We start from the raw sequence: 63,974 nt of genomic DNA, 5'->3' as shown, positions 1-63,974 counted from the left end.
CAGTCCCCAGCTTCTAGCCGCCCACCCCCTTAAGGCTGCCATTGCTGGGAGCCCCCTCCATCTGCAACTTCAACTTGTAAAGATTGTAGATAAAACGTGTACAGCTGGGTGCCTTAGGGCAAAAAGTTACACACAGGTACATCAAATACGTTATGAAAGAAAACATGCAAAAGAAACCCCAGTGGGTAAAACCAGGGAACAAAAGCCTGAGCAGCCAAAACCCCAGCCAGCTGTTGCTCCCACAAAGAGGGAAGAGTTACAATATCTCCTCCTTCACATTTCTCCTAGGAACTACCAGGGCCTGATGAAATTGGGGCAGATTGAAAAGTGTGAAAATATTTTTGAAAAGAAAAAACATCCACAACTTGATTCCATTTTATTGACAGCATCATTATTGGTACTCGCCTGGCTTGCCTTCTCTGGCACAAGAGAGGCAGACAGAGGAGGATGAGGACCACCAGCTGTGCCCCCACAAGACTGGGCTCTGGGCCAATCCTCCAGATATCTGAGACCCACATCCTTCCCCAGATCAGCTGCCTTCAAAGTGGACCAGACCCACATCCCTCCCGAGAATGACCATCCGTGACCTGGACAGCGCCCCCAGCTCAGCCAGGAAGGAGAACTCTTGAAACTTTCTTTGGCTTTTCATCTCCCTGTTCTTCCCCTAATTGTTGGGGGCTGAAAATACCTGGCCGTGGGAAGCGAAGAGGCAGGCCCTGGATTCTACCTCTCGGGAGCCCACAGCTCACCCCCAGACGGTTGCCTACGGCCTGGTGACACGCTAGAAGGGCCATTTGCAAGTGGTTCAATTTTCCAGCTCGATTTGGCTGTTGGTTTCTGGCCCAAAATTGGGAGGCCTGACAGCGTCAGCACTGGGCAAATGTGGCTCGTTGCTGGAAGAGTCTGATTCTTATGTCGTCTTCTCCCTTTCGAGGGATCCTCCGCGTCTCTCAGCAGCTCCTGGGGTCCCCAGCCGCTGTCACCCCAGCCAGGTGGCGGACTGACGGCAGGGCAAGAAAGCTGACGCCGAACCCTCTTTGCTGTTGGCCTCTGGGACATCGCAATCAGCTTGTCCAGAAACACACACAGACCCCACCCAGAGCACATCGCACGTCACACGCACAACACGTCCTGCGTCGCACATCACACACACAAAACATTGCACGTCACACACACAGAACACGCCTCACGTTGCACATTGCATGTTGCACGTCACACACGCAAACAGAAGACATTGCACCTCACACTTCACATGTGCGTCTTCTTGTTTGCCGTGTTGAGTGTGTGTGTGATGTTGTGTTTGTGGTGTCATGTGACATGGTGTGTGTGTGTGTGAGATGTGTTTTGCGTAGTCTTGGGTGTGTCGTGTTGTGTGTCATGTTATATGTGTTTGTGCCTATCTGTGTGATGTGTTGTGTGTCGTGTTGTGTGTTTGTGTGTGTGTGACGTGTTGTGTGTGTGTGTGGTGTGTTTGTGGTGTCCTGTGGTGTGTGGGGCTGTGTGTGTGACATGTTGTATGTCATGTTGTGTGCGTTTGTGTCTGTGTGACGTGTTGTGTGTGTGTGATGTGTTGTGTTTCATGTTGTGCGTGTGTGAGAGACCTGTTTGTGTGTGTGTGATGTGTTGTGTTTGTGACGCATTGTGTGTTTGTTTGTGCGACCTGCGACGTGTTGTGTGTGCGATGTGCGATGTGCAACATGTGTGTGCGACATGCAACGTTTTTGTGTGTAATGTGCGACACGCGACGTGTTGTGTGTTCGAAGTGTGGTGTGCAATGCGCGACGTGTGCCGTGCTGAGTGTGCGTGCGACGTGTGACGTGTTGTGTGTCCGACATTAGACGTGTTGTGTGTGTGCGGGCGACATGCAATGTTTTGTGTGTGTGCGTGCTAAACGCAGCATGCTGTGCATGTGATGTGCGACGTGTGTGTGATGTGCTACACGTGATGTGTTGTGCATGCGGCGTACAATGTGTTGTGTCTGTGCTTGCGACACACACCACATCACACACAACATGTCTCATGATACCACAACCACACAACACACACTCAACATGACACACAAAACGGCACACAACTCAACACACACAAGACAACACACAACACGTCACACAACACTACACACACACACCACACCACACACACACACACAACATGAAACACAACACAGCACACACACACGGAACACAAGACTCGGCACGACACACAGCACACACACAAGACATCACACACACACAAACGTGTCTCACACACACACGTGGGCAAACGTGGCTGGTTGCTGTCAGGGTCTGCGTCTCCCTGCGGGTCCAGGGGCCTGGCTGCAGCTCCCGCCCCAGCCCTCCCCCCGGGGGCGTTTGCTGCTGCCCCTTCCCGTGTCCCGGCCCCTCCGGCCTGGGTGTGTGGCTGGTGGCTGGTCTGTGGAAACTCCTGTGGGATGCGGCTTCCTTCGAGTTCCCAAAGGGTTTGTCGGACTCGGGCACGAGTCTCCTTTACCGTGCGAGAGATCCCGGCGTCACCTTTCCACCACGTCCTTGCCAAGGCTCCGTGCGCAGCTGAGCCTGGAGGGTTTTTTCACCTGTGTTTTTCCCCACCATCCTGCCTGCAGAGGGAGAGCTGCATTCGGGTCTGACTGTGGTGTGTTGGTCAAGGTGTCGGATTTTCACTCGGGGCGGGAGAGAGTGCGGAGAAGACCTTGGAAAGGTGAAGTCGGGGGCAGGACTTTTTCAGGTGCCTGTTTTTGTGGGGGTTTGTTGAATGTTGGTTTTTGCTGAAATGGAGAGAAAGGTTGTTGGCTTTTCGGCCTGAAGGCTTGTTCTGTCCAGCAGCCCAAACTGCCAGCCTTGTTTCTCCTGTTTAATGTTGGACAGTGTTGCCGGCACCCAGTGCCGAGAGGCAAAACAACAGCAGGGGGGAGGGGTTCATTACCCGGTGTGCGTCACCCAAGAATCACAACGGGGTGGAGAAGCAGAAAAGTTTATTTGAAGCTTCAAAAGGTCCAGGGAGAATAGAATCTCCAATCCTGCACCCAGAGCAGGAAGTTACACAGGCTTTTATCCATCCTTTCTTCAGCATACTTATCCAATAGCAAGCTGCCCTAAGTATCCATCTAGCCAGCCAATCCAGTTCCCAGCTAGTTCCCTTGTTTTTTGTATCATTTGTTAACCTATACATAAAGCTGCTTCCTTCAGCATTGTTCTTCCATATCTGCCCTGTTTGGCCTTGTTTAGTTTCAGGCAGTCTGACTCTGCAACATATTGTTGCAGATCCTCAGCATAACTGCTGCGAGTGCCTCCAGGCAGGGGGGGCCAAGGACACTTGGGCCTAGTGCGAGGGGGCTTCATCGACACTCGTGGTCTTCCATCCCCTCGAGTTACCTAGTGGCCGTGCCCCAGTGTCCCCAACAACAGGGACAGGGTCACGTTAGCAGCTCTGACTCTTTTGGAGCCCCTTGACTCGACTGAAATGACCACAAAAGTTCCCACCCCCTGTGTGAGTAGCATGTGGGACTGAGCCTCTTTTTTCCTTTCTCCCCTCTCGGATGTCAGAAGCACCCTAGACGTGTGCATGGCTCCTTCCCCTTCACATGGCATGATAGTGGGCACAGGCTGAGAGAAAACAACTACCCCAGGGCCAAGTGCAAAGTGGGGAGGGTAACTGGTGAGGTTGGACTCTCCTTTGAGTTATTACAAACCCGGGGTTCCTGCATTTCCTCCAAAACAAAACCTGTTTTCTAAATCGCTTCTCTGCTAAGGCTGCGTCTACACTCCCCCTTGTGTCAGTAGAACGTATGTCGCTCAGGGGTGTGAAGAAGCCACCCCCTGAGTGAGACAAGTTACACCGACCTAAGTGCTGGTGTGGACAGTGCTCTGTCATTGATTTCCCTGCAGTAATAGGCTTCATCTCTCGCTCTGCAGAGCCAAGCCTCTCAAAGCCTTTCAAGGAATCCTCGGGTGCTTCAGGGGTGTCTGCGCTGAGGACAGCTGAATTAATGTGAACTGGCTGAGGCTTGGTTTTTCTCAGCTCAGGGCCCTGATTTATCTGGTGCTCTGGGTAGTTCCCCTGATCACACTTCCTCAGGCTCTTCCTTGAGAGGAGATTTCTCATGGGAATTACGCGGAGAGGAATGATCCAGGGGAAGTCAGTGCCGAGCCTCCCAAATCTGCACCTTTGTCTTTGTTTAATGAACAGATGGAAGATCAAAGCATTGTATTCAATCCTTGAAGTGTCCATCCCATTTCTGTGCACACTGGACTTGAAAAGTCGTCCTTCTTCGTCTGTACCCCACACGTGTCCATTTTAAATCAAAAGATGCATAATGAGCCATGGGCTACTTCCCTATGACACAGAGGGTCACAAACATGGTAGTGAAGAGGACAGATTACTAAATAATCACAGTGGGTTTCAGCCCCGTAGGATCACCTGGAAGGATTTTTCTTTCCTTTCAAAAGGGCAGAACCCAAACCCCTTTCAGAAGATGCAGGGAATCTTACAGTAAATTCTTCCCACATGGTCCCCTTTGTAAAGCCAGTCTGTCAGAGCTTGCCTTAGCACAAGAAAATAACGCCAGGCAGTGGTAAGCACACAAACAAGACTTTATTTACGAGAGGGAAAAGGACTAGGCTAGCCTAGAGAAGGGGTGGATTAACAAAACTTGAACTCTGGAATTGCTCCAGTCTCCCAAACAATTACACCCAGGAGGTCATGTTGATGTTCTCTCTCCCCTCTCTTGCAGGGATAGCGATGGACGGCTGCTGCTCTCTTGACATTGGACATCAGGGAGGGACTCCATGATGGACACAGGAATGGGTGAGTAGACCTAACTAAAAACCCTCCCTATCCCTCTTTGCGTCATAGAATCATAGAATCATAGAATCATAGAATATCAGGGTTGGAAGGGACCCCAGAAGGTCATCTAGTCCAACCCCCTGCTCGAAGCAGGACCAAGTCCCAGTTAAATCATCCCAGCCAGGGCTGTGTCAAGCCTGACCTTAAAAACCTCTAAGGAAGGAGATTCTACCACCTCCCTAGGTAACGCATTCCAGTGTTTCACCACCCTCTTAGTGAAAAAAATTTTCCTAATATACAATCTAAACCTCCCCCATTGCAACTTGAGACCATTACTCCTCGTTCTGTCATCTGCTACCATTGAGAACAGTCTAGAGCCATCCTCTTTGGAACCCCCTTTCAGGTAGTTGAAAGCAGCTATCAAATCCCCCCTCATTCTTCTCTTCTGCAGACTAAACAATCCCAGCTCCCTCAGCCTCTCCTCATAAGTCATGTGCTCTAGACCCCTAATCATTTTTGTTGCCCTTCGCTGGACTCTCTCCAATTTATCCACATCCTTCTTGTAGTGTGGGGCCCAAAACTGGACACAGTACTCCAGATGAGGCCTCACCAGTGTCGAATAGAGGGGAACGATCACGTCCCTCGATCTGCTGGCAATGCCCCTACTTATACATCCCAAAATGCCATTGGCCTTCTTGGCAACAAGGGCACACTGCTGACTCATATCCAGCTTCTCGTCCACTGTCACCCCTAGGTCCTTTTCTGCAGAACTGCTGCCTAGCCATTTGGTCCCTAGTCTGTAGCGGTGCATTGGATTCTTCCATCCTAAGTGCAGGACCCTGCACTTATCCTTATTAAACCTCATCAGATTTCTTTTGGCCCAATCCTCCAATTTGTCTAGGTCCTTCTGTATCCTATCCCTCCCCTCCAGCGTATCTACCTCTCCTCCCAGTTTAGTATCATCCGCAAATTTGCTGAGAGTGCAATCCACACCATCCTCCAGATCATTTATGAAGATATTGAACAAAACCGGCCCCAGGACCGACCCCTGGGGCACTCCACTTGACACCGGCTGCCAACTAGACATGGAGCCATTGATCACTACCCGTTGAGCCCGACAATCTAGCCAGCTTTCTACCCACCGTATAGTGCATTCATCCAGCCCATACTTCCTTAACTTGCTGACAAGAATACTGTTGGAGACCGTGTCAAAAGCTTTGCTAAAGTCAAGAAACAATACATCCACTGCTTTCCCTTCATCCACAGAACCAGTAATCTCATCATAAAAGGCGATTAGATTAGTCAGGCATGACCTTCCCTTGGTGAATCCATGCTGACTGTTCCTGATCACTTTCCTCTCGTGTAAGTGCTTCAGGATTGATTCTTTGAGGACCTGCTCCATGATTTTTCCAGGGACTGAGGTGAGGCTGACTGGCCTGTAGTTCCCAGGATCCTCCTTCTTCCCTTTTTTAAAGATTGGCACTACATTAGCCTTTTTCCAGTCATCCGGGACTTCCCCCGTTCGCCACGAGTTTTCAAAGATAATGGCCAAGGGCTCTGCAATCACAGCCGCCAACTCCTTCAGCACTCTCGGATGCAACTCATCCGGCCCCATGGACTTGTGCACGTCCAGCTTTTCTAAATAGTCCCTAACCACCTCTATCTCCACAGAGGGCTGGCCATCTCTTCCCCATTCTGTGATGCCCAGCGCAGCAGTCTGGGAGCTGACCTTGTTAGTGAAAACAGAGGCAAAAAAAGCATTGAGCACATTAGCGTCGTCTCTGCCTGGATGTTAGACCCTATCTACGCGGATTCAATCCGTGCGTGGGAGTGTGCTTCCCAACCCAAACTAATCTAGCAAATGGCTAAAGGTCACCAGATTCTTTTCCCAAGTCCAAGATGGCCACCTGACAGATAACCCAAAAGGTACATGCCTTTCTTCCCTTCTTTTAGGAAAATCTGGCAGGGGCAACCAGCATTTTACAAACCCGGAGACTGGACTTGACCAATCAGGGGACGTTGTGGGGCAAGGTGACTCATGCAGAAGGGGGTTGTATATCCCCTCTGAGAATGCCTCCCTGTGTCCTCTACCAATTGAAGAGGGCGTCAGCCCCGTGGGACCACCCCGAGAGGGGATTTGACCAAAGAAGGGAAGTGCTGCAGTGGAGTGACCTGCCCGCAACAGGATCCCGTGGTCCCTCTAAAACGTCCCCACACCACCCTCTAGCAGTTGGCGAGGGTTTCACTCCCACCTTAGGCCATCTCAGAAGGGAAATGTGTACCAATCCAGAACAGGTATAGCCCAAAGGTCTAGGCCACGGTTTCTTCAAAAGACATCCTTGGAACGAGACGGGCTCTTCCCCGCAGTGTTGTGTTGCGACTTCCAGGACGATGCTGCCAGCCACGCAAACATGGAGCTCCAGAGATCGGCGGCTTCTGGCCTAGACCTTTGGGCACTGCCTATTCTGATCGTTATGTTTCCCTTCTGGGATGGCCTCAAGGGTGTGTGCGAAACCCTGACTGATTAGCAGAGGACGGTGCGGGGATTTCATGGAGGGGTGGTGGACCCCTCTTGCGGGCAGGTCACCCCACCACGGCACTTATCCTGTTTGGTGAAATCCCCTCTCTGGTTGGTCCTAAGGGGCTGAGGCCCACCCAAGTGGGAGGAGCTCTCGGAGGGTCACGTGACCCACTTCCGGATGGGTCACTCTGCCCCAGAATATTCCGCAATTGCTCAAATCCATTCTTGAGGCAGGTGGATGGAGATAAAACACCCCCAGATTGGTAAAGGAGTGGGAGGATCTCTTAGAGGGGTCACATGGCACTCCTTGCTTCTACTCCTGTTTGCATCTTGACCCCAGAAGTCTTATGTCATGGGGTCAGTCTCATGGTGACGGATGAGCGATGTCTGAGGAGTGAAGGGGCGAGGTCCCATGGTTGACATCAAATAACTTCCCTAAGCCTCAGGGTAGTTTGGCCAAATGCCCAGTGTCAAAATGGCTGCCCTCCCATGCAGTGTTGTGTGTCCCAACGCCCAGAGTCAGTGCGGCCGTCCTCTCCGTCGGGGCTGTGTGGCCCAGCGACCAGAGTCCGTGTGGCCGTCCTCTCCGTCGGGGTTGCGTGGCCCAGCGACCAGAGTCCGTGCGGCCGTCCTCTCCGTCGGGGCTGCGTGGCCCAGCGACCAGAGTCCGTGCGGCTGCCCTCTCCGTCGGGGCTGCGTGGCCCAGCGACCAGAGTCCGTGCGGCCGTCCTCTCCGTCGGGGCTGCGTGGCCCAGCGACCAGAGTCCGTGCGGCCGCCCTCTCCGTCGGGGCTGTGTGGCCCAGCGACCAGAGTCCGTGCGGCCGCCCTCTCCGTCGGGGCTGTGTGGCTCAGCGACCAGAGTCCGTGCGACTGCCCTCTCCGTTGGGGCTGTGTGGCCCAGCGACCAAAGTCCGTGCAGCTGCTCTCTCCGTCGGGGCTGTGTGGCCCAGCGACCAGAGTCCGTGCGGCCGTCCTCTCTGTCCAGGGCTGCGTGGCCCAGAGACCAGAGTCCGTGCGGCTGCCCTCTCTGTCCAGGGCTGCGTGGCCCAGAGACCAGAGTCCGTGCGGCCGCCCTGTCCGTCAGGGCTGTGTGGCCCAGCGACCAGAGTCCGTGCGGCCGTCCTCTCCGTCAGGGCTGTGTGGCCCAGCGACCAGAGTCCGTGCGGCCGCCCTCTCCGTCGGGGCTGTGTGGCCCAGCGACCAGAGTCCGTGCGGCCGTCCTCTCTGTCCAGGGCTGCGTGGCCCAGAGACCAGAATCCGTGCGGCTGCCCTCTCTGTCCAGGGCTGCGTGGCCCAGAGACCAGAGTCCGTGCGGCCGCCCTCTCCGTCAGGGCTGTGTGGCCCAGCGACCAGAGTCCGTGCGGCCGTCCTCTCCGTCAGGGCTGTGTGGCCCAGCGACCAGAGTCCGTGCGGCCGCCCTCTCCGTCGGGGCTGTGTGGCCCAGCGACCAGAGTCCGTGCGGCTGCCCTCTCTGTCCAGGGCTGCGTGGCCCAGCGACCAGAGTCCGTGCGGCCGCCCTCTCCGTCGGGGCTGTGTGGCCCAGCGACCAGAGTCCGTGCGGCCGTCCTCTCCGTCGGGGCTGTGTGGCCCAGTGACCAGGGTCCGTGCGGCTGCCCTCTCCGTCGGGGCTGTGTGGCTCAACGCTCAGAGTCCATATGTCTATCCTGTCTCTTACGCCCGTGTGGCCCGATGGCAATGGACAATATGGTTACTCTCTCCCTCAATGCTGTGTGGCCCAACGGCCGGAGTCAGTATAGCTGCCCATCAGTGCAGGGCTGTTTGGCTGAGAGTTCAGAGGCAAGATGGTTGCCCCTCCTCTTGGGGCTGTGCAGTCTAGTGGGTCAATGGGGACGTGGGCAGCCACCAAAGGATGGATGGCAGCCAGGGCAGGTGGACCCAGGCCCTCGTTACTCCACCGGCTCCTCGCCCAGGGCCTCGTCCGTGGCCAATGTGTTTGCCATTGAGTCAGTGGGGATCCAGCCTGGGGATAACAATGGCTAGTTCACCCAGGTTACTTCCTAGGAGATGTCTCTAGGCCATGGGCTGGGGGTCTCTGGATTCCCGGCGTGGGAAACTCCCAGAGTCTCCGATCTCCCTTGCATGTTTGCAGGCCCCCGGGGATGCGGCTGGGTCTCGGCGCCTCGGAGCTCTGCAGTCAGGGGCTTGAGCTGTTTCTGGACTGGAGCCTACAGTGTGCATCCTCCATTTTCAGTGGTCTGCCTAGCGTGAGCTGAGCTGCTCCCTTACACTCTGGTGCTCCAGTTGGAGCATGTCCGGCAGGGCTGGGGAGGGGCTTGGCTTTCTCCACCTAGACTATGGGGTTCTGTGTGGCTGGTTCAGCCCGGCACATGCTGCTCGGCCTCTTCTGTCTCCTCCTTCCCATGCAAAGCTGCTTTGCCGTCTCACAAGAGACGGGATCAGTGGTGGGCTCGATTGGCTGCTGTTGGCCTCTCGATGTCTGGAAGAGGGAGAAAGTACAGGAACCCAAATGAGAAGGACAAAACCTTCAAGCAGGGTAGTTTTCCACGGCACAACCCCACCCCACTTTGCTGATGCTCATTGGCAACTTCCCTGAGAGCTGGCATTTCTTCAAGAGAGCACCCAACCCCCCGCAACCTCCGCTCCCCTGTGGGCTGGCAATGGTAAAAGGGAGTCGGGGAGAATTTCTCCTCTCTCCGCCTGGCTCTGATGAGTGAGGGAATCACATGCGAAAAGCTGTGTGAATATAGGGCTCTGTGCAGTGGGATGAGATGTCCTCCATGGTGCCCAAAGGTGGGGTTGTCCTGCCTTTGCAGTGACTTCCTTCTAGTGAGAGAGATTTCACAGATCAGCTCCAGGGTTCTGCCCTGTACCAGTGTGTGGGAATGGGGCAGAAGTGGGGCAATGGTGCACTCAGGAAAGGAGTAGGGCTAAGGGGGGCCCAGGCTGCAGCCACGAAACCCCTGCCTGGCTGGGGTGGGGGCGAGGCGGCTCCGCACGCTGCCGTTCCTTTCCCCCCGCCAGCCACGTCAGCGCGACGAGCATCACACCGGGAACCTCTGTCCCGGGAGCTGATCTTGCCTGTAGGCTAAGTTCCCCCGCAGCTCCCATTGGCCGGGGATCATTAATCCGGCCCTTGCCCTATTCCCCAGCCTGTTCCAATCCTGCTCTTGACTCCGGACTCCGGCTCCAACCCTTGGCTCCCCTCGGCTCGGCCTCCACCACTCTGAGCACGAGGCCCCAGCGCCACTGCTCCAACCACTGGGCCCAACCAGCCGTGCTTTGGCTTCTGACACCAGCGATATGGAGGAGTCGTTCACCTCACTGCTTTCATGTGTATGGCCCTGCCTTGGTCAGCGCTGGTTTTCATCTGCCATGGTGCTGCCCAGTGACATGGCTTTCTTCGATCCCTTTGAACTTCTTCCAAGTCTTCTCTAGGCCTGACTAATCGACATCATTTTGGGTCATCTGCTGATATCCACCTCGTTGTTCAGCCCCGGTTCCAAACATAAGGATATAAGAAAGGCCACAGCAAAGGTCCATCTAGCCCAGTATCCTGTCTTCCAACAGTGGCCAATGCCAGAGGGAATGAAGGGACAGGCAATCATCTAGTGATCAGTCCCCTGTCCCCCATTCCCAGCTTCTGGCAAACAGAGTCTAGGGACACCAAAAAGTTGAGAAGCGTCTGTTGTATTTACCATAGCAGGACAAAGAGCTCTTCGGTGTCGGTCCCGGTTCCCTAGTCGAATGCAGAACCCAACACGAGATTTTCAAGCTGCTGCAAATATTTATAATATCTGTTGAGGATGTACCACGTAGTCCTGTCCGATTTCAAAGGCACTTCGTGAAAAGCTGAAACCAAGAGGAAATGGGTTGAAAACCCCATGGTGCTGATGTGACTGGTACCTAGGAAACCTCCCCTTCCGATGGCCATTGCCCCCTGCTATTAGCTCCCCAAGAGTCTAAGGGCACAAGAACAACAACTCGGCTCCTCCCAAAATAGCCCTGGACAGAGAGGAGACCCCATTCTTGCCTAACTTCCCCCTCTGCTGGCAGACACTCCTCCACACACCCGTACACACAGACGGTTGAGGGCACTTGTTCTTTGGATGGAACAGGCAAGTGACAGCGGCAGCCACGTTAAACCATCCAACATTTAGGCCGAGATCCACAAAGGGATTTCGGCTCCTAACGTCTCCTGAAATCCTTTGTGGCCCTGTGCCTTCATTCCTGAAGAGCTCACAGGGAAAAGTGTTACCCATGTGCCCTCATGGGATTTCCTAGGAGCTGATAACCAATCTCGGAGTGAAGGTCCCTGGCCTGCAATCACTCCATTCCAGGGAGGGCAGGTGATGAATCTTTCCCTACAGAGGGGAATCGTCATCATCATCATCATCATCCTGAATAACAAGAGCCCTTTTCAATTCGGTCAGGCCTTCTTTTAGAGACTTTCTGACCTTGATGAAGACAGTCTCCCCACACAGCTCTAAGGCTACGTCTACACTAGGAGCTAGGGATGGAATTCCCCTGCTCCCGTGCACAGATTGTGGGACCTTGATGAAAGCTCGCGTGACCACCCTTCTTCCTTCAACGCTGTCCTTAGACTGAGAGGGACACATGCAAAGCTGTGTTCAGGCCCTGTGCTGCACCCCTGTGCTTCCCACAGAGGCCCAAACACACAGAGGTATTTCCTTACCTTCATACAGGCGGGAGATGCCATCTTCATTCACGGTTTCAGACAACAAATCGCAGTAATGGTGGATAGTATTTCCTAGACATACAATGAATACAATGGGTCTCATGGCTTTTCAGATCCTTCGCTGAAAACTGCTAATGATGCAGCCATTCCCCCAAGACACCCTTGGGAAATTCCAGACATTCCTTACATCTGTTCACAAAGCACGTTCGAGAAAGCATCAGATGCCCAGAAGTTACTGAGAGGCTGATTTCCAAAGGAGATTGAATTCACATCCTGCTGGTTTCCCCTAGGCACAGCCAAAGAGTTGTTGTGGGCGGGTGAAGTTGGTGCAGTCGATTCAGCTAAGTTGCTCCCATCATCTTGGAATACACGTTAATTCACACACAAACACACACACACACACACACCCCATTTTAGGATTCTGGTGCTGTTGGAGGGAACAGAGCAGCCATCCAGAAAAGGGCTCTGAAGGAAGCATTGAGAAAAGATCAAGTGAATTTGCTCTGCTTACCAATGAATCGGGCTGCTGAATGTCTTATTGTTGTCTGTGAGCTTTCCAGGTACTGTAAGGCCTGGAACAGGAATTTGGGGATGTGGCTCTCGTTGTTCTGCATCTAGGAAGAAAGAAGGAAGAAATGCACAATATAGAAATGACATGTTCTTTCCACAGCGAATAGTCCAGGAAAGCCAAAGCATATAGCCAGGCCATGGCAACCGCCAATATGAACCCATACACCAGAGCAGCACCTCTCTGAAGTTCCCATTGTGTTCTCCAGAACCTCAGCTTTCATTGGAAAAGACAAAAGTTTGAAGGTCGGAGAATTGTGGAGAAAAATGTCAACAATGTGAAGGGATTGTAACTCCTGCCAAAATGAGCCAGCAGAGAGCCTGGAACGGAGTCCTGCAGCCCAACCGAAGCGGATGGGTACTCAGGGTGTGGGGTTAGAAAGGTCTTCCTCAAGTTGCCATTCAGCACTCTCAAGGCACAAGGAATTCACCTACCAAGCAGATCCAGACACACTTCAAGAGCTGTGAGGAGCCATCCCAGGCCATGCTGCGGAAGAGCGTCTTCAAATGAGCCCACCTGAGGAAGACTGCGCAGCGGAAGAGCGTCAGTTTACATGCCTGCAAGAGAAGAGGAGACCAAGAGGGTTCTCCCTGAGAGAGGGATAGTCTGGGGGACATGGAACCTTCCCCGTCCCTTGTTCTCCTGCTTTTTCCTGCCAGTGGAGATTCCTGTAATTTGTTCTCCACAGGAGTGTGCTGAGGAGAGGAAAGGGAGAGTTGGCTGGAGAGAGCCAGAGCTGTCCTGTCCTTTGGACGGTTTGGGGCGGTTGCCAAGGGCCCCGTGCTTTGGGGGGCCCCGCATTTCAGGGGGACGCAGGCCCTGGGCCATGCCGGGGCCAGCAGCAGTACTCCCGGCCCCGCTACGCTAGGCCCCTCCTCTTTCCCAGAAGAAGGCTTTTCTTCCCAATTGTGCTGTGTGCGGTGAGGATGGATGAGGCACTTAGCTCCAGCATGGAGTGAAGCAGGGAGGAGAAGACTCCACTTGGGCAAGGGGCTCTGGCGATGAATGGAGTGGGGGCCCCAGGGGATCCTGGCTCTTTGCTCTTAAGGCAATAATGACCGTGGCACCTACCAGTTTCACACTCTCCTCCTGGTCTTCAAGATGCAGCAGCAGGGGGAGCAAGCAGTGGATGATTTCCTGCTGCACCAAGGGTTTGTCGGGGTCCTGCACCCTGCTCACCACGTTGCCAAGCAGTACAATGGCAGCTGAGCGCACACTGCCCTTCTCCTGGCAATGACACACAGGGGGTGGGGACCCCCAGTTAAAGCCAGGCAGCATCAGAGCAGAACGCCACTGAGTGGTAATGCGCACGCTGCTCCGGTTCCCCCTGTGTGAACTACCTTGGCTGGCGGGAGCAGGGAGGCCACCAGGCCAGCGCCATAGACATCTTGTGCAGGGCCTCAGACCCTGTGCGGGACAGTGCAGCCCAGGGTGTCCCAGAGGCAGTTTCTGTCTGGAGAGCACAGACTCCTGGAACCCGAGAAGATGAGGGGAGAGGGCAGGAAGGCTGCTGGAGACTGGTGTGGGGAAGGGGAGAAGCAGCTGCTGGAGCCTGGCAGGGACTGGCTGCTCCAAAAGACAGCATTTCTTTTGCTCTTGGGTGCCCCTGAGAGCCGGGCCATTCCCGACCCACCTCTTCCCTGCTGAGAATCTCCACCTCTTTGGGAGCCTGTGTTCTCCAGACAGCTGGTCATCTGCCCAGTGCCAGGCCCCCTCTCCCCCAGGCCAGGCTGCAGCAGGGGCTGGGAGCATGGCACTGAGCTTGAGCTTTGGAGAGAAGAGCTCTGACAGGGAGGTGGCTCAGCAGGAGATTCCCCACCCATGGCGGGGGCACTCCTTGGAGGCTCCATGGCAGGCCTGACGGGCGGGAGGAAGGGGATGGGGAGAGAGAGACAAGGGCATCAGAGACAGGTGGAGCGGGGGAGTGGGCTTCTTTGAGGGGGTTCCAAGCCTTACATCATCAATGAAGGGGCGAAGGCTGACTGCAATATCCTGGGAGATGGAGCCAAGCCCCTCCCTGTTGAGGAGGTGGATGATGTCTGCAGCTTTATGCATGGCTTCCAGGACACGCCCTCCACCCCTGTCACAAAAGACAGCCAGGATTGCTGGCAGCTGGGCCCGTAAGAATTGCACCTGCCGGAATGAAGAAGGCAGCTCATTACTTTCCCAGGTGACAGCCTGGAGCACATGCTGGACCACTGCCACCGACGAGAAACCACGGAGGGCACAGACCCCCAACGGGGCAGAAAGTCATTCTCCTGTCACTCTGTGCCAGTTGCTCGCTGTCACCTTTGTCTTTGCTCACCCCGCCTCCCCCATTGCATCCCATCTGCAATCAGGGCTCAGCTCACGGGAGCAGGGAGCATGGCATGCCTTGATTTGCTCTGAAAGCACCTCCACCATTTGAGGGCTGTGTTTGAAACAAGAAGGCTTGTGTGTGGCTCTCCCTCTCCTTTCTGAGCTATTTGATGGACATTGGCTTCCTGGGTCCCCTGGGCAATCCCCGGCTCTCACCTTTTCTGGCTGGAACACAATACTGCCAAGGCCTCGCAGACTGAGCCTCCATATGATGGAATTGGCATCTTTGGTCCAGTCCATGAGCTGTGCCTGGAGGACTGATCTTGTCAGGATGGTGTCAATGGAAGGACTCTGGAGAAACTGGCAAAAGCCAAATGAAGATCAGGTTGAGGAGCAGAGGTCTTATTGTGCGGTCTGTTCCCTGGACAGTCGTCTTTCCCAAAGGGCCACTTCCTCCTATGCAAAGTCTCTGGTGAGTAGGGAGCCAATTGCTGCTATTTCAGTTGGTTCCTTCCCCAAATTTAGACTAATGCACAAGTCACAAATAAGCCCCCAGGGAAAGGGGACTCTCCAGACCTCATTGAGTGCCATGGAGAGAGCCGTGGGGCAGAAGAAAAGCAGAAGCCCAGGAAAAGGTGAGGAGAGAAGCATGGCCTTGGGGCACTGGAGAAACATGGCTTCTTGTCCCATAAGCCCATCTAGGCACATCCAGCCAGGAGCAATCTCACCCTGTCTCTCCCTCCCTCTCTTTGCCATGCCCCGCAACCATCCATGTGCGGAGAGGAGCTAGCTGGCGGTAGGGCTGCTAAGCTGCTGACAATGTAGCCTAGAGCTTCCTGTCCTGAGCTGCTCTCCAGAAAGCCCACTTCTGCCTGTCAACTCATGAATCTCACCTCAGTGCAGAAAGCCAGGGCGATAGTTCTCTGCTCCTCCTCCTTCCCACTCTGGACGATGGTGATTGCCTCTCTGAAAACTGCAGGGAGCTGAGGGTTCTCAAACTCGATCATGGCTCTGGAACATGGAACAGAAAGTCCCTTTTGATTCTCAAGGGGGAGAGAGCGTTCAGCTCAAGTTGCTGGGCTGAGCTGGCAGCCTAGAACTGAGGAATATTTTACACGGAAATCCCATTCCCAAGAGAGACCCAAAGAAGAGGAAACTTTGAGCTCCTACCTTGCAATCAGGCCAACCCCCTGTGAGTAGTGATATCGGGAGGCTATCATGTCCCAACCCCGATGAAAGTGGATGCTGGCAAATTCCTTCCAGTAGCCGGGCATGGAGAAAAGTGTCTTCACAGCCTCCACTGAGGTGCTAAAGACAAAAACAAACAAACAAACAAACAAAAAAGAGTGTCAAGCAATGAGATCAGCCCCAAGCATGGCAAATCTGCACAAGTCCTGAGACACCCAGCATGCTCAGCAGTAGCTAGCCTCCCCAAGGATCCATCCAGTGTGATACCCTGTGGCGGTTCAATGATGAGACAGAACACAGATTTATTCAAGCAAGCAAGCTGGTCAGCTGAAATGGGCTGCTGCCTGTCAGCTTTCCACCTTCTCTTTTATTATATTTCTCCCCCCTGCACATTACCTACTTTCACCGCAAAGGAATGCATGACATTGATTAATATTCTTGTTTTTCAGCCTCTATCTACTACATTCCTAATTCTCAGGCCTTAAGGCCAAGCCAAGGAAGCTTCCCACGATTACTGTCCTTTAATTAACTTCCCAGGGTTCATATCTGGTCCTCGTCCTTGGACGGAGCAATGTGTTGCTCCTACACAACAGTCAGGGTGTGCCCTGACTGTTTCCAGGTGGATGGACTAAACATGAGCCTTCATCTCCCCCTTTTTGTTTAATTATACTCGGCCCTCTCATGGGAGCCGTCAATTTGCTTTTGCAAGCAATTTAACTCCCAAACAGACAAGGACATAACTCGGGGAGCTTGCCAGGGCGAATCTCTACAAAGCCTTAGCAAAGAGGGAATACATTGTACACAGCAGCAGCAAAAAATAAGCCCAATGATTATAAACACAGCATAACCAAAAGGTTGTCACAGCCAGCCTAGAGATGGCTTGTACTAGTGCAGTTAACCACACGCGCACAGGTGACATCGTTGGCCCCGGCCGGGTACGGTGTGTGGAGGGATATAGCCGTGTGAGGCAAGGTATAGTTGGCCGGGCCCCAATTAGCCATGCCAGAGTACTGGGAAGAGAGATTCGCGTAAGCAGCGAGCATCGTCTCATTCCCTATCTCCTCAGGGTGATGACATACTGGAATAAGGCATGTACCTAACAATTCTCCGGCTTCTACAAAATTAGACAAGCAAAAGTGGGTAACATTTGCTATTGAAGCCAATCTTTCCCATATGTTATACGTCATTCGGGCCCGTAACGGGGGAAGCGCTTCCGAGCCAACCCCTACAGGAAATAGCAGGCACAAAAGGCATACAATCAGTACAGAGTTAGCAGTGATTTGGGCGAGAATCGCCACAAACAAAGTCTCAGGAGTCTCTAGCTGTTGGTTTGCTGCCAGTCTTCGTTGAGCCGCCGCGACCAATGCTTTTACTGCTCCCCATGTCACGGGCTGGCTTGGGGCGCTACGCCTCTTCCGTTTCCGTCCCGCCGTTGTTGACCCGGGAGGCACCGCATTCTCCTCCAAGGTCAGCTGAAACTCCGGTATGGGGTTCGGCAGCCCCTGGCGCCATGCCATGCTGTTTCAGTGCCGGTCGCACACACCGGGCTGGAACCCACAACGGTCCTGCAGGGAGAGACACCGCAGCATATCCCCGACCCCAAGTGATTAGAGGTACTGGGCCCAGCCACTGCGGATCAGGCAGCTGACGGTAAAAGACACGCGGTCTTTCCAGTACCTCAGATTTGTGAAAATGCCGATCCGCGGGGGTCTGCTGATCTGCGTTCAGCGTTAAATTATTTAAAGTAAACAAAAGGATATGCATTTGTTGTTGAATGTCTCCTAAGGTTCGGAGACGCAGCTCCCCTTGTTTTAATTGTTTATCAAGCAAGGTTTTGAGCGTGCGATTGGCACGTTCAACAATGGCTTGGCCCGTGGAATTATAAGGGATCCCGTGTTTAAGACGGACGTCCCATCGGGCACAAAAGGTGGAGAGGGCTGTGGAGCAGTAGGCTGGGGCGTTATCTGTTTTAATCTGGCTTGGGCGACCCATAACAGAAAAACAGGCTAGCAAATGGTGAATCACTTTGGCAGTGGCTTCCCCACGCTGTGGGGTTGCCCAGAGAAATCCCGAATAAGTATCAACAGAAACATGTAAAAAGGAATAGGGGCGGAATTGTGGCACGTGAGTGACATCCATTTGCCACAGCTGATTCGCTGCGGTACCTCTGGGGTTAACGGCATAAGAAAAGGTAGGGGCAGCAGCGGCACAGTGGGGGCAGGAACGAACAATGGAACGTGCATGATCAGCAGGAATGTGAAACTGCCGGGCCAAAACAGAGGCAGACTGATGAAAAAAGGCATGGCTTTCAATGGGGTCAGAAAAAAGGGAATTTACCTGACCACGTAGCGCGCGATCGGCGCGCGCATTGCCCTCAGTGAGTGACCCAGGCAAAGGGGTATGACTGCGAATGTGAGCAACAAAATAAGGAAAATTACGAGTGGAGATAAGATATTGCAAAGACAAAAATAGGCGAAGGAGGTCCGCATCGACCTGAGGGGTAATGAGGGCAAGGGGTAAATGATCAATCACTTGATAAACATAATGGGTGTCCACAATTAAATTAAAGGGACAATCAGCAAAAAGTTGAAAGGCCAGAATAACAGCAGCCAGTTCCGAGCGCTGCGCGGAACGCTGAGGCAGTGTAAAACGAGAATGCCAACGAGGGGCGTCACCGGATTGATAGGTGACTACACCTCGACGTGGAGAGCCATCAGTAAAAAGAGTGACAGCAGAAACAATGGGTTGAGAGTGGCTAAGACGATGAACAATTAGAGGCACCTTTTGGGTAATTACCAACCGAGGATCTTTTGGGGGGTTATAAGAAATTTCTCCCACATAATCACAAAGAGCAACCTGCCAAGCCAAAGAGGTGTGGCACAAGGAATCAAATTCACTACGGGACAAGGGGAACACAATATCAACTAAATCAGTGCCCGTGAGTTGCACTGCACGGTGGCGGGCTTTACGAACAAGATCAGACAGGGCATCTAGATAGGGGTAAATATTCCGAGGAGGAGTGGAGGAGAGGTACAGCCACTCTATGATAGAGACGGCTGTATCCGTACGGGGCACAAACAGAGCCGCAGTGGGCGTATGAGGGGTGGCAAGAAGAATCAACCGTAGGGGACGGACCTCAGGGGGTCTGTCCACAAACTGCTGACTCAATGCTGCATTAATTTGTCGAATGCAGGCAATGTGCTCTTCAGTGATGGCAATAACTGCACCCGGTGCCCGGGCTCCACGTAGGAGCTCGAACAACGGCTGCAGCATTGAGGTGGGGAGACGAAAATAGGGCCGAATCCAATTTAAATGACCCAAAATCTGTTGTAATTTAACAAGGGTTAAGGGTTGAGGTAGAGTTAGTGCCGGACGAACCGGAGCAGCATAGGTTTGTAAAACCTTATGGCCGAGGTAGTGGTAGGGATAAGAGCGTTGGATTTTTTCTGGTGCCACCAACAGGCCATTTTGGCCGAGAATTTGAGGCAAAGATTCAATCTGGTGTTCCGTGACCTGGGGACCACTAAGCAAAATGTCATCCATATAATGGTAGACCTTTAGCATAGGGTACCGGGCACGAAAAGGGGTGAGGGCCCGATCCACAAAAAGCTGACACAAGGTTGGACTATTTTGCATTCCCTGGGGTAAGACCTTCCACTGATATCTTTGAGAGGGTTGCTGATTATTATATTGTGGCACCGTAAACGCGAATTTTTCGCGATCTTGCGGGCAAAGGGGGATGGTGAAAAAACAATCTTTTAAATCTAACACACAGAGCTGATCGGTTTGAGGAAGTAAATTTGGATTTGGCAAGCCAAACTGCAAGGGGCCCATAGGTTGGATGCGTTTATTTATTTCCCTTAAATCATGTAACAGCCGCCAAGCACCAGATTTTTTCTTAATAACGAACACCGGGGTGTTCCAGGGACTAGTAGAGCACTCCAAGCGCTGTGCCTGCAAATGCTGCTGCACAAGCGAATGAAGCGCTTTCAGCTTTTCTAGAGGGAGGGGCCACTGGTCAATCCAGACGGGCTCTAAGGATTGCCATACCAAGGGTAATGCGGAGGGCAATGTGGGTGAGGGAGGGTTTTGAGCCATCAGATATTAATATCGAGGGTGGTGTCCAGCTTTGTAAGTAAATCACGGCCCCAAATATTGAGGTGGACAGGGAGCACAAAAGGGCGGATAGTAGCAAGGGCACGGCCTCCCGGTTTAGAGACTGTGACCCAAGACAAACTCTGTCGCCCGGGTTTACTACCCCCGATCCCCCACAACTCTTTAGAAGGAACCGTAGGCCAACTAACCGGCCACTCCGGATCACGAATCACCGTAACGTCAGCTCCAGTGTCCACCAGCCCTGTGAAGGGAACATCATTTAAGAGAAGTGTTAACTGAGGTTTCGAGGGGCGGACTGACATTGTCAGAGCAACAAGTGGAGAGGACGTGCTGTGAGACGGCGAGTGAGACAACGTTGATCCAAAGCCGCCTCCGCCCCGAGTTCGATCCTCGGCAGCTGGCACCTGATAGGGGACTAAAATCAATTGTGCAATTGACCGTCCACACGGGAGCGACTGTGGAAGATGAGTCCACACCTGAACCTTAATAATGCCGGTGTAGTCGGCATCAATGACTCCGGGGATGACAAAAAAGCCCTGTTTCCCAGCATGAGAGCGAGGGAGAACGAGACCCACAAAGCCGGCAGGGAGAGGTCCCGTCACCTGAGTAGGTATGGCGCAGACTTCCCCTGGCAGCCGAAAATCAGTGTCCTCCTGCATGATCAAATCAAGCCCTGCACTTCCAGCAGTCGCCGCCCTCATAGAGTCTATGGATTTTAAGGCAGAGGAACGGTTGTCTGAGTGGGAAACACCCCCGTTTGGCCCTGGGTTCGGGGGGTACCCGCTGCGCGGTTTCCCGACCCGCTACGACACTGATTAGCCCAGTGATAGCCCTTCCCACACTTGGGGCACTTCTTTGAGGGTCGAGCGGGTGCCTTTGATGAGCGGCACTCCCGCTGAAAGTGACCCTCCTTACCACAGCGGTAACAACGCTTCCCTGCCCTCCCGGTTTTTCTCAGAGCGGCAGCCAGAACTCCAGCCTTATGGGCTTGTGTGCCGATGTTCTGGCACGCCTGTAGCATGTCTGAGAGCTCTAAAATGCCAGAGGCTTGCGCCGTCTGGAGAGCACGGCGGCAATCCTCATTCGCATTCTCAACCGCCAATTTTAACAGGATCTCCTGAGCGGCCACAGCATTATCCACCTGTCGGAGGATAGCCTCCTGCAATCTGTTGGTAAAATCCAGAAAGGACTCTGATGCACCCTGACGGATACTGACAAAGCTTTTTGTAGGCTTGCCTGAATCCGGGACCCTCCGGAAAGCATGCTGGGCGCAGGTGGAAATGATAGGGAAGAAGACCTGAGGGAGTTGGGTCTGCTGCTCAACGGTAGCAAACTGTCCCTCCCCTGCCAATTGCTCATAAATAACATTAACACCTGCTGCTCTATGAATCTGGGCCTGACGGTCCGCCTCCTGCCGATACTCACTGACCCAAATAACGTACTGACTGGGTGACAACATCATGCGCAACAGCGCCTTCCAATCTTCAGGGATCAAGGAGTACCCACTACCTAGCCCTTCAATGAGACCACGCACAAACGTGCTAGTCAGACCGAACTCGCGAATCGCCTTCTTTACCTCTCTAACCACCGAGTAAGGCAATGTAACCCAGGTTCCAACCGGGTTGCCCTGGTCGTCATTCTGCCAGGTCACCGGACAAACTGAGACCAGCTCAGCCAGCTCCTCTGCTGTAAGATCTGAGCGAGTCTTCGCTGCGTGAACCATTTGTTGCACCAGCGAAAGCCTCTGAGCAGATGCAGACGACCCCGTGGGGGGGAGGGTAATCACACACCGGCTCCGGCGGGGAAGGTAAGGGAGGCGGTGGTAAAAAAGGCACTGGGGGCGAAGCAGGGAGAGGGATGGCTGCAGGAGCCGACGGCGGTGGCGGAATTGGCAGTCCCTCTATTGGCGCGAGAGAAGGTTCTTCCGAGGCGACACACTGTGTTGCATCGGTAGGAGGGGGGGTGACTGCAGGAGCCGACGGGCGTGGCGAGATCACCAGCCTCGCGACGGAGGGCCTGTCCGAGGCGACACGCTGTATCGCATCGCGGCAGAGGTGCCAGGCATGTAGAGCCTGCACGGGCGCCCGAGGTTCTTCATGCAATGTCTGGCCCAAACGCTCCCAGTCCGCTAGCTTAAGGGTTCCGGCTTCAGGGTACCACGGGCACTGGGCACTCACCTCCTGTAACAGGAGAGTGAGTTCTCGAGTGGGGCAGACATGCTGAGCCTTACGCAGCAAATACTGTAGCTCAGTGCGATGTTGCACTTGCAAAGCAGAGAGGGAACTTCCCATACTTACCACAACGAAAAATACTCACCGGGATCCACGAAGCGGATGAGTGACGCGTCTGAAACCCTTGCCGGGCGAGGTGAGTGCTGAGGGCCCCACGTTGGGCGCCAGTTGTGGCGGTTCAATGATGAGACAGAACACAGATTTATTCAAGCAAGCAAGCTGGTCAGCTGAAATGGGCTGCTGCCTGTCAGCTTTCCACCTTCTCCTTTATTATATTTCTCCCCCCTGCACATTACCTACTTTCACCGCAAAGGAATGCATGACATTGATTAATATTCTTGTTTTTCAGCTTCTATCTACTACATTCTTAATTCTCAGGCCTTAAGGCCAAGCCAAGGAAGCTTCCCACGATTACTGTCCTTTAATCAAGTTCCCACCTTTAATCAAGTTCCCAGGGTTCATATCTGGTCCTCGTCCTTGGACGGAGCAATGTGTTGCTCCTCACAACGGTCAGGGTGTGCCCTGACTGTTTGCAGGTGGATGGACCAAACATGGGCCCTTCACAGGTTGGACAAACACCTGTCAGGGATGGTCTAAGTTAACTTGGTGCTGCCTGAGATCGGGGCTGGACTTGATGATCTCTTGTGGGCCCTTCTAGCCCAGCGTTTCTATGGCTCTATGAATGGTGAAAAGGACATTAGAGGCACTTACAAACTAAACGCAGACACATTCCTGTCCAACAGACATCCTCAGCTGATGATGGCAACAGCGCGACCAGCTGCGAGTAGACCCGGCCATTTACCGTGTTATAATCATGAAATTCGGCAGGAAAAAAAGCCGTCCCCACCACAGACGCACAAGCAGTTACTGCTGACAGACCTAGCGCCCCGTCCAGGGTGTGCAGACAGCACCGCCCAGCCAGAGCACGGCGTGCACACACTGAATGGGGCAAATACTAAACTCTGACTAACAGAGTTTTTAATCCAGTAAAATGTTGGAAATTATTTTGTGCAAATAAAACATTATTACAGAAAACTATGACATCTGAAAAGCAAAACGTGGTTCAGTGAGCAGAGAGACGAGGCCGGAAATCCCACACGGGACGCTCCAAGTGCCAGAGAAAAGCTAGGGAGCGGTTGATTGGTTCTTGTAGGGAGACAGAGCAGAGCTCATCCGTCTTCCTCTCGGGGGTCCCTTCAGGCCGTGGCACGGACTCCCCCAGGCTCTGTTAAGCTGCAGAAGTTAAACACAGGCAACGTCTGTCAAAGGGAACCTGCCATCATGTTTTGCAATGACAGTGCACGCTGCGGTCGGGGCGGTCGCCCTAGTGGCTGCAGGGTTCAGTGGACAAAATCTCTAACCCTGCTGACAAAGCTTGTCGCTCCAGTGTCAGAGACCCGGGTTCCTGGAGCCCCAAGTGCTGGGCCCTGTCCCTGCTGCTTCCTCCCTGCAGTTCACTGGAGACTGTTCTCTGAAGCCGCTGGAGTTATCATTGCAAAAGCTGAGCTCAGCCCACGCTGTGTCAGCAGCCACAGAGAAATCCCTCTCACTAGAGTCTTTCACACCTAAAGTCATGGCAGAGAAAACAAGGGGGTTTTGGCTGCAAACCTGTTCCTGCACCCCCAGTGTGAATAAAAGGGAAATAAGAGATCCAGAACTCCCCTGTTCTGCTCCTTGGGGCTGGTTTGCTAGAGGGGATGGGCCAGGGAGACTCAGGGTCCAATGACTTGGACTAGGTCTCTCTCTCCAGAGGCCTCAGTGAGAGCAGTGAACCCCTAGGCAAGAGCCCCCCTCACTTACCCTTGGCAGATAGGTCAGAGCCACTAGGTCCTTGGTCGTTTGCTGTGCAGAGGAGGAGGAGAAGAGAGAGTATATTAGCGTCTCTCACAGGGCAGGATTTCAGCGTAGTTAGTAGATACGGGGACTCCTATCCAAAGGGAACAGTCATCACCTCACTCTTCCCGAGCAGTGAGCTGGTTGGTGCACAGACCAGTCTACAGGGCAGCTGCCCAGGATTTCCATTATTCACATGCGAAAAACGTCACCATTGTAGGGGGTCAGCACTGCTCTGTGCTCTTCATGCCTCGGCAGAACGGGAGCCCGGATTACTCAACATTCAACGGCTGGCAAAGCAGGAGATGCTGGGCTAAGGATACTCCGGCCAAACAACCTCAACTCCGCCTCCTTTGGTCTGTGCCCAGAGGGGTCCCTCACGCAGACCACAGACGTTACCCTCCCCCCTGCCAATGAACAGCAATTCCCGCCCTAATCAATGGCGCTGCACCGAACAGTGTGGACGGTATGAAGAGGAATGCGGATTTGGGGTGGTGCTGGGCACACAGACAAGGGCAAGTTTGGTTTGGCATAGCGCTGGTCTACTTCCTGTTCCTATTCCCAGACCCCCTGGGGCAGAGTTCGAGTTGCGTGGGAAGCATCATAATTAAGACCTTACCAAATTCATGGTCGGTTTTGGTCAATTTCAGTCACAGGATGTAAAAAATTGTAATTTTCATCATTTCAGCTATTTAAATCTGAAATTTTACAGTGCTGTACCTGTAGGGTCCTGACCCAAAAAGGGGCTGGGGGGCAGGAAGGTTATTGTCGATGGGTCACGGCATTGCCACCCTTACGTCTGCGCTGCTGCTGGGGGGGCCACTGCCTTCAGGGCTGGGTGCCTGGCCAGCAGCCACCGTTCTCTGGCTCCCCAGCTCTGAAGGCAGCACAGAAGTAAGGGTGGCTATACTGTGATCCCCTCCAATAACCTTGCAAACCCCCTCCTCCCCCCACAACCCTCTTCTGGGTCAGGACCCCCAGTTAGAGATACGCTGGTCTCCCCGGTGAAATCTGTATAGATTTCATGATCCGTGATGCGTTTTTTATGGCTGTGAATTTGGCCATAATACCTCTGCATATCCTGGTTTGCCAACCTTTGACTTCTGGGAATTAAACACTCCCATTCTGAAAGGACACAGGGAGCCCAGGGCAGGGCTGAGCACCTGCAACCTGAACTCCCCATTAACAAAGTTCTTGCATGTGAATTTCCGTTGTTCTGGAGTAACGAGGAGGAGGGACGGAGGCACGACTGAGGGCCAGCTGCAGGAGGAAGGGTGGTGCTCTGCGGAGGTTTTGTTGGCACTTCTCAAACCCCCTCCGTGACCTGCTGGGGGACCCCTGAGAGCAGAGAGAGCTGGATGACTCCACCCTAGCAGGGCCCGGCAGATCTGTGCACTTTATTCTGGCTCTTCATACCAGACATTAGAGGGCCTCAGATGCAGTCGATAATTTATGTAAATATTTCCCACAGTTTTAGTCTTGGTTCTGTTCGTTAAGCTAATTACAGGAGACAACTGAGGAGGGGATTTGAACTTGCTGCCATCGAGGCGACAGAGTGGTGCTGATCTGAAGTCAGTGGAAAGACTCCCATTGGCTTCAAAGGCTTTGGATCAGGCCCAGATTTCACATGCACCAAACCAACTTTCAGGTAAGTCAGAAGAAGTGTAACATTAAAAGCAGGTCAGACACCTTCAGGGTCACACTCAGCCACACACAGCACAGCTCTAGGGGGATAATAATTCAGCCCAAAACCACCGTATACATTCCTGACTATCGCCTTGTCTACACTACTAAAATTGGGACCCATGCCCGCAAGCCGTGCAATTCCACCAGACAGAGCAGTGGTGGAGCAATTGAGGAGATGGGGTTCAGGTGTTTTTAACCCTTGTATCATCTAGACTTCCTCGGAGCAAGGTTAGAGAACATGTGTCCACAGCCACTCTACACTACTGAAGAAGACCTCTGCTGGGAAAACAACACAGCAGGGCACAGATTATCCAACAAGTTCTTGGAATGTATTGGAGACAGTTTTTCTTTCAGCATGTGGAGAAAGCTATTACGGGAGAGGCTGTTCTAGATTTGGTTTGACAAATAGGGAGGAACTGGTTGAGAATTTGAAAGTGGAAGGCAGCTTGGGTGAATGTGATCATGAAATGACAGAATTCATGATTCTAAAGAAAGGTAGGAGGGAAAACACCACAATAAAATAATGGATTTCAAGAAGGCAGAGTTTAGCAACTCCCTGAGTTTGCTAAGGTAAGATCCCATGGGAAGCAAGTCTAAGGGGAAAAACAGTTCAGGAGAGTTGGAAAGTTCTCAAGGAGACATTATCAAGAGCACAAGTGCAAATTATCCCACTGCGCAGGAAAGAAACGAAGGATTGCAAGAGACCACACTGGCTTAACCAGGAGATCTTCAATGATCTAAAAATCAAAAGAGAGTCCTACACAAAGTGGAAACGAGATCAAATTACAAAGGAAAACTGTAAACAAATACCACAAGTATGTAGGGGCAAAATTAGAAAGGCCAAGGTGCAAAATGAGATCGAACTAGATAGACATAAAGGGTAACAAGAAAACATTCTACAAATACATTAGAAGCAAGAGGAAGACCAAGGACAGGGTAGGCCCATTAGTCAATGAGGAAGGAAAGACAATAACAGACCATGTGAAAATGGGAAAAGGGCTAAATGACTTTTTTGTTTCAGTTTTCACCCAAATGTTTCATAGCAATTGGATGTCTAACAGTGAACACCAGTGAAATTGAGGTAGAATCTGAGGCTAAAATATGGAAAGAACAAGTTAAAAATGATTTAGACAAGTTAGATGTCTTCAAGTCACCAAGACCTGATGAAAAGCATCCTAAAATAGTCAAGGATCTGACAGAGGAGATATCTGAGTCAATATCTCTGAAAAGTCATGGAAGATGGGAGAGAGGACTGGAAGAGGTGGTTAAGCACTGGAATGAATTGCCTAGAGAGGTTGTGGAATCTCCCTCATTGGAGGGTTTTAAGAGCAGGTTAGTCAGGGATGGTCTAGATAATACCTAGTCCTGCCATGAGTGCAGGGAACAGGACGAGTTGTCCTCTCAAGGTCCCTTCCTGTCCTACGATTCTATGGTATCTAAGGTATCACTTAGATGAGAGGAAAGTGATCAGGAACAGTCAGCATGGATTCACCAAGGGCAAGTCATGCCTGACTAATCTAATTGCCTTCTATGACGAGATAACTGGCTCTGTGGATGAGGGGAAAGCAGTGGACGTGATGTTCCTTGACTTTAGCAAAGCTTTTGACACGGTCTCCCACAGTATTCTTGTCAGCAAGTTAAAGAAGTATGGACTGGATGGATGCACTATAAGGTGGGTAGAAAATTGGCTAGATTGTCGGGCTCAATGGGTAGTGATCAATGGCTCCATGTCTAGTTGGCAGCCAGTATCAAGCAGAGTGCCCCAAGGTTCGGTCCTGGGGCCGGTTTTGTTCAATATCTTCATTAATGATCTGGAGGATGGTGTGGATTGCACCCTCAGCAAGTTTGCAGATGACACTAAACTGGGAGGAGTGGTAGATATGCTGGAGGGTAGGTATAGGATACAGAGGGACCTAGACAAATTGGAGGATTGGGCCAAAAGAAATCTGATGAGGTTCAACAAGGACAAGTGCAGAGTCCTGCACTTAGGACGGAAGAATCCAATGCACCGCTACAGACTAGGGACCGAATGGCTAGGCAGCAGTTCTGCAGAAAAGGACCTAGGGGTTACAGTGGACGAGAAGCTGGATATGAGTCAAGAGCGTGCTCTTGTTGCCAAGAAGGCCAATGGCATTTTGGGGTGTATAAGTAGGGACATTGCCAGCAGATCGAGGGACGTGATCGTTCCCCTCTATTCGACATTGGTGAGACCTCATCTGGAGTACTGTGTCCAGTTTTGGGCCCCACACTACAAGAAGGATGTGGAAATATTGGAGAGAGTCCAACGGAGGGCAACAAAAATGATTAGGGGACTGGAACACATGACTTACAAGGAGAGGCTGAGGGAACTGGGATTATTTAGTCTACAGAAGAGAAGAATGAGGGGAGATTTGATAGCTGCTTTCAACTACCTGAAAGGTGGTTCCAAGGAGGATGGATCTAGACTATTCTCAGTGGTAGCGGATGACAGAACAAGGAGTAATGGTCTCAAGTTGCAGTGGGGGAGGTTTAGGTTGGATATTAGGAAAAACCTTTTCACTAGGAGGGTGGTGAAACACTGGAATGCGTTACCTAGGGAGGTGGTGGAATCTCCTTCCTTAGAAGTTTTTAAGGTCAGGCTTGACAAAGCCCTGGCTGGGATGATTTAATTGGGGATCGGTCCTGCTTTGACTAGATGACCTCCTGAGGTCCCTTCCAATCCTGATATTTTATGATTCTATGGTACTAGAGCAATAGTTGGAGATTTCCCTAAAATTCTCAGTGTAGACAAGGCCTGTGAGTGGGAGCGAGGATCTCCTGTCAGTGGCTCCAGGCTAAAATCCACAAGCAAATACTGATGGCAGTTCAAAGATGGCCACTTGAAAAGAGGTGATGGGTCTCTTGTCACTTACCCTGAGCTACAGCATAGCCGTCTCCCTTCTTCCCTGCAGAGAGAAGGCAAATTTCAGTGAATTCAGCTCCCAAGGCAGGAACCGACTCCGATCTGTGTCCACAGCTCAGAAACAGGGCCCTTGGCCCAGCACAGCCCCCTGGCGCTCAGTAATGGACTCAAGGTCCCAGGCGCTCACAATTGGCAAGAGAGAAAGACACAATGAGACCGTTTCCAAAGACCTCGGTGCACTGGGCGCTGAGCTCTTTGGAAAACCTAGCCCCATCTAAACTGTAACCCGCAGCCAGTGTCTGGGTCTGGCCCTCCAGCAGCTCCCATTGGGGGTCATTAGCTCAGTCCCGCAATGGGGCAGTTACACCGAACTGACACTGGCTCCTGTACTGCTGTTGTCCTTAGGCGGGTGTGCAGGGCCCGGCAAGTCCAGGGAATCCCCCATCCCAGGCTCTTTACCTGGGCGTTTCTTTTTCCAGACGACTACTCCGATTATAACACCAATCAGGACAACTGCAGTGATAACTCCAGCCACAGTGGGAATTAGATTGTTATTTGGTTCTGAAATGGAATGGAAAGAATGATCAATGGGGAAAAATCCCCTTCCCCCCCACCACTAAAATCCCCCTTTCTTCCCACTGCAGGGATCCGTCAGTCAGCTCCCTGCAACCCTCCACCCCTTCCAGTGCAGCCACCGTGCATTGCACCCCCCACAGGGAGTCCTGGACACAGTCTCTACCACTTCAAGTCATAATAAATATTTAGCACTTAAATTAGGAGACTTTTATAACATTAACCAATCCTCAGAACTGTGGGAGAGCAGGGATGTCAGTATCGTCCCTAAACAGGAAAGGGGGAAGACTTGCTGAAGATCACACAGTGAGGCAGTGCAAGGCCAGGAATCGACCCCAGGAATCCTGACTTCCAGCCCCTCCTGCTCTAACCCACTAACCCCAACTCCCCTTCCAGAGACAGAACCCAGGAGTCCTGGCTCCCAGCCCCTAACCCCCCTTGACCATGCTGACTTTCATGACTAATGGAACAGTCCCATTGTGGGAGTCTGGTGCCAAACTGAAAACTGACCTCAAAGCTCTAGATTTCCCTGCAATGAATGGAGTTACAGACACAATGCAGGTTTTTTGAGGGGGCAGGAAGTGAAGAGGGGAGGATAGAGATATTTTAATACTGTTCTTGGTTTATATAAACCTGTTAAACCCCGAGTTCTGTACACACTTTCAGTTTCATTAATCAGCTTCTCCTGTTGTCTGAAAGAGCCACATAATAATACAGCAAAAAGAAAAATATTTCTAAGAGAATAAGGAAATGTGGGTTATGACACAAAAATTGGCAGGGGATGTGGTAGCAGGATTGTGATGTGAAACCATCTGCTGACTAGAGTCCCGGTGCAGGCTGCCCTCTCAGAAATTGTTTGCACTTCAAAATGCTGCATTTTTGCACATCCCAATTAACCAAGCAAAAAGATGGCTGGAAGGCAGCTCCATCTGTAATAAATTCTTCCTCGACTTCCTTGTGCTAGGGGCATAGGAGACTCTGCCCCATGATGCAGGGCTCTAATCTGCCTCCTCGCTCCATTCCAAGGCCATACCCTCCCTTCCAGCATCACTGCACACAGAAACAAGCTGCTCCCAACATTAAAGCTCTCTCTCTGGCCACATGGACAAGAATGAAGGGCCCGTAGAGCCGTGTTTCTGAGAACCTGCTGAACCATAGGACTGGAAGGGACGTCGAGAGGTCATCTAGTCCAGACCCCTGCACTCATGGCAGGACCATGAGTGCCTGAAGTTGAGACCGGGCTGCACGCTGAAGCAAGACCAATTCTATCTGGAAATAAGGGGCAGATTTGAGCTTCCCCTGGGATGTGGTAAATTCTCCATCCCTTGGAGACTTTACATCTGGAATGGGCATCTCTTTCTGAAGGATCAGATCCAGTTTGCTCACAGATGACCAGACTGGATGCCGGCGGCCCTGGTGTGAATCCCCCCTGCCCTGGGCTATGCAGGAGCTCAGATCAGATGATTTGAATGGTCCCTTCAGGCCTTAATGTCTCATTGTTAATCTTCTCCCTTCAGAGACACTGTATTGCTGAGATGTATCCAACAGTCCCAAAGGCAGTAAATTGGAGAGCAAGACATGAGCCCTAGGCACAGTGGGTCCCAACTCTAGCACAAGAGCTTAACTGCAGAGGGACAGGGCCAAAAGGACCCTGAGGAAATTCCAGCTTCAGCCTAGAAATTTGAATGAGAATTTTTCAGCGGTTGAGTTTAATGGATTCCCCCTCTCCCACTAGGAAAAACAGACAAACACACAAACTCCTTACCCCAGGAGACGGAGAGTGGCTCTAACAGGCCTTCATGCTCCACGTGACATGAATAATGGGCTTTGATCTTGGGATCAATCTCCATTGTCACCCAGGTCTGATAGGTCCCGTCCCCACTGGGTAGGATGCCTTCAGAGTAGGTCTCCTGCTGTCTGCTCTCCCCATTTCTCAGCCAGGTCACGGTGATGTCCCGGGGGTAGAACCCACTGACCTTACAGGAGAGGGTGGTGAGGCCGTCATGAGACGACCTGTCACTCACTCTAGCTGTTGGGCGCACTGGGAAAAAGAAGAAACTGATGTTAGTTGTTTTCAAGCTCTAATCCAGGCAGCCTTTGCTGGAGCTTTGCAGCATGAAATTCTGAGACAACAGCAGTGGGAGAGAATGAGAGTCCATGAGACGGAATCCCTCTGACGAGAGAGAACCACCATGTTAGAGAATTCCTGTGCCGAATTCCCAGCATCAGCAACGGTGAATCCTGAATCCAGGTCCCTGAACTGGCTTCCGCTCCCAACTACAGTGACACAAGTACCTTGAAAGGCTTCACTAAACTCCAGATACGGATGTCAATCATATGCCAGGTTTGTGCCCATCTCCTCTCAGACCCTGGATTTGAAAGAGAGAAAAATCTTGCCCTGGCCAGGGAGCAAAAAATGGACTGGATAAACTGACCAATTAAAGATGGAAAGTGACACACAGTGCTAAATTGCCCCTCAAACTAGCTAATATTAATTGGCTAATTTCTTATAGGTTGTTACCAAATCTATTTACCCCAATATTATGGATTTCAAAAGGATTTACCCTTATGTTCCCTTGGCACTGAAATACACATTACACTGCTGTGTGTGGCTTTTTCTTCTTGCCATTTGTAAAGATGGCAAAAAGGACAAGACAATGTTCTGCTGAGGGTTGTGAGAGAAATAAGCAACTAGTATAATTGTTGCAAAAAATTGGGTACAAATTTCAAGTAATCTTGAACAGCAAGTGCAAACTTTTTGGGAAGGGAAAGATTAGGGTGTGTAATGATGCTAACTAATTTGGGAAATGTGTGTCCACAATAACAGACAAGGTACATACGTGGGTAATAGCGAGTTAACATTTTGAAGCAGACTACGCTGCAACTGTCCTCCTGAGTCGGAGTGGTAAAGCATTTATCCTCTTCCCTTCTATGTTTGTGCTGATTAATCTTTAACTAAAAAGCTTTGGTAATAAATGTGACTGAGTGTGATTATCTGATGTCTTATTGATAAAAGAATCAAGTAAGTAAGTATGAAAGTGTTGCAGCAAAGGTAGGTCTGGAGAGGGAAAGCTTTAAGGACAAGGGGAGCCTTCTTCCAGATTAGTATGTGGAGGGCAATTCCACACGTAGGGGATGGCATGGAACGAAGCACAGAGATGACTGTGGAAGAAGTTTGGACAAAGAGGCAACAACAACAAAGCTACGGTCATTGGTGGAACACAGGGGCCGGGGGTAACATAAGAAATATGATGGTGCAGAGAGTGAATGAGGAGGAATTACATGGTGAATGAAGCTGGTGTCCACAGAAGTGGTGGCACTTCCATAATTAATCAAAGTGCTCTAAAATGCACACGCATAGGCAGATTGCCTTGATAACTACTGTGTCACACCAGGGTAAGAGGTAGAATTTGTGCTGTAAATTTGGGCTCATTTGGTCAAGTGACTCTGGAGATACAGCTTCTCTACAGTGAGCTGCTTTTAACATTTTTAATTTCTTCTCTTCTTTTCCAGCAGAGCTCAGGGAGAAGGGGTTGTCTTCCCACCCATCCCTGGTGCAAGGTTAGCTGAACTGCCCCCTACCCCCCTGCTCCATTTTGGAACTGGGGATGGGGAATGGAGATGTAACTTGTAGTGACCTCCTGGGTGGAGCTTGTCCCCCATCTTACCTTTCCTCTGTAGAGTCTCCTTCCCGTACTCTAGAGAATTCCTTAGCCAGGGAATACATTCCTCCTGCAGGTAGCGTTTCCACCGCTGGTTGTCAAATACTTCAACATCCCATCTCCTCTTGGTGATCTGAGCCCCAATATCTGCTGATACCCAAGTCATGGTCTCCTTATCGAAGGTAAGAAAGTCTCGTCCGTCATATGAATCCTGGTAAAACCCCTGAATGGTGTTGTCTTCCCGGAGATCACAGCCGTATATCGTCTGGATAATGTGAAACCCTGAAATACAGCTGAGGGTCAGCAGCAGCCTCTCTCTGAAAATCTTACCAGGACCCCACTGCAGGTAGCCCAGTGGGTCCTCCCCTTGCTACTGGGCCCTCCCTCCCCTGAGAAATGGGGTTCCCACTTATGCTGCTGGGTCCTAAACCCTCTCAGCTCCTTTCAGTAGGGAACCCAAAACCTCGGGGGGCCCACGCTCCATCTGTTGGGTCTTTGTACACTAAAGACCATCCACTGCAGAGAGTTCACAACTTTTAAGGAGTACCTCATTGCTGCTTGTTCTTGTACACTCCCTGCAGGGGGTGCAGGGTGGCATGACCCCAAAGGGAGTACTCCAGATATTGCAGGTGTCTATCCCCCTGCAGCTCTCTTCTGCTCTCTGAGGATTCCCCCAGTTCTGGAAGTGAGGATCATTCTGGAGAAGAGAGAGTGTGCAGGGTGTCTGTACCCCCGCTCTCCTGCTCTGGTTGTATTAATTTTGCAGGATCCTCAGGGTCACTTGGTCCCCCACCTCCTCCATTCACAGTACCCCCATGTCCCTGTGGGGAGGGGGTACAGGAGGTCTGTCCCCCACACTAAGCTCTGCTCTGGTTTAATGACCTCACAGAATCCCCAGGGTCCCTCTGTTTCCCTGCCCCATCTTCCCCGTGCCCCCAAATCAATCTAGGAACGGCAAAGCACCAACTTCGGATGCTTGACCTCTTTTTCACACGGCCACTGTCTCCAGGTGATTCCCTGTAAGGATCAGGCCACTGACGGCCCTTAGTTCAGCTGGCCACCATTTTCCCACAGCCAGGCTAATCTTCACAACAACGGCCACCATCTCGCACACAGCCAAGAGCAGACTCAGTTAATACAGCCACCCCTGGGCTGACAGGAGGCAGGGAGGGAGATGTGGACAGGAAGGAGAGTTTAGGGGAGAGGGAGGGAGGCTGTGGGGAACAGAGAACACTGTGGGGATCACAAGGAAGACTGAAACGCGTGGGGAACGGATCAGACCCCTCGCTTGGCAAACAGGGCAGAATGTGGGGGCACAAAAATACCCCACACAGGGTCCCAAATATTTTCGCTCCTCCCTCACCCTGCATTAGATACATCGAGGTAAATGCCTAGATTTTCAACAATCACTAGTGATTTTGGGTGCCCACCTGAGACCTTTTAAAGGGGCCTGATCAGAAAGTGGGAGCACCCGGCCGCTGAATATCAGACACCCAAAAATCACTAATCACGTTTGGAAAAATGTAGGTCAAGGGATTAAAATACAATTTGGTGTCACAGCCACAGGTGAGAGCCGAGCCCACTAAGCTGTGTCCCTGAACTATGCTCCAGGTTTAGATAAAAGCCAGTTACTAACCTTCCTGTAACGGCTGTTCTCAGAGATGTGTTGCACACGTCCATTCCACGCTAGGTGTGCGTGCCCCGCACACAGTCGCTGGAAATTTTTCCCTCAGTGATACCCCTCAGGCCGGCTCTAGCGCCCTCTAGTACCATGTGCTCATATCACAGTGTGAAGGGACCCGTTTACTCTGCACCTTCTCAGTTCCTTCTTGCCAGTGTGACAAAGTTCCTCCTCTACCTTGGTGGGTCTTGCACTTATTGGCGGATTTGCTCGCCTTGGAGCTTCACAGCAGCCCGCAGTTTGGCCGTTTTCATGAACCCACAGTCCAGGTCGACTCCTCCTGTGTCTGACCAGGAGTTGGGAGGTTTGGGGGGAACCCGGGCCCACCCTCTACCCCGGGTTCCAGCCCAGGGCCCTGTGGAATGCAGCTGTCTAGAGTGCCTGCTGGAACAGCTGTGCGACAGCTACAACTCCCTGGGCTACTTCCCCATGGCCTCCTCCCAACGCCTTCTTTATTCTCCCCACAGGACCTCCCTCCTGATGTCTGATAATGCTTGTACTCCTCAGTCCTCCAACAGTCCACGTTCTCACTTTCAGCTCCTAGTGCCTCTTGCTCCCAGCTCCTCACACGCACACCACAACTGAAGTGAGCTGCTTTTTAAACCCAGGTGCCCTGATTAGCCTGCCTTAATTGATTCTAGCAGCTTCTTCATTAGAAGACCTGCAGCCAATCAGCCTGTCTGTCTTAATTGTCTCCAGAAGGTTCCTGATTGTTCTGGAACCTTCCCTGTTACCTTACCCAGGGAAAAGGGACCTACTTAACCTGGGGCTAATATATCTGCCTCCTATTACTCTCCTGTAGCCATCTGGCCCAACCCTGTCACACCAGCAACTCCAACAGAGGAGTAGGACGGTGGCTCGTGAAATGGACGTGTGCAACACGTCTCAAAGAACAACCGTTACAGAAAGGTTAGTAACCATTTTTTCTTCTTCAAATGCTTGAACACGTCCATTCCACATTTGGTGGCTCCCAAGCAGTACTGTAAGAGGTGGGTTAGGAGTTCATGGACATGTGGATTACAACACTGCCCAACCAAACCCAGTGTCATCTCTAGCTTGCTGGGTGAAGGTATAGTTTGAAGAAAAAGTATGTACTGATGCCCAGGTCGCTGCTCTGCAAATGTCCTGGATTGGGCCTGGGCCATGAACAGCACTGAGGAAGCTTGTGCTCTCACACAACGGGCCGTCAGGAAGGCAGGTGGTGGGACACCTGCCTGCTCGTACCACATGTGAATGCACAATGGGATCCACGATGAAATTCTCTGCGCCTTTCATCCTATCAACTACTGCCACAAAGAGCTGCATGGATTTAAGGATCGACTTTCTATATTGTCCTTTCTATATAGAACACTAGGGCTTGCCAAACATCCAGAGTATGGAGATGTCATTCCTCCCTATTCTCGTGCGGCTTCGGGAAAATGGGCAGGAAAATAGCCTGATTACTATGAAACTGCGAGACTACTTTTGGGAGGAACACGGCGTGGGGGTGACATTGTACCTTGTCATTAAAGAACATTGTACATAGAGGTTTTGACATAAGAGCTCTGATCTCCGAGACCCTCCTGACTGAGGTAATTGCTATCAGAAAGGCGACCTTCCAGGAAAGGTACAAGAGAGCACAATCCCAGTGGCTCAAAGGGAGGCCCCGTGAGCTCTGACAGGACCAGGTTTAAGTCCCTCAGGGGGATGGGTTCCCAGATTTGCGGGTAAAGCCTTTCAAAGTCCCTGAGGAAGTGAATGGACATTTCATGTGAAAAAACTGACCGACCACCCACCTGGGGGTAGAATGCGGAGATGGCGGCTAGGTGCACCTCAACAGATGGAATCGCGAGACCTGGCTGTTTCCAGACTGTTCTGGAATTTCTGCTTCATCTGAGAGATGACTCAGCCGGTGAGAGGCAGGGGTGCCGGAACAGGGGGACCGAGGGGCCATGGCCCTGCCACTTCAGCAGCAGGTGAGAACAGTGGGGGAGGGGATGGAGCCTCAGGAGAAGAGGTGGAGCACGGGGGGGGGGCATCAGGGGAAGAGGCGGAGTCACATTTTCAGCACCGGTGGCCCCCCACTCATAGGGAGGTTCTGGCACCCCGGTGGGAGGCCTTGCTGGGTAGACCAAATGGAGAAATGCTTCCACTTGGTGAGGTAAACAGCTCTGGTAATTGGTTTCCTACTGCCTAGCAAGACCTAGCAGACCTGCTCTGAACAGGCCAGTTCTGCAGGTTTAACCATGGAGCTGTCAGGCAGATGGAGCATTTGGCCGTGATCTTGCGAGATCAGGTCCAGAAGGGGAGGGAGCAGCATTGGAGTTGCTACTGACAGGTCTAGAAATAAGCCAAACTAGTGCCAATGTGGCCAGGCTGAGGCTATGAGAATAACCTTCACCCCTGACCTCAGCAAGACCTTGTGCACAAAAGGAATGGGGGGGAAGGAGCAGAACAGGTGCTTTCTCCAAGGGAGTAAGATGGCATCTGGGAGCGAGCCCGGGTTGCAGTCATGCAGACAGCAGAACTGCTGACATTTCCTGTCCTGTCTGGTTGTGAACAGGTCTACGAGGGGAGCACCCCGCCACTGGAAACTGGCCCGTGCTATGTCGGGGCACAGGGACCATTCGCAGTGAGAAGAGCTGATCTGCCAGCTCGTTCTGGGCTCCCGAAAGGTGAGAAGCTTCAAGGTGGATCGAGCGCTTTATGCAGAACTCCCACAGGCAAATGGCCTCCTGACACGGGGGGAGAAGAGCGGGCCGTCTCTGCCTGTTGATGTAAAACATGGCTGCCATATTCTCTGTAAGAACTCGCACCGCCTTGCTTGTGATGGGGGGTAAGAACACCTGACGTGCTAGGCGGACCGCCCTGAGCTCTCTGATGTTCATCCGTAGCAAGAGTTCCTGCTGGGACCACTGACCTTGTGTCCTGAGGTGCCTGAGATGGGCCCCCAACCAAGCATGGATGCATCCAAGATTAGAGATACCGAGGGTTGGGGCCTGACGAAGGGCATGCCCAAGCCTACCAACCAGGGATCTGTCCACTAGTCGAGGGGGGCGAGGACTGGGGCAGGCACTGTGAGCACCGACTCCAGTACACTGAGGCCAGCCAAGCCTGAAGGGGTCTGAGGTGCAACCTCGCATACCACACCACGTATATGCACGCGGCCATGTGACCCAACACCCTAAGTGGGCCTTGACCTGTGATGACACTGACTAGAAGTGGGCTTCTGGGAGGAAGGCCCTGGCGTGGGTAGAATCAAGCACCACTCTGATAAACTCTATCCTCTGAGCCAGGAAGAGCGTTGACTTCTGCTCGTTTATCAGCAGGCCCAGTGCTTGAAAGGTTGTTTGAACAAGGTGGATGCTGGCTTTCACCTGGGACTTGGACTGGCCATTGACCAGCCAGTCATTGAGGTACGGATACACCTATACCCCTCGCCTTCTCAGGAAGGCTGCCACTACCATGCATTTCATAAAGACCCATTTGGCTGCTGACAGGCCAAACAGGAGGATGGTGAACTGGGAGTGAGTCTGGTTCACAGCGATCCCGAGAAACCTTCTGTGGCCTCGGAAAATAGAGAGGTGGAATAGGCATCTTTCAAATCGAGGGCGGCGTACCTGTCCCCTGCATCCAGGGAAGGAATGATGGAGGCGAGGGAGACCATGCGCAACTTCAGCCTTTGAGGTGTTGCAGGGCTAGAATGGGTCAGAGACCCCCTTTGACACTCAGGATTAATGAATTGTGACATTGTACTCCATATGCTTTATGGAAATATGCTTATGAATGTGAATATGATGTACCTGGAATATGCTTTATGCAAAAGGTCTCTTGATTGATGTCATTAGAAAGCTTGTAATCTACTGCGTATGTTCATCTTATTTGTTTGCATGTATTATTTCTATGCCTGGAGTTGGGGAAATAAGATATAAACTTGTATCACTGTTGTAGTCACTCCAGGTTAGGGCCATCAATGGGGCATTAGGAACTTGATGGCTCCCATTGATTAGGACAATTGATGGTAAATGATTTACCTGAAAGCCTTCCTGTGTAGCGGGGGCCAACCCAGGAGGAATGGGGACTTGAGGTCTCAGAGACAGGTGACCATGTCACCTGGTAGTGAAATCCATCTTAAATCTGGTACTTTTCCATTTAGCAGGAGGGGCGGAGACCCGGAGAGACAAAAGATTCCCACCCTGTGCCAAAGTTATAAAAGGGGGTGGAGCAGGACAAAGGGGGCTGCCAGTCATGAGAAAACCCCTGCTTATCACCTGAGATGTCTGCTGGATCTAACAATGACTGTACTGGGGAAAGGATTGGTCCCAGACTAGGAAAGAGTCCAGCCTGTGAAGTAAACTTATTGGAACATTTTTGAGGGTGAAATATTTCCTGTAATCAGTTTCTTAATGTATTAGGCTTAAAATTGCATGTTTTGTTTCATTTTGCTCTGTGACTTACTTTGTTCTGTCTGTTATTACTTGAAATCACTTAAATCCTACTTTTTATACTTAATAAAATCACTTTTGTTTATTAATAAACCTAGATATCAGAGTAGCAGCCGTGTTCGTCTGTATTCGCAAAAAGAAAAGGAGTACTTTTGGCACCTTAGAGACTAACCAATTTATTTGAGCATAAGCATCCGATGAAGTGAACTGTAGCTCACGAAAACTTATACTCAAATAAATTGCTTAGTCTCTAAGGTGCCACAAGTACTCCTTTTCTTTTTGCGAATAAACCTAGAGTAAGTGATTAATACCTGGGGGAGCAAACAGCTGTGCATCTCTCTCTATCAGTGTTATCGAGGGCAGACAATTTATAAATTTACCCTGTATAAGCATTATACAGAGTAAAACAGATTTATCTGGGGTTTGGATCCCCTTGGGAACTGGGTGTCTGGGCACTGGAGACAGGTAACCTGCTGAGCAGTTTTCAGCTAAAGCCTGCAGCTTTGGGAGCGTGGCCCAGACCCTGGGTCTGTGTAAACAAGCTAGCATGTCTGGCTGAACAAGACAGGGTCCTGGAATTCCCAAGCTGGCAGGAAAAACTAGCTCAGAGATGATTTCAGCACATCAGTGACAGTCCCAAGGGGATCTCTGTGACCAAACCCGTCACAGGAATAATGAGAGTGAAACTCTTTCCCTCTTAAGTTCCAAGGCAGCTCCTCCACGGCTCCTACCTGGAGAAGACCTTGCACCTCCTGGGCTAAAAGTTGCTCATGAGAAGGGTCCCTGAAGAGGAATGGGGTTGGGGGGTAGGAGGGAGGCATGGAAATGAACTGAAGTGTATAACCCTCCTCCACCATACTCAGCACCCAGTGGTCTGTGGTGATAAGGGACCATGCCGAGCTGAAACAGGAAACATGGTCCAAAAACAACAGGGGAGCAGGATCCAGGATGGGGACTAGTGTAAATCCCTTGGGCGCCCTGTCAAAAGTTCTGCTTGGAGCCCTCTGAGTATCTGTGAGGGCCAGGCAGCGAGGCTGAGGCAGAGAGGGGCAGCTGTCTGCACCTACAACCGCTGTTCTGCTTTTTGAACAAGTCCTGACAAGGCGGTGGGCCTGGGAAGTGGGCAGGCTATTGGGGCTTGAAACGTTTCCTCGAAGGCACCAGGGCAGGGAGATTCAAGGACTTGAGGCTGGCTCTGGAGGCCTTCAGGCTGTGAAGTTTGCCGTCCATCTGCTCTGAGAAGAGCGAAGTCCTTCCAAACGGAAGATCTGTAGGCCAAAGGAGTGAAGCCAGGAGCCCCTTTGCATGGGCACTGCTGACGCCATAGCCCCGGCTGCCGCATCTGCTGTGTCAAGGGTGGCTTGTGGGGAATCCCTGGCTATCACCTTCCCTTTCACCACAGCAACATATCTCCTGCCTGGACTCTTGGGGAAGCGAGTCTTTACATTTCAACATGGAGTGAAAGTCATATCTGCACAGCAGTGCTTGTTGGCTGGAGTTGTAGTCCATTGGTAGAATACATTTTCCTACAAAAATGGTCTTGCTTTTTTGAGTCTTTTGACTTCGGCATTGCTCCTTACAACCCTGGCCTTTCCCTCTCACTGGCTGCCGAGGCCACCAAGGATCCGGGAGGGGGATGGGAACATACGTACTCCTACCCTTTGGTGGAGACATAGTACTTCCTATCTGCCTTCCTTGACGTGGGGGCAATGAGGAAGGGGTCTGCCACAGAGTTTTAACTGGACCCATGACGGCCTCATCGAAAGGCAGAGCTACCTTCAACGCAGCCACTGCTGCCCAGATGTTGACCAGGCTGTGGGAGGATTTTTTTAACTACCTCCACTTCCAGCCCTAAGTTTGAGACCACCTTCTTCCATAACTCCTGGTGAGCCTTGAAGTGTCCTGGGGCGGCAAAACACCCATCCATGCCTCTTCTGGGGGGTTGGGAGGAGGAGGCAGCCTCCATCATCATGGGACCTTCCTCCTCTCTTTCTGCACCAACCGGATCCCGTAGCTCCAGGTTCTGAGAGTCGGTACCTGGCTCAATATCGTAGTCCGCGTCAGCTGCTGTTCTGTGTGACAGAGGAATCCTTCTCTCAGACGCCACTGAGTAGGACCACCTAGATGGGGGGCCAGGCAGCAGAGGAAAACCCCAGGGGTTCCAAAAAGGCCATTGTATCTGCATTGGCCATTGTCCACTGGGCAGGCGATCAGAGGAACCCCCACCCCGGGATCCACCATTGCATAGGGCTGATTGGTGAGGTACTGGTACCAGTCCCTCGGCTAGGTGAAAGATTCAAACTCCAACTTGGATGATGAGTCATCTTGTGGGGATGAGAGGTGTGTGATACCCGTCAGCTCCAAGGGACGGTGCTGAGGATCCAGGGATCGGGGCCGAGATGGGGAAGCCTGCTTCAACATAAGCAGAGAGCAAGGGGCCTGGTACCAAATAGGAGCTCGAGACAACATGCTCCCTTCTGCTTGCCCGCACTGCTGGCACCGAGTGTTATACTGCTGGCAACAGTGGTAATGAACATGCCAGAAAGTCCCTGGCCACCACAGGCGGCTCTGGGATGGATGGTACCGCAACCCTGCTGGTGCTTCACTGCCCCTCTGGTGCTGGCGGCTGGTTGGGTACTGGACTCCACAGAGCCTGTGGACAGGGCGGAGTTGGTTTCACCTGAGGAGCAGGATCAGAGGAGTGGCCAGACACAGGTCGCACTCCCCTGCACTCCCCATGCTTGTCCATTCTTAGAGATGGGGAACCTCTCAGACAACTGCTGCTTATGTTTCTTTCTTGGCCCTGGGCATGAGGAACGGTGCTGAGAGTCCCATATGGACTCTCTCTGCAGCAGCGCTTCGTACCAACACTGAGGTACACGCTGCCAAGTTTGGCTGACTCGGCTCTGAAGAAGGTCTGAGTGCGGCTTCCATCAGGAGGGACTTCAGCGTGGCCTCCCTGTCCTGTTTCATAGGTGGACTGAACCGGTGGCAGAGCTGACCGCGATCCGCAAGAGGAGTCTCACCCAAGCACTTTAGACAGCTAGAGTGCCGGTCGCTCAAAGGCATGGGCTCGCCGCAGGAGACCCCGGGTATGAAGCCTGGAGACTAAGGCTTGCCCAGTTCCAGGAGCAGAAGAAACTCAGTTGGACTCTCGTAGCAAACTATTTACACCAATCAAGTAAAGTCAAAAATGAGAAAATAACTGCGGGGAAAAGGGATGGAGTAACAACGAGAGAACAACTGAGAATCTTGAGAGGTGCAGGGCGGCTGCTCACAGAACACGCAGGGATCCCAAGCCAGGGGCCCGAGAGGAGAGGGGTGCGTCAAGCCTCCCCACCCACCCCTCTTCTCCTCCGTGCTGCATTCCACACAGATGTGTTTATAATTTAAAAAAGCAGATACACTTGGGGTTTGAGAAACAGCTTTTTAAAGCCTAGAATGAAGGTTTCTATATATAAACCTGAGCATGGTGATGATGAGCAGGATGGGAGCACTGAGGGGGACTCACAGGGACCAGAACCCGAATTCCCCTGTGTGTGTGTTGGGGGCAGGGAAGGCTCCCTAGAGAGGGAAACATTGTTGGTGGCCAAGATGCAGGACTCAGGACAGTGTCCTGAGAGCTGGCAGACCCAGGACTGCGAGGAGGGGGTAAATGGCGGGAGTGGGGCAGGAGGGGGCAGTCAGGACAGTGGTGGGCGAGGGGGCGGTGGGGACAGAACAGCAGCTCCCCAGCGCAGGGTTAGGGGCAGGTGAGCGGAGCCCCTCTCTCAGCATCGGGGAGGCCAGTGTCCGTGTGAGCAGGTCAGGCTGGACGGGCTCAGCAGCAGGGGACCAAGGGGCGAGACTAGTCAGGAGAGGGTTAAACTAGCTACAGAGGGGGCAGGCTAGGGGGGCAGACACTTGGCAACCCTCCGCCCTGTAGCTTAGTCCTGGGGCAGGGGCACCAGGAACCCAGGTGTCCAGGATAGGATGGGAATTAGTACTCATTGCTGCTGTCTCAGTGCTGTGGGCGGGAGGGTACCAGGAGGGTTGGGGACACTCCTGGGTGAGCACCAATGTGACAGGCCAGTACCACTGACACGGGGGAATCAGGGGACTGGGGAGTGAAAATCCCTGTCAGGAAGGGCAGAGCAATTACATCAGAGAGACCCTCACCTGCCAGGAACAGTTCAGCAGCGCCAGGCACCGAACACTTATGATGGATCATCCCTGTGCTAAGTGAGACAGCACAATCCGGGGCCTGGCCAGGTGGCTACAGCCCCACACATCAGGGACCAAGCAGGAAGAACGGCTCTTTACACATCTATCGATAGTGTGCAGGGGAACCTGCCTGACCCTGGGAGCTCCAACCGGGGGGACACGGGCTGGGGTTTCTGCTGCCAGGGGTAAGGAACCCGGGAGTCTCTGCACATTGCAGGGGCTGATTCTCTCACTAACTCTCCATCCCCAGTCGATGTCAGACCCTCACTCTGCGGAGTGAAGAGGAATCTGACCTTAGATAAACTCACTCTGGAAATAAGACAAAACGGACAATGAAGGAGGCTCACCGGTGAACAGCTTCTCCCCATGGCTGGGGTGAATGCAGCACTGCCCGCTTTTGTGACTTTACCGTGCTTCTCATGATGCTGGGTGGTTTTATTAAATCCCCAGTTCCTGGACTCATGGGATTAGAGGAGAGTCTCAGCTCTCTTTTCTTACTGTAGTAACTTCTAGTCCTTCTAGGAGCAGGGAAAAACCCGGAAATATGTCCCCTAAAGGCTCAAACCAGAGGGCAAATAAAAATAAGCTCCAATATTACTCCCAATAAGCTCCCAAAATACTCATGACATTTAAGCCAAAATCAGAATTTTCAGGGCCAGACTTGTAATGTCTGAACACTTGGGGCTGTCGCTATTGGGATTCCCCATCACTCGGTGTCTGGGAAATGAGACAAGACGTCTCAGAGCCCTGTTCTAGCTCTAGGGTCTGACAGAGTCACTGTCATAGCTGGGAGGAACAAACCCCTCCGTGCAGGAATCGCTGGGTGCCATTCTCTGGCCTGGGTGACCAGGAGGTCAGACTAGCCGGGTCTGATGGGAACTTCTGGCATTCGCACCTCTGCCACTCTGCCTGTGAAATAACCAGACACGAGGGGCGGGGGGGAGTCCCTCGAAGGGCAGCAGAGGCAGCTGCAAGTGGGACTGGTAGCAGAAATCTGGGGTGTTTGGGGAGGGTCAAAAAAAAGGTCTTTTGCATGAACCCTCCACCCTGCAGCCCTTCCCCCTGCCCCATGTCCCTTTGTCCCCCACATTCACACTGACTCCAGCAAGAAAATGCCCCTGCGGGCTGTCCCTTCCCCCCATCCCCAACACGCATCTCTGTGTCCATTCACCCTGTTTACATCAACCGCACCCCCCACCCCATGTCCCTGCATCCCTAGGTCGGGTCGTGTCCCGCACTCACCCTCGCTCTGGTTGTAGAGCTGACCCAGGGTGTTCAGACTCGCGTTGTACCATTTCTGGTAGCGCTGTGCGCACCAGGTCCTCTTGTCCCAGAACTCCGGACTCTCGTTCTCCGCCATCCACGCTGTGCGAGGCTTCGCCCTCTGCATCCCGCTGGTGTAGACGAAGGTGACCTGATCGTCCACGTACACAACACGGCTGAACCAGGGCAGCCCCGGGCCGGGCTCCGACACCACCGTGTCCAATACGCGCAAGGAGTGCAGGCCTGGGGGGATAAATGGGGGAGGGGAGAGTCAGACCCAACCAGACCCTGCCAGGGAGCCCCTGGCAATACACAAGAGGCAGCGCCAGCCCTCAGGAGCGCTCCTGTGGGAGGGAGACATGGGAAGGGGCTCACAGAACGGCCTGACTGGGGAGCAAGAGAGGGTGGAGTAGAAGAAGAAAGAGAGCAGGGCTGGAGTGTGGTGTGGGGAAAAGGAAGGGATGTTATGGGAGAGGGTGGGGCAGAAGGACTGGGGGATAGGAGATGCTTCACAACATCCTCTGGAAAGGAATTCCACTGGTTGACTGTGTATTGTGTGCAGAAATACCTCCTTTTGTTTGTTTTAGACCTGCTGCCTATTAATATCCTTGGGTGAGGCTTAGTTCTTGTGTTACGTGAAGGGGTAAATATTCACTTTCCGCATACCCGCCGTGATGAAGACTATGATTTGGTCATGGATATTTTTAGTATAAGTCCTGGACAGGTCACGGGCAACAAAGAAAAGCTCACGGAAGCCCGTGACCTATCCATGACTTTACTAAAAGTATCCATGGCAAAACGGGGAACTCAGCTGCGTGACCCACACACCACCTGCAGTTGCTAGGCAACTGAGAGCCACTCAGAACTCCAGGGTCCCTCTGCTGCCTACGGCAACTGGGAGCGGTTGGTCCCCCCACAGCCCATGGAGGCCCCCCCGCCGCTCCCGGCTGCTACAGATGGCAGGAGGACCCCTCAGCTTCCGGCCGCCACGGGCTGAAGTCGTGGAGTTTGCTGGAAGTCACTGGAAGATTCCGTGACTTCCGCGACCTCTGTGAAAAAAACATAGCCTTAGTCTTGATTTCGTAGACTTTCAGCATATCCCCCTTAGTCGTCTCTTTTCCACCCTGAAAAGTTCCAGTCTTATTAATCTCTCCTCATGTAGCAGCCATTCCATACCCCGATCATGTTTGTTGCCCTTTTCAGTACAATTCCAATATATCTTTTTTCAGACGAGATGACTACATCTGCACGCAGTATTCAAGATGTGGGCGTCCCATGGATTTATAGAGAGGCAATATGATATTTTCTGTCTTATTCTCAATCCCTTTACTTATGATTCCCAACATTCTGTTAGCTTGTTTGACTTCCACTGCACATTGAAAAAACAAGGAGTCCTGCGGCACCTTAAAGACTAACGCATTTATTTGAGCATAAGCTTTCGTGTATGCATCTGACAAAGTGGGTTCCAGCTCACGAAAGCTTATGCCTGTTAGGATATAGACATTCAGGCCTGTCTCAGCATGAGAACCTGGGGATAAGGGTTCCCAACTGTTTCAACCCAGGGAGCCTACTCTTGGCTCAGAGCTAACAATGTCCTTTTCTTCTTTTCCTTCTTCTTTTTCTCGGTTTACTTAATTTGCTGCTTGTAGCCTATACTTTAAACTGACCTGACAGGCTTAATTGGTTTCTTTCCACCTCTCCCCCTGCCTTTCCACACTTTTGTTTTTCTGAAGTTTTAATGGAGGGTACTTTGGATACTTATGTGAGATGTTTTTGGTTATTTTGGACAAAGTATGAGGGAGGTCTGCCGTATTCCACCAGAATTTTTGGAGTAAAAGATCCATGGGTATCCATGGAGACAAATGTTTTATGGCCTCTTTGAACAGTCTCAAGGTAAAGACAGCACAGGTTAAGGCAGCTGTGTGGCAATAATTGTACTTGGTGGCTAAGTTGTTACAGACAAATTGCACTACCTTAAAGAACTAAATGTAGAAGTAAGTGATTTAAAGAAGTGAGTGAAAAGTTACAAATAGTTTTTGCAAAAATTGATAATACAGGGTTTGCAAGAAAGTAAACATTTGGGAGTTGTGGAAATGGTAAAAGGTAACTGTTGTGAAGACGTTAAAAGAGTGACAGTTGTGGTGTTACAAGAAGGAAGTTTTTGTTTAATGATAAAACCCAGTTATATCAATGTAACTGTATGTGCAACTCTGTGCAGTCACATTGGATGGAAGCTTGGTAATTAAATTATCCAAGGGGGTCAGGTAGAGTGGCTACTACCACCACTGTGCTTCTGTCCCCAGAAGCCTTTACAGCTATTCTGAGGGAAAATGGGCCCTTTTCCCACAGAAATGGTCTATAAGGGACTGCAGCAGGCAGAGAGAGAATCTGATCAGAATTATTTGACTATTGGATAATGTAATCAAAATCACTAAAGGATGTAAGGGGTTTCTATTGGAACTTAACTTGGCTGCCCCTGGTTGTGTCTAGTTGTACAAGATGGAAGTGTAATCAGGATACAGTTGTGTAAAAAAGAGTAATCACAGTGAAAGGGATGTTAGGCAAAAGAGAATTTTGTGTGTGCGCACAGGAAAAAGAAAAGGAAAAGGGGAAGAATGATGGGAACACTGAGCCTTGGGGTGGCTCTGGGGGATCAGATTGTTACTTTGGTGGGTGTGCATGAAAACTCTGTGGGCGTGGGGGAGGCAGTTACACCTTGTGTAAAATTAATATGGCTAATATAATGTTATGGAGGTTAAATTATATGGAAGGAATGTGCATTTTCCCAGGACGTGTGCAGTATATATTGGAGAAAGGATAAAAGAAATGCTAATAAAACATGGTACTTCATTAAAATAAACTACTGCAAACATGGTCTGTTGTACAAGAGGGGAAACTGAGGTACACTACCTCATGAATTTCATAAATGACCAGTGAGTGGGGTAATTCACTAGCCTGACTATAGAACAAAATAAGGACAGCCTGGAGGTAATTATTCTGTTTTTCCTGCAATTAGCAAGGAAATTTGTAAAAGAAAGTGGTATTATTATTATTAAGCAATAATCTGTCCCCACCAGGGGGGTGGAAATTGTTTCTTTTGTTTTTCAGACACTCTACAGGCAAGAAGAAAAGGAGTACTTGTGGCACCTTAGAGACTAACCAATTTATTTGAGCATAAGCTTTCGTGAGCTACAGCTCACTTCATCGGACGCATACTGTGGAAAGTTTAGAAGATCTTATTATATACACACAAAGCATGAAAAAATACCTCCTCCCACCCCACTCTCCTGCTGGTAATAGCTTATCTAAAGTGATCACTCTCCTTACAATGTGTATGATAATCAAGGTGGGCCATTTCCAACACAAAACCTGGATTTGTGTTGGAAATGGCCCACCTTGATTATCATACACATTGTAAGGAGAGTGGTCACTTTAGATAAGCTATTACCAGCAGGAGAGTGAGTTTGTGTGGGGGGGGGGGGGTGAGAAAACCTGGATTTGTGCTTGAAATGGCCCACCTTGATTATCATACACATTGTAAGGAGAGTGATCACTTTAGATAAGCTATTACCAGCAGGAGAGTGGGGTGGGAGGAGGTATTTTTTCATGCTTTGTGTGTATATAATAAGATCTTCTAAACTTTCCACAGTATGCATCCGATGAAGTGAGCTGTAGCTCAGGAAAGCTTATGCTCAAATAAATTGGTTAGTCTCTAAGGTGCCACAAGTACTCCTTTTTTTTTTTGCGAATACAGACTAACACGGCTGTGACTCTGAAACCTGACATTCTACAGGCAAGCTGGCACCAGCGGGAAGAATAACCCAGAATACCATGGATCTGTGTTTTGTGTTTGTCTTGTCTTGTTGCTAGCATTGTTGTGTTTTAATGAACAGAAAATCTCATGATGTGGGTGGGGGATGGCTTCAAAAGGCTAACCTGGGGGGGAAGATGTGTATGGGAATGCAAAATGCTCAACTAGAAGGCCAGCACCTGTGTAATAGCTACCATGGTACCTGGAAATGAAATGGCAACTAAGGTGGTCCCCACAAGCCCTATGGAACTAACGAGAAGGGGAGGAGCTCACTGGGAATCAATGGAGGGGTGTGTAAAATAGTGTAAGTCAACAGAAGATGTTTGGATGTGCCCCTCTCCTATGACTAAGGAGGAGCAGGATCAATGGCCTATGCAAGGGATGGACAATTGGGTGTACTGTGTATAAGGTGTTTTGCTGGGAATGTACATATTACTGGGGGCACAATTACACCAGCCCATAACCAAACTACACACATCTACATGCTGCTATATGGACTTTGGTGCACAAATGGATCTATGAATCTTATTGCTGTTTATAATCAAACCAGGACATACTGCCTGATTCCATACCAAGTGGTCAAGCTGGTTTGGACAATATCCCATCTCTCTGTGAACATTCAGTGGACTTATGATATGGACAAAAGCATGCAAAACTTGCAGGAGCAGCTTGTTGCAACTGCCAGCAACTGGACACATCAGATCGTGACCCTGTTGAAGGAGGAGAGGCAGTGTTTTGGTGGTGGCTCGGATGTTGGACCATACTGCAGTGGTCAGGACTTGGTGTTGCTGTGGATTTTGTATTGTTAACTGTACTTGTGTTACTACATTACTTATAGGTTATCTCCGTATGCAACGTAAGCCCTCCAAACCCTACAGTGTACTAGACAACCCGGACTCAACCTTCTCAAGCCCATTCTAATGGAAAGTCTGGAACACTAATTGGAATAGGTGTGGTATGCCCGTACGAGAGAAGGTGCAGGGCACTATACTACACAAGGGGTAGTGGGACAGATGGAATATCGACACCTTCCACCTTGATGCCTGGCCCTATCAGGAAATGTGTCGCTATATGTCCTATGCTTTTCCAGGGATACCTGGGCAGGAGGATCCCAAAAAAAAAGGAAAAAAAAAAAGGGGAGGAATGTTCGGATATAGATATTCAGACCTGTCTGTAAAGGCCTAGACTCTAAGAATTTAGGTGTATTCTTATCACTTGGCTAGTTCTAGAGGTATAAATGAAAGAATCAAAATCACTGTCTGCCGGCGTAAGGTCCTTCTCTTACTGTGACAGTCTGAGACCCTGTGCTTAGGCTAAGGCCTTTGGCTAAGCAGCAGAGGCAGCCATAAGCTGGGAAGCGACCGGTCACCTCCTCACATTCCAACCTAGTCTCATTGAAATAAGGTGCTATTGGGCTGTTAGGAATACAATCCTGTCCTGATAATGCCTATCACCTCCAGAGAAAGGGAAGTGCCCAGAAGATGTAAAAGGAAACTTAGTTTGAGAGCATCCTGTCTGGCAAGAACTCACTTACCAACAGCTGGGATGTGAAATCCTCATTTCTGTGTTGTTCTATCATTGTAGTTCTCATTTCCCCATTGTTTGTCTGTATAATCTCTGTCTGGTTCTGTGATTGTTCCTGTCTGCTGTATAATTAATTTTGCTGGCTGTAAACTAATTAAGGTGGTGGGATATAATTGGTTACATAATCATGTTCCAATATGTTAGGATTGGTTAGTTAAATTTCAGGAAAATGATTGGTTAAGTTATAGCTAAGCAGAACTCAAGTTTTACTATATAGTCTGCAGTCAATCAGGAAGTGAGTGGGGGGAGGAATGAGAACAGGGAATGGGGGTCCACCCACTCCTGCAATAAACCTCTCACCTATGTCTGAGCTAGTGAAGTCCTCAAATCATGGTTTAAAGACTTCAAGGTGCAGAGAATCCTCCAGCAAGTGACCCGTGCCCCATGCTACAGAGGAAAGTGAAAAAGCCCCAGGGCCTCTGCCAATCTGCCCTGGAAGAAAATTCCTTCCCGACCCCAAATATGGCAATCAGCTGAACCCTGAGCATGTGGACAAGACTCACCGGCCAGATACCCAGGAAAGAATTCTCTGTAGTAACTCAGATCCCACTCCATCTAACATCCCATCACAGGCCATTAGGCCTATTTACCACTAGTAGTCAAAGATCAATTAATAGCCAAAATCATGTTATCCCATCATATCATCTCCTCCATAAACTTATCGAGCTTAATCTTGAAACCAGATAGGTCTTTTGCCCCCACTGCTTCCCTTGGAAGGCTATTCCAGAACTTCACTCCTCTGATGGTTACAAACCTTCATCTAATTTCAAGTCTAAACTTCCTGATGGCCAGTTTATATCCATTTGTTCTTGTGTCCACATTGGTACTGAGCTTAAATAATTATTCTCCATCCCTGGTATTTATCCCTCTGATATATTTAGAGAGAGCAATCATATCTCCCCTCAGCCTTCTTTTGGTTAAGCTAAACAAGCCAAGCTCCCTGAGTCTCCTTTCATAAGACAGGTTTTCCATTCCTCGGATCATCCTAGTAGCCCTTCTCTGTACCTCTTCCAGTTTGAATTCATCCTTCTTAAACATGAGAGACCAGAACTGCACATACTATTCTAGATGAGGTCTCACCAGTGCCTTGTATAATGGTACTAAAACCTCCTCATCTCTACTGGAAATACCTCGCCTGATGCATCCCAAAGACCGCATTAGCTTTTTTCACGGCCATATCACATTGGCGGCTCATAGTCATCCTGTGGTCAACCAATACTCCAAGGTCCTTCTCCTCCTCCGTTACTTCTAATTGATGTGTCCCCAGCTTATAACTAAAATTCTTGTTATTGATCCCCAAATGCATAACCTTACACTTCTCACTATTAAATTTCATCCTATTACTATCACTCTAGTTTACAAGATCATCCAGATCTTCCTGTATGACAACCCGGTCCTTCTCTGAATTGGCAATACCTCCCAGCTTTGTGTCATCCGCAAACTTTATTAGCACACTCCCACTTTTTGTGCCGAGGTCAGTAATAAAAAGATTAAATAAGACTGGTCCCAAAACCGATCCCTGAGGAAATCCACTAGTAACCTCCCTCCAGCCTGACAGCTCACCTTTCAGTATGACCCGCTGTAATCTCCACTTTAACCAATTCCTTATCCACCTTTCAATTTTCATATTGATCCCCATCTTTTCCAATTTAACTAATAATTCCCCATGTGGAACCGTATCAAGCGCTTTCCTGAAATCTAGGTCAATTAGATCCACTGCGTTTCCTTTGTCTAAAAAAACTCTTACTTTCTCAAAGAAGGAGATCAGGTTGGTTTGGCACGATCTACCTTTTGTAAAACCATGTTGCATTTTGTGCCAATTACCATTGACCTCAATGTCCTTAACTATTTTCTCCTTCAAAATATTTTCCAAGACCTTGCATCCTACAGAAGTAAAACTAACAGGCCTGTAGTTACCCGGATCACTTATTTTTCCTTTCTTAAAAATACCAACTATGTTAGCAATTCTCCAATCATACGCTACAACCCGAGTTGACAGATTCATTAAAAATTCTTGCTAATGGGCTTGCAATTTCACGAGCCAGTTCCTTTAATATTCTTGGATGAAGATTATCTGGGCCCCCCGATTTAGTCCCATTAAGCTGTTCGAGTTTCGCTTCTACCTCAGATAAGGAAATATCTACCTCCATATCCTCATTCCCTAAGATCCTCATTAGCCTTATTAAAGACTGAGGCAAAGTATTTGTTTAGATATTGGGCCATGCCTTGATTATCCTTGACCTCCACTCCATCCTCAGTGCTTAGCGGTCCCACTTCTTCTTTCTTGGTTTTCTTCTTATTGACATGGCTATAGAACCTTTTACGACTGGTTTTAATTCGCTTTGCAAGGTCCAAATCTACTTGACTTTTAGCCTGTCTCACTTCATCTCTACATGTTCTGACCTCAATAAGGTAGCTTTCCTTGCTGATCCCTCCCATCTTCCACTCCCTGTATGCTTTCTCCTTTTCTTAATCACCTCTCTGAGATGCTTGCTCATCCAGCTTCGTCTACAACTCCTGCCTATGAATTTTTCCCCCTTTCTTGGGATGCAGGCTTCTGATAACTTCTGCAACTTTCACTTGAAGTAATCCCAGGCCTCCTCTGCCTTTAGATCCATGCGTACTTCAGTCCAATCCACTTCGCTAACTAATTTCTTTAATTTTTGAAAGTCAGCCCTTTTGAAATTAAAAACCCTAGTCGCAGATTTATTTTTGTTTATCCTTCCATTCACTTTGAACTGAATTAGCTCATGATCGCTCGAACCAGCCTTGTCCCCTGCAACCATTTCTTCTACGAGGTCCTCACTACTCACCAAACCCAAATCTAGAATGGCATCCCCTCTTGTTGGCTCAGCAACTACTTGATGAAGGAACTGATCGGCTATCGCATCGAAGAACATCTGAGCCCAATTATTATTACTAGCACTGGTCCTCCAGTCTGTATCTGGGAAGTTAAAGTCTCCGATGATCACGCGGTTCCCATCAGTATTTACTTCATTAAAAACGTTAAAGAGGGCTCGATCCATATCCAAATCAGATCGCGGTGGTCTGTAGCACACTCCAAGCACTATCCCAGGGGAAAAGGAAAAGGAGTACTTGTTGCACCTTAGAGACTAACAAAATTAAGTATTCCTTTTCTTTTTACGGATACAGACTAACACGGCTGCTACTCTGAAACCTATCCCAGGGGAGGCGCTAGGAGCTTTCTTTCCCAATGTGATTTCTGACCTTAAAAACCTCTAAGGAAGGAGATTCCACCACCTCCCTAGGTAACCCATTCCAATGTTTCACCACCCTCCTAGTGAAAAAGTTTTCCCTAATATCCAACCTAAACCTTCCCCACTGCAACTTGAGACCATTACTCCTCATTCTGTCATCTGTTACCACTGAGGACAGTCTAGATCCATCCTCTTTGGAACCTCCCTTCAGGTAGTTGAAAGCAGCTATCAAATACCCCCTCACTCTTCTCTTCTGCAGACTAAACAATCCCAGTTCCTTCAGCCTCTCCTCATAAGTCATGTGTTCCAGTCCCCTAATCATTTTTGTTGCCCTCCACTGGATGCTTTCCAATTTTTCCACATCCTTCTTGTAGTGTGGCGCCCAAAAATGGACACAGTACTCCAGATGAGGCCTCACCAATGTCGAATAGAGGGGAACGTTCACGTCCCTCAATCTGCTGGAAATGCCCCTACTTATACAGCCCAAAATGCCATTGGCCTTCTTGGCAACAAGGGCACACTGTTGACTCATCTCCAGCTTCTCGTCCACTGTAACCCTTATATCCTTTTCTGCAGAACTGCTGCCTAGCCACTCAGTCCCTAGTCTGTAGCGGTGCATGGGATTCTTCCGTCCTAAGTGCAGGACTCTGCACTTGTCCTTGTTGAACCTCATCAGATCTCTTTTGGCCCAATCCTCTAAGTTGTCTATGTCCCTCTGTATCCTATCCCTACCCTCCAGGGTATCTACCACTCCTCCCAGTTTAGTGTCATCTGCAAACTTGCTGAGGGTGCAATCCACACCATCCTCCAGACCATTTATGAAGATATTGAACAAAACGGGCCCTAGGACCGACCCTTGGGGCACTCCACTTGATGCCGGCTGCCAACTAGACATGGAGCCATTGATCGCTACCCGTTCAGCCTGACAATCTAGCCAGCTTTCTATCCACCTTATCGTCCATTCATCCAGTCCATAATTCTTTAACTTGCTGGCAAGAATACTGTGGGAGACCGTGTCAAAAGCTTTGCTGAAGTCAAGGAATAACATGTCCACTGCTTTCCCCTCATCCACAGAGCCAGTTATCTCATCATAAGCCAGTTTTCTCGTCATATTTTGTTGCTCAGTCACCGAGTTTCGTGAGATCCCTTTATAACTCTTCGCAGTCTGCTTCAGACTTAACTTATTCACGCTGTGGCTGCACCTAGGTCCCCTGTAGGGACCAGGCCCCCTGTTGTGCCAGTCACTGCATGGGCCCTGCCCCATGGAGCTCGCAGGCTGATCACCCGTCCCTACAGTTGGGTTCACCCCACAGATCCAAAGGCAGGATCAGAGCTAAAGCGGGGGGTGGGGAAGGGCAACAGCTCCCAGACAAAGGGCCCGGTGCTGCAGACATTGAACCCCTGATCCCTTCACTCCGGTGAGAGTCCCACTGACGTCAGATACTGCTCAGGGGAATTATACACTGCCTCTCTGATCCCCACAACTGGCTCTCCCTTCCAGCCTCCCACACTCATCCTCGGTAACTTCAGCTTCCAAGGCGATGGCCCATACGACCCTCTGCTCCCCAGCTCCTCACCCAGCAGCCCTGGGTCAGCTCTCCCACTCTCCAAAAGGGCCATGCACTGGACATGGGTTCACCGGGCCCTGCTCTCTGAGCTCTCCGGTGCGGATTCCCCTTCTCCAGCTATCACCAGGTCTCTCTCAGCATCACCCATCAGCCACATCTCCCCATGTTTTATAATGAACAGTGTGTGTGCCTCAGTTTCTCCTATGAGCTGCATGGTTAACAAGGTGGGGGAAAAGATTAATTGCTCGGCAGAGATCCAGGTGTGACTGATGCCTCACTGTCTGGGGTCTGGGCCCCAAGCTGATGGGGGGTCCCAGAAGACAACTGCCCAGACATTTGGCACCTAGCAACTAATGACCATGGAGGACCCATCCTCTGCAGGAAGCCAGCCAGCTGTGACCAGCTGGAAAACAAAGAGCTGAGGACAAGACCAAGTGACAATGTTTGGCAGGAACAAGAACAAAAGTCTAAGGAGGGGCCCCTTCAGGCTAAGTGTGGGCTGCTGGAGGGAGGAGAAGCTTCTGGACTGGAACAAAAGAGAAAGTTCTGGGTTCTGGACAGACCCAGATGGACTTGGCTGTAACTTTCCATTCTCTAACGGAAAGCCTGTTGAGAGTCTTTAGAGGTTAAGTTTAGAGGACAGAGCAACAAGGGTGATGTCGTGCTGGGCATCTGCTATAGACCACCAGACCAGGAGGATGAGGTAGACGAGGCTTTCTTCAGACAACTAACAAGTTTCCAGATCACAGGCCCCGTTTCTAATGGGGGACTTCAATTACCCTGACTTGTGCTGGGAGAGCAATACAGCAATGCACAGACAATCCAGGAAGTTTTTGGAGAGTGTTGAGGACAACTTCCTGGTACAAGTGCTGGAGGAACCAACTAGGGGCCCTGCTCACCAACAAGGAAGAATTGGTAGGGGAAGTAGAAGTGGATGGCAACCTGAGCAGCAGTGACCATGAGATGGTTGAGTTCAGGATCCTGACAAAAGGAAGAAAAGAGAGCAGCAGAATACGGACCCTGGACTTGAGAAAAGGAGACTTTGACTCCCTCAGGAAACTGATGGGCAGGATCCCCTGAGAGGCTAATACGAGGGGGAAAGGAGTCCAGGAGAACTGGCTGTATTCTGAAGAAGACTTATTGAGGGCAGACGAACAAACCATCCCGATGTGCAGAAAGAATGGCAAATATGGCAGGTGACCAGCTTGGCTTAACAGTGAAAATCTTTGGTGAGCTTAAATACAAAAAGGAAGCTTACATGAAGTGGAAATTTGGACAGATGACTAGGGAGGAGTATAACAATACTTCTCAAGCATGCAGGGATGTAATCAGGAAGGCCAAAGCACAACTGGAGTTGCAGCTAGCAAGGGATGTGAAGGGTAACAAGAAGGGCTTCTACAGGTTTGTTAGCAACAAGAAGATGGTCAGGGAAAGTGTGGGACCTTTACTGAATGGGGGAGGCAACCTAGTGACAGACGATGAGGAAAAAGCTGAAGTACTCAATGCTTTTTTTGCCTCGGTCTCCACAGACAAGGTCAGCCCCCAGACTGCTGCACTGGGCAGCACAGTGTGGGGAGGAGGTAAGCAGCCCTCAGTGGTGAAAGAACAGGTTAAGGACTATTTAAAAAAGCTGGACATGCAAAAGTCCACGGAGCCGGATCTAATGCTGAGGGAGTTGGCTGATGTGATTGCAGAGCCATTGGCCATTATCTTTGAAAACTTGTGGTCATCGGGGGAGGTGCCAGATGATTGGAAAAAGGTAAATATAGTGCCCATCTTTAAGAAAGGGAAGGAGGAGAATACAGGGAACTACAGACCGGTCAGCCTCACCTCAGTCCTTGGAAAAATCATGGAGCAGATCCTCAAGGAATCCATTTTGAAGCACTTGGAGGAGAGGAAGGTGATCAGGAACAGTCAACATGGATTCACCAAGGGAAAGTCATGCCTGACCAACCTGATTGCCTTCTACGATGAGATAACTGGCTCTCTGGATATGGGGAAAGTGGTGCACGTGATCTATCTTGACTTTAGCAAAACTTTTGATACGGTCTCCCACAGTAGTCTTGCCAGCAAGTTAAAGAAGTATGGATTGGATGAATGGACTATAAGGTGGATAGAAACTGGCTAGATTGTCAGGCTCAATGGGCAGTGATCAATGGCTTGATGTCTAGCTGGCAGCCGGTATCAAGCAGAGTGCCCCAGGGGTCGGTCCTGGGGCCGGTTTTATTCAACATCTTCATTAATGATCTGGAGGATGGGATGGATTGCACCCTCAGAAAGTTTGTGGATGACACGAAGCTAGGGGGAGAGGTAGATATGCTGGACGGTAGGGATAGGGTCCAGAGTGACCTAAACAAATTGGAGGATTGGGCCAAAAGAAATCTGATGAGGTTTAACAAGGACATGTGCTGAGTCCTGCACTTAGGACGGAAAAATCCCATGCACCGCTACAGGCTGGGGACTGACTAGCTAAGCAGCAGTTCTGCAGAAAAGGACCCAGGGATTACAGTGCATGAGAAGCTGGATATGAGTCAGCTGTGTGCCCTTGTTGCCAAGAAGGCTAACGGTATATTGGGTTGTATTAGTAGAAGCATTGCCAGCAGATTGAGGGAAGAGATTATTCCCCTCTGTTCGGTACTGGCGAGGCCCCATCTGCAGTATTGCGGCCAGTTTTGGTCCCCCCGCCACTACAGAATGGATGTGGACAAATTGGAAAGAGTCCGGTGGAGGGCAACAAAAATGACTAGGGGGCTAGGCACATGACTTACGCTGAGAGGCTGAGGGAACTGGGCTTATTTAGTCTGCAGAAGATTGAGGGGGGATTTGATAGCGGCCTTCAAGTACCAGAAGGGGGGTTCCAAAGAGGATGGAGCTCGGCTGTTCTCAGTGGTGGCAGATGACAGAACAAGGAACAATGGTCCCAAGTTGCAGTGGGGGAGGTCTAGGTTGGATATTAGGAAACACTATTTTACTAGGAGGGTGGTGAAGCACTGGAATGGGTTACCTAGGGAGGTGGTGGAATCTCCTTCCTCAGAGATTTTTAAGGCCCACCTTGACAAAGCCCTGGCTGGGATGATTTAGTTGGGGATTGGTCCTGCTTTGAGCAGGGGGTTGGACTAGATGACCTCCTGAGGTCTCTTGCAACCCTAATCTTTTATGATTCGATGACCCCGTAGGGCCAGGCTGCACCGGGGCCTAACCCTGTTTAGGTCAAACCAAGCCTGTTACTGAGGTGACACAAGGGCACCAATGAGCGTTAAACCACTTCAAACAAACCCCAGACCCACCCCGCAGCCTCACCCAGCTCAATATGGGCTGCTGAGCTCCCCAGGGTCTGAGCTGCTGCCTCCTGGGGAACAAGGAAGATTCAAGTCCACGCTAGGAAAAGCAGGATGTGCCTTCCCCTCTCCTCACCCCACCCTAGTGGGAACCGGAAGCTCTTTATCCAGCAGTTACGTCCCAGGTGGACTGCGAAGAGGTACAAAAGGATCTCACAAAACTGGGTGACTGGGCAACAAAATGGCAGGTGAAATTCAGTGTGGATAAATGCAAAGTGATGCACACTGGAAAACATAATCCTAACTATTCATATATAATGATGGGGTCTAAATGAGCTGTTACCACTCAGGAAAGAGATCTTGGAGTCATTGTGGATAGTTCTCTGAAAACATCCACTCAATGTGCAGCGGCCGTCACAAAAGCAAATAAAATGTTGGGAATCATCAAGAAAGGGATAGATAATATGACAGAAAATATCATATTGCCTCTCTATAAATCCATGGTACGCCCACACCTTGAATACTATGTGCAGATGTAGTCGCGCCATCTCAAAAAGGATACATTGGAATTGGAAAAGATTCAGAAAAGGGCAACAAAAATGACTAGGGGTATACAACGGCTTCCGTATGAGGAGAGATTAATAAGACTGGGACTTTTCAGCTTGGAAATGAGGTGACTAAGGGGGGAATCAGATTTCAGAGTAACAGCCGTGTTAGTCTGTATTCGCAAAAAGAAAAGGAGGACTTGTGGCACCTTAGAGACTAACCAATTTATTTGAGCATGAGCTTTCGTGAGCTACAGCTCACTTCATCGGATGCATGCTGTGGAAATCGCACAAGACATTTTATACACAGACACCATGAAACAATGCCTCCTCCCACCCCACTCTCCTGCTGGTAATAGCTTATCTAAAGTGATCATCAAGTTGGGCCATTTCCAGCACAAATCCAGGTTTTCTCACCCTCCACCCTCCCACAAACAAACTCACTCTCTTGCTGGTAATAGCCCATCCAAAGTGACCACTGTCTTCACAATGCATATGATAATCAATGTGGGCCATTTCCTGCAGAAATCCAGGTTCTCTCTCCCCCTCACCCCCCTTCAAAAACCACACACACAAACTCACTCTCCTGCTGGTAATAGCCTATCCAAAGTGACCACTCTCCCTACAACCTGCATGAAAATCAAAGTGGGCCATTTCCAGCACAAATCCAGGTTTTCTCACTCCCCCACCCCCATACTCACACAAACTCACTCTCCTGCTGGTAATAGCTCATCCAAAGTAACCACTCCCCCTACAATGTGCATGATAATCAAGGTGGGCCATTTCCAGCACAAATCCAGGTTTTCTCACCCCCCCCCACCCCAAACACACACACACAAACTCACTCTCCTGCTGGCAATAGCTCATCCAAACTGACCACTCTCCCCACACTGTGCATGGCAATCAAGGTGGGCCACTTCCAGCATAAATCCAAGTTTAACCAGAACGTCTGCGGGGGGGGGGGAGGAAAAAACAAGGGGAAATAGGCTACCTTGCATAATGACTTAGCCACTCCCAGTCTTTATTTAAGCCTAAATTAATAGTATCCAATTTGCAAATGAATTCCAATTCAGCAGTTTCTCGCTGGACTCTGGATTTGAAGTTTTTTTGTTGTAAGATAGCGACCTTCATGTCTCTGATTGCGTGACCAGAGAGATTGAAGTGTTCTCCGACTGGTTTATGAATGTTATAATTCTTGACATCTGATTTGTGTCCATTTATTTTTTTACGTAGAGACTGTCCAGTTTGACCAATGTAGATGGCAGAGGGGCATTGCTGGCACATGATGGCATATATCACATTGGTGGATGTGCAGGTGAACGAGCCTCTGATAGTGTGGCTGATGTTATTAGGCCCTGTGATGGTGTCCCCTGAATAGATATGTGGGCACAGTTGGCAACGGGCTTTGTTGCAAGGATAGGTTCCTGGGTTAGTGGTTCTGTTGTGTGGTATGTGGTTGCTGGTGAGTATTCGCTTCAGGTTGGGGGGTTGTCTGTAGGCAAGGACTGGCCTGTCTCCCAAGATCTGTGAGAGTGTTGGGTCATCCTTCAGGATAGGTTGTAGATCCTTAATAATGCGTTGGAGGGGTTTTAGTTGGGGGCTGAAGGTGACAGCTAGTGGCGTTCTGTTATTTTCTTTGTTAGGCCTGTCCTGTAGTAGGTGACTTCTGGGAACTCTTCTGGCTCTATCAATCTGTTTCCTCACTTCCGCAGGTGGGTATTGTAGTTGTAAGAATGCTTGATAGAGATCTTGTAGGTGTTTGTCTCTGTCTGAGGGGTTGGAGCAAATGCGGTTGTATCGCAGAGCTTGGCTGTAGACGATGGATCGTGTGGTGTGGTCAGGGTGAAAGCTGGAGGCATGTAGGTAGGAATAGCGGTCAGTAGGTTTCCGGTATAGGGTGGTGTTTATGTGACCATTGTTTATTAGCACCGTAGTGTCCAGGAAGTGGATCTCTTGTGTGGACTGGACCAGGCTGAGGTTGATGGTGGGATGGAAATTGTTGAAATCATGGTGGACTTCCTCAAGGGCTTTTTTTCCATGGGTCCAGATGATGAAGATGTCATCAATATAGCGCAAGTAGAGTAGGGGCGTTAGGGGACGAATATGTTAGGGGGGAATATGATAGAGGTCTATAAAATCATGAGTGGTATAGAGGAAGTAAATAAGGAAGTGTTATTTACCCCTTCTCATAATACAAGAACAAGGAGCCACCAAATGAAATTAATAGGTAGCAGGTTTAAAACAAACTCAAGAAAGTATTTTTTCATGCAACGCACTGTCAGCCTCTGGAACTCCTTGCCAGAGGGTGTTGTGAAGGCCAAGACTACAAGGGGCTTCAAAAGGAAGCTAGATAGATTCATGGAAGATAGGTCCATCAATGGCCATTAGCCAGGATGGGCAGGAATGGTGTCCCTAGCCTCTGTTTGCCAGAAGTGAGATTGGGTGACAGGGCAAATACTCACCTGCAACCGCACGACAAAAACACTAACCCAGGAACCTATCCTTGCAACAAAGCCCATTGCCAACTGTGTCCACATATCTATTCAGGGAACACCATCATAGGGCCTAATCACATCAGCCACACTATCAGAGGCTCGTTCACCTGCACATCTACCAATGTGATATATGTCATCATGTGCCAGCAATGCCCCTCTGCCATGTACATTGGCCAAACTGGACAGTCTCTATGTAAAAGAATAAACGGACACAAATCAGATGTCAAGAATTATAACATTCATAAACCAGTCGGAGAACACTTCAATCTCTCTGGTCACGCGATTACAGACCTAAAAGTCGCAATATTACAACAAAAAGACTTCAAAAACAGACTCCAACGAGAGACTGCTGAATTGGAATTAATTTGCAAACTGGATACAGTTAACTGAGGCTTGAATAGAGACTGGGAATGGATGGGTCATTACACAAAGTAAAACTATTTCCCCATGTTTATTCCTCCCCACCCCCACCCCCACTGTTCCTCAGACATTCTTGTTAACTGCTGGAAATGGCCCACCTTGATTATCACTACAAAAGGTTTTCTCCCCTCCCCCGCCCCTCCTGCTGGTAATAGCTCACCTTAAGTGATCACTCTCCTTACAGTGTGTATGGTAACACCCATTTTTTCATGTTCTGTGTGTATATAAATCTCCTCACTGTATTTTCCACTGAATGCATCCAATGAAGTGAACTGTAGCTCACGAAAGCTTATGCTTAAATAAATTGGTTAGTCTCTAAGGTGCCACAAGTCCTCCTTTTCTTTTTGCGAATACAGACTAAGACGGCTGCTACTCTGAAACCTGTCGGAGGACAGGACACTGGGCTGGATGAACGTTTGATCTGAGCCAGTACGGCCGTTCTCATGTTCTTACAGGAGATCCTAACAGCACAAACGCAGCAGCTGTTCTGTGCTCTGCAACGGGAGCTCACGCCCAAACGAAGACCTGATTAACGCACAGATCGAGGGGCTCCAAACTCTCACCCCCGACCCTGGGGCGCCAACACACGGCCAGAGACAGAGAAGGGGTTGACATCTCCTCACTGGGATGACACCTCGAACGACCTGCTTCACGACAGATACGACCCATTGCCATTGCGGACTGTGGGTGCGACTAGACTGGTGCTGACACAACTTCGCCATACGGAGCCAAGGACAAGCCGCGCTCAGGAGTCCCAGGCCCTGGGGATAAACCCAGCAGGAAGACCCTTCTGGGAGCCATTAAAGGTCAAAGATCCAAGAAGCCTTTTCCCTTCATTTAATGCTGATCTATGTGGAGGGGGGCGGTTAATTTACTCCCTCCACTCGCTATCAGCCTGCGCTCCGCACACAGGAATCCCGTCTGAAAGCCCCACCGGGGTGACCCGATGTCCCGATGTTATAGGGACAGTCCCGATTTGGGGGCTTTTTCTTATATGGGCAACTGTTACCCCCAAAACCCCAGTCCCGATTTTTCACACTTGCCCTCTGGTCACCCTCACCCCACCCTGCCCTGAGAATGACCCAGCCTGGGCAGCGCCTGGCCCCGGGGACGCCCCGCAGCCGGGAGCCGCACAGGGCCGCGAGGGGCTTGTCGGCGGGTGCAGCACCCATGGGTGCCGGTCCGAGCGGGGCCGCACCCCCGGCTGGGGGGGGTCGGCGTTGGATGCCGGGGTCACCGCTCGGGTCGGGGCGCTCCGCCCCCCCGGCACATTGTCCCCGCAGCCCCCGGCAGCGCCGGGCACAAGGGGGGCAGGACCCCCCCCGGTCACTATAGCAACGTCACTGATCCCTGTCAGCAGCCGCTCAGTGCCGGGGGGGGCGCGGGGGGGTCTCCCGACACCTCTGAACGCAGAGCCCAGAACCGCCCCCCCCCGGCACCCAGCTCCCCGCACCCCCCAGCACCCCCCCGGCCTGCTGCCCCCCCCGGCACCAAGCTCCCCGCACCCCCCCGCCCGGCCCGGCTGCCCCCGTCCTGCCCCCCTGGCCCGGGGTCTCCCCCCGATGCTCACGGGATCGGGCCCCCGGCAGGGCTGCAGCCCCCAGCAGCGGCAGCAGGAGGCGCAGCGCCATCCCCGGGCCCCCCGCAGCGCGGCCGGACGCGGCCCCGGGACCCGAGAACGCCGCGGGGGGCGGAGCCAGCTCCCGCCGCGGGAGCCCCCGGCCCGCAGGGATTGGCTGGGGAGGGGGGAGCATCCCGCCAATCGCGACGCGGAGGCCCGGGCCGTCACCGGTCGCTGGGCAGACCCCGGCGGGCGAGGGGAAGGGACAGTCCGAGCGGGAGAGGACGGGCGGGTTCGGCGCGGCGGGGACCGTGGCCTCGGGGCTGCCCGGCCCGGAGCCGCGACTCGCTCCCCGGCCGAGGCCGCTGTTCCACGGGTGCCGAGGCTGGAGGTTCCCCTGCTTCGGGCTGGAGCTCGGGGGGCCGCACCCCCCGGCTGGGGGCGGCCGGCGGGAGAGGGGGGGTCACAGCTCGGGCCGGGCCCCCCGCCCCCCCATTGCCCCCCCGCCCCCGGCCGGGGACCCCCCGCCGAGCCTCCAGGGGCCCCGCAGCCCGCGGGGGACGGGCCCGCGGCGGCTCCGGCTCCGGTCGGTCCGGGGGCCCGGGGCCGGGGCTCTCCCCGCGCTCCCGGGGCTCGGCCGCGGCTCTGGCCGGCGAGGGGCTCGGACCGCGTCGCGGGGCCGGTGAACGAAGCGCTCGGCGCCGCTCTCCCCTCGGGGGAGTGAGACACAATCACCCCGGGCACCCCACGGCGCCGCCACCCCGCCTGGGGAGGGGGAGAGGAGTCCGGGCTCCAGCCCCCTGCTCTGCCCCCCAGACCCTGCCTCCCTCCCAGAGCCAGGGAGAGAACCCAGGAGTCCGGGCTCCAGCCCCCTGCTCTACCCCCCAGACCCTGCCTCCCTCCCA

The 63,974-nt window shown here is 51.2% G+C and overlaps 2 protein-coding genes across 9 annotated transcripts; both read right to left on the bottom strand.

Moving 5' to 3' along the window:
- Window positions 1-9,524: 9,524 nt before the first annotated feature.
- Window positions 9,525-16,296, bottom strand: LOC119566029 (maestro heat-like repeat family member 5). The gene is made up of 10 exons (XM_037896506.2): window positions 16,019-16,296; window positions 15,742-15,859; window positions 15,065-15,208; window positions 14,507-14,683; window positions 13,622-13,777; window positions 12,985-13,107; window positions 12,494-12,596; window positions 11,980-12,054; window positions 10,982-11,135; window positions 9,525-9,762 (listed from the first exon to the last, which is right to left on the bottom strand). The coding sequence occupies exons 1-9, from the start codon at window positions 16,120-16,122 to the stop codon at window positions 11,023-11,025; spliced, it is 1,113 nt and encodes a 370-aa protein (XP_037752434.1). The 5' UTR covers window positions 16,123-16,296; the 3' UTR covers window positions 9,525-9,762; window positions 10,982-11,022.
- LOC119566026 (class I histocompatibility antigen, F10 alpha chain-like) lies at window positions 10,723-63,240 on the bottom strand. 8 transcript variants are annotated; one of them, XM_037896487.2, is made up of 8 exons: window positions 63,079-63,237; window positions 44,569-44,832; window positions 33,025-33,300; window positions 31,122-31,397; window positions 29,243-29,344; window positions 28,794-28,826; window positions 24,184-24,225; window positions 22,978-23,059 (listed from the first exon to the last, which is right to left on the bottom strand). In XM_037896487.2, exons 1-8 carry the CDS (start codon window positions 63,137-63,139, stop codon window positions 23,052-23,054), a joined length of 1,062 nt encoding a protein of 353 aa, XP_037752415.1. In that variant the 5' UTR covers window positions 63,140-63,237; the 3' UTR covers window positions 22,978-23,051. The 8 variants fall into 8 exon arrangements, with proteins under 8 accessions (XP_043401625.1, XP_037752415.1, XP_037752416.1 ...); XM_037896488.2 differs by lacking the exon at window positions 22,978-23,059 and adding an exon at window positions 23,345-23,616; XM_037896486.2 differs by lacking the exon at window positions 22,978-23,059 and adding an exon at window positions 23,648-23,948 and having other exon boundaries at window positions 63,079-63,238.
- Between the last annotated feature and the right edge of the window lie 734 nt (window positions 63,241-63,974).

The sequence above is a fragment of the Chelonia mydas genome, chromosome 4 (assembly GCF_015237465.2).
Source record: "Chelonia mydas isolate rCheMyd1 chromosome 4, rCheMyd1.pri.v2, whole genome shotgun sequence".
NCBI classification, from domain to species: Eukaryota; Metazoa; Chordata; order Testudines; family Cheloniidae; genus Chelonia; species Chelonia mydas.
This window is presented reverse-complemented; position numbering and strand designations above follow the sequence as displayed.

What these genes read in the sequence shown, in the direction of transcription:
- LOC119566029 (XM_037896506.2), bottom strand. Translation starts at nt 16,122, where the DNA reads ATGCCCGGCTACTGGAAGGAATTTGCCAGCATCCACTTTCATCGGGGT. An exon ending in AGGAGGAGAGTGTGAAACTG is followed by an intron (nt 13,108 to 13,621) that starts GTAGGTGCCACG and finishes CTTCTCTTGCAG; the next exon opens with GCATGTAAACTGACGCTCTT. An exon ending in TTCAGCAGCCCGATTCATTG is followed by an intron (nt 12,055 to 12,493) that starts GTAAGCAGAGCA and finishes TTGTATGTCTAG; the next exon opens with GAAATACTATCCACCATTAC.
- LOC119566026 (XM_037896486.2), bottom strand. Translation starts at nt 63,139, where the DNA reads ATGGCGCTGCGCCTCCTGCTGCCGCTGCTGGGGGCTGCAGCCCTGCCG. An exon ending in CCTGCCGGGGGCCCGATCCC is followed by an intron (nt 44,833 to 63,078) that starts GTGAGCATCGGG and finishes TTATCCCCCCAG; the next exon opens with GCCTGCACTCCTTGCGCGTA. An exon ending in CGGCTATGCTGTAGCTCAGG is followed by an intron (nt 24,226 to 28,793) that starts GTAAGTGACAAG and finishes TCCTCTGCACAG; the next exon opens with CAAACGACCAAGGACCTAGT.